The sequence below is a fragment of the Nuphar pumila genome, chromosome 4 (genome assembly GCF_984573655.1).
Source record: "Nuphar pumila chromosome 4, dmNupPumi1.hap1.1, whole genome shotgun sequence".
Lineage (NCBI taxonomy): Eukaryota > Viridiplantae > Streptophyta > Magnoliopsida > Nymphaeales > Nymphaeaceae > Nuphar > Nuphar pumila.
In genome coordinates this window covers 144,831,433-144,903,521 of record NC_143252.1, presented here as the reverse complement: position 1 = coordinate 144,903,521, position 72,089 = coordinate 144,831,433, and the positions used below count along the sequence as shown (strand labels likewise).

The window sequence follows — 72,089 nt, the reverse complement described above, 5'->3', positions numbered from 1 at the left end:
ACATTGCGTTCTGGGTCTCCATCATCTGGATGGAACTGCTTAAGGTTGCACACGTGGAACACCGGGTGCACCTTGAAGTCTGGGGGCAACTCCAGCTTATATGCCAGCTTGCCCACCTTCTTTGTGATGGTGAAGGGTCCCTCATACTTTCTGAGTAGTCCGCGGTGCCGCCCGCGGAAGATGCCTGTGCGACCAGGATATAACTTCACCAACACTTGGTCCCCAACCTGGAACCCTGCGGGCCGACTGTGTTTGTCTGCCCACTTCTTCATTCTCTTCGCCGCTTTGTGTAAGAATGCCTTCGCCAACTCATTCTGCTCGTGCCAGTCGCGAACAAACTGATAAGCGAAGGATGACTTTCCCTTTTCTTGTGCGGCAAGAGTGTGCGGGGTCAGTGGCTGCTGCCCCGTGGCTATCTCAAACGGACTATGGCTTGAAGATTCGCTCTTCTGCAGATTATAGCAAAACTGTGCCACATCAAGGAGCTTCACCCAATTTTTCTGATTGGCACTAACAAAGTGCCTAAGGTACTGCTCCAGTATCCCGTTGATGCGCTCTGTCTGCCCATCTGTCTGCGGATGGAAGCTTGTTGAAAACAGCAAATCAGAGCCAAGTAACCGAAATACTTCACGCCAGAACTTGCCCGTGAAGCAAGCATCGCGATCGCTCACAATGCTCTTTGGTATGCCCCAGTGCTTCACCACATGCTTTACGAACAACTCTGCAGTCTTCTCTGCAGGGCACTCCTTGGAAGCTGAGATGAAGGTGGCATACTTTGAGAAACGATCCACCACGACTAAAATAGAACTGAGGCCCTCTACCTTTGGCAGACTAACAATAAAGTCCATAGAGATGCTTTCCCAAGGACGTTCTGGAATTGGTAGAGGCTCAAGGAGACCGGCAGCCTTCTGGTTTGTCCCCTTATCTTGCTGGCAGATGAGGCATGTCCGCACATACCCCTCAACATCGTCTCTCATCTGCGGCCAATAGTAGCCGCGCTCAAGGAGTGCTAAGGTCCGCTCCTGACCAGGATGGCCGGCCCATAGTGTATCATGGCACTCCTTGAGTAGCTCTCGGCGAAGGCTTCCCCACCGTGGTACAAAGATGCGTCCCCCTTTTGTTACAAGAAGACCATCCTGTAGCCAAAATCGCCGAGTCTTCCCTGCCTGCGCCAGAGAAACAAGGTGTTGTGCGGTCGGATCCTGCTGTGTACCCTTGCGGATGCGGCTCAGCAATGCACCCTCCAAATGCACTTCAGAAGGCTCTGCGCGTGCAACAGCTAATTCATCCCTACGGCTCAGGGCATCCGCCACAACATTGGTTTTTCCAACCTTGTACTCTAAGGCAAAGTCGAACTCAGCCAAAAACATCTGCCATCGAGCTTGTTTGGGCGTCAACTTCTTTTGCGTCTGAAAATAGCTCGTGGCCACATTGTCCGTCTTGACGACGAACTCGGCACCCAAAAGGTAGTGCCGCCAGGTCCCGAGGCAATACACAATGGCGGTCATCTCACGTTCGTGCACTGTGTAACGCCTCTCTGCATCCTTCAGCTTGCGACTCTCATATGCGATCGGATGACCATCTTGCATAATAACTCCTCCAATGGCAAAGTCTGAGGCATCCGTGTGGACTTCGAAGGGTCTCGAATGATCAGGCAGTCGCAACACTGGCTCTCTCACTAAGGCTTTCTTCAAGCCCTCGAAGGCATCTTGGCACGCTCCTGTCCAGAGCCATACCCGATTCTTCTTCAACAAATCTGTGAGGGGCGCAACAATGAGGGAATAACCTTCGATGAAACGCCGATAATAATTTGCCAAGCCGAGGAATGACCGCAATTCTGGCACTTTGCTTGGCGGAACCCATTCCTGGTTGACCCTTATCTTCTGCCCATCCATACGCAGCACACCACGCCCCACAACGTGGCCAAGGAAGTTGATCTCCTTCTGCCCGAAGAGACACTTCTCTCGTTTAACACAGAGGTCATTCTCCTTCAGCACCTGAAACACTGTTCGCAAGTGCCCGACATGTTCCTCCATGTTACTGCTGTAGATCACGATATCATCCAGATAGACTACCACAAAATTGTCTAAGTAAGGGTAGAAAATCTGGTTCATTAAAGTCGTGAACGTGGCTGAAGTATTTGTCAACCCGAATGGCATTACTAGAAATTCGTAAGCACCATAGCGGGTGACACAAGTTGTTTTCGGCTCATCACCTTCGGTAATCCTCACCTGCCAGTAACCCGATCGCAGATCTAGCTTGGAAAAGATACGGGCACTGCCTTGCTGATCGAACAAGTCTACTATCAATGACAATGGGTACTTGTTCTTCACCGTGACCTTGTTCAAGGCCCGGTAATTCACACATAACCGTTTAGAGCCATCATGTTTCATCTGAAAAAGGACCGGGGCACCAAATGGGGCTTTTGATGGATGAACAATGCCTGCGTCCAACATCTCGTCTAGCTGCCTGCGCAGCTCCTTCAACTCTGCTGGCCCCATACGGTATGGAACCATTGCGGGAGGCTTTGCTCCCGGGGTCAACTCAATCTTGTGGTCGACCTCGCGTCTTGGCGGAAGACGCTTTGGCAATTCCGGAGACATCACCCCCCGAAACTCCTCCAATAGAGGGGCTAGGGTCGGCGGCACTGCTGCTTCTACCTTCCCTTCATCTGCACGCACTGCAACTAAGAATGTCTGCTCCCCATGCTTGACACCCTTCTTCAATTGCATTGCTGATAACACTGAAGACTTGCCTTTTTGCGTAAGGCACTGCACTGTGTGGGACAGGTCTGATCCCATGATCGTCAACGTGTTAAACTTTGGCAGCATCATCACATTCTGGCTTTGCAGAAACTCCATACCCAGAATCACCTTGAAATCGTCCAGGGGCACCACAGAGAAGTTGGCTTTGCCGACCCAACTCCCCACTTGAGTAGCCACATCTCTTGCTTCACCAAGAATGGGCTTGGCCTCAGAGTTTACTGTTTTGATAGTCCTCTGCTTTGGCCCAGTTTTCAAGCCCAATCGCTTTGCCTCTTCCCGCGAGACAAAGTTGTGTGTGGCCCCGGAGTCTACCATTGCCGAAGTAGACTTTTCATTCATAATGACTTCTACGTACATAAGTTCCTTACTAACCTGCATGTTCTTAGCTGCGCAACTTCTAGCTGCGTTAATCGATCGCATGGCGCCCATCCTCGGTTGCATGGTCTCAGTGTCACTGCCTTCAGTATTGCTGCATTCTTCCTGTGCAGTATTGGCTTGCCCGTCGTCCTTTACAAGGCGCTTTGGGCATTGCCGGGCGATATGTCTATCACCACAGAACCAACATGTCACAACCGCACCCTTGTTGCTGTTGTTATGCTTTGTGTAGTCCTGTTTCTTTTCGGATTGATGGCGTGTCGACGCCTCACCTTTATCGTTGCGCTGCTCATCCTTCTTGCCTCCGTGGTCAGGCTTCTTCCCAACTTTGGTTGATGGGGTGAAAGGTTTGCGCTGAGTATCAACTAAGCGCTCAACCGCCACATATGCATCTTCCAAAATACGGGGGTTGCTCCTTTCCACTTCGGACTGTGCCCATGGTTGAAGTCCCACAATGAACCAGTTGAGCATGTCGTCTTCTGGCATGTTAGGTATCTCCAGCATAAGCTTCTGGAACGTTTTGACATAGTCTTGCAACGAACCAGTATGTTTGAGTTCACGAACCATCCGGTAAGCCTGTCTCTGCGCATTTCTTGGCATGAAGTAGTTGCGCAACTCTACTTTGAAGTCGTCAAAGGTGTCTATCACACATTGACCCCTCTCCATGTCATTGCGCTTCCGCCTCCACCAAGCGATAGCATCACCATCAAGTAAGGCCGCTGCAGCCTTGATCCTCAGATCTTCAAGGGTCACATTTTGGATATCCAAGTAGTCTTCTACTTGGAACAAGAAGTTCTCAATGGCCTTGCTGTCGCGAGAACCATTGAATTTTGCGGGTCTAGGTACATCAATCCTTGATGGTCTCTCACCATTTCCGCCATTCAGGGTCACCGTCCGTTGCAACGTACGGTTCCTCAACTCAAGATCGGTCACTGTAGTCGTCAACGAAATGACCTGCCCCATTAGTAAGTTCACCTGCTCTTGCAGGCTCGCCACCACATCATTCAATCCATTGAATGATTCACATGCGCGTGAAATCGCTTCATCATGCGAAGTCACATCTTCCACCAACTTGTTAACAGTTGCAGCCAACTCTTCTTGGCCCCGAGGTGAACCCATCTCCTCAGCGTCGGCAACTGTCTTGCCTCTGGTGTTGCGCAAGTGTTGATAAGGCGCCACGATGTCTTGCTCACAAATCGCAGCCTGTCGGCGTGTCTGTCGACACCGACTCCGGAGTCCCTTCCCCAGCACGAGAACGGGCTCTGATACCACTTGTCACGGGCCTATTTCCTTCAATGGGCCAGCGCGGCGCGACGGTCCTTCCTTACCGCCGCAAGCCTACTCGTCAGCTCGCTTGCCGGTCGCGGAAGCTTATGATCAGAGTGCAAGAGAGCAAGAGAGAATAGAGGGAGAGAAGTTGCAATCACAACGAGGGTGAACAAAAGAAAGCTCAACGCATTTAATTCATTCACAATTTTGCTCGCAGGCTATTACAGTTCAAGTATACGGGCTGCCCCTTCGGGGTATTGATTCACCTGAACCGGGCAGCTTACATCAGACTCAACAAAAGCAAAACAGACTCTAGCGCAACTGTACACTGTAAGTCGCAAGGGAACAACTATAGTCACCAAAATATTTTGGGTTTAGAATTCAGGACACCCACAACATATGAGAAACTACGTGAGCTGACTGTGCATTGTCCTTTGGTTATTCTTTACCTTGGACGAAATTGGTCATTGGGCAATCAAACTGGCATACCTATCCCCATAGTTGGATATCCCCTAGTCCAATCAACAAGTAGAGTGTCCAATCTACTTAAAATATAGTGAAACCGGAGTCCCAACCGAGTTCGTTCCATCAAATTTTCATCAGAAAAATTTGGAGTCAAACACGACCACCATCATTTTATCTTGGATTTTTCACGCAAGAAAGAAGAAATTAACAAAAACATTATCAAAAGTTCACAACTTCTTTTAGACTATATATTAAGATGTCAACTTCATAAATAACTGAGTTCTAGTTCAGAACCCGGATTATTCACCACGGTCTTCCAAACAATGTAAAGAGAAGATACATGATTATTGCTTAGGAGACAAAGTGGATTCAAGGATTGTAGCGAGCAATGCGGCCACTCTGGAGGTGTTCCATGGTAGAGATTGACGAGGAACTACCTAGAAGAGGGTAGTAGAAAGGATATATCTCGTATCGTGCAACGCAGCTACCATAGCTCACCTGACCCCCTTGCCTGCCATCACAGCACGACGGGAAGTTGGAGATTGCAGTGGCCAAGCACTTGGCGCAGAAGACCGGGTCTAAGTCCCGGGTGCACTGAGCCAAGCCGTAGATGGTCACCGAAGAATTGTACTGGGTCTGGGCCGTGCCGATGGCGCGCGTGCCTGGCACCACGGCCATGGAGCTCACCTTCCTCATCAAGTTCTCCTCCTTCTTCCGGAACAACTTAGGGTCCGAGACACTATCGGTATTGACGTAGACCACGGAGTAGCCTATGTTCAATTGGCTGAAGAAGTTGGTCGTGTCATAGCGAATGTAGCAAAAGTCGAACCAGACTCTAGCCGAGGCGCTGTTTCCACAGAGAGCCTTGGCTTGTGTCGCAGCATCCCGTGCGCATTGGGCACAAACTGCAGACGGGACGTCGCCACGGCACTGAAGGAGGCCGTAGACAGTAGAAGCACCACTGCCGTAGCTCGCAGTGGCGAAGTTGGTCTTGGGCACCTTGGCGACCAGTTGCACCAAAACTCGGTTTATGTTAGCCTGAGGAGGTGCTGAGCTACCAGCGTTACATGTAGAGCCTATGGGATCATAGCATGAACCCAGCTGTAGGATTAGAACAACATGCAGGAGGAGGAGAAGAAGAGGAAGAGAGAGATTCATTGTTTCTTCTCTTTTTGAGATGATTAACTGAAGAACATATCCAGGTATTTATACAAGGTGGGAGTGAAGGGTTGTTGTATATGATTCAAGTGGAAGTGGAAAAATGACTCTCTTTCAAATGGACATGGGGCCCAGTGGGGCTGCGCAACTTTAAAAGCTATGACAGAAAGATCAACGGTTGGATTTCAATAAGCTGGCATATTTGACTTGAGAGGATGAAGAGGAGCACAAGGATACAATGGAAAACGGGTAATCCCTCACTGTGGTCGCCAATGACTTACAGGCGCGCCAAGTTTTTGAAATGAAAATTGGGGCGTCCCATTTGTCAATACCATTGGCCCTATTTGCCTTCATTCCTAGATGTCGAAAATTCTGCACTCAAGGAACAGTGGGAAACTGAGTATTGTAATAGACTCCTTGGCATTATCCGAAATAAGCAGCATAGTGGACCAGACTTGGTCAATCTAGTAGTGCTAGTAGTAGCAAAATTCACCTATATATAATACTCTTAAGGTCTATGTTTTTTAATCAACACCCACTGATTGCTCTGCTACGTATGTATGCACATCTAGACCATCGATCTTTGAAAATCAACGATCACAAACCATCAACAGGATTGACCCACTTTTGGCTTTTTCATACTGCAAATGAGGTGCTGGTACGTAGGTGCACTCCCGCTGCATTCTTTCTCAATCGATATGCAAAGCGAGGCCTACAAATTGGTTGTTTGGGGAATTAAGGTTGTCGTAATAGCATCATCCCACAAAACACAAGAGATGGGTTACTTCCTTGTTCTCCTTGTTGCCTTCCTCCTCCCCACTGCCTCTCTTGCGGACGACCCTCTCGGAAAGATGTGTTTTGATACCGGGGGCAATCAGTCGACAAGCATCCGCAATGTCGAAGGGATGCTTCTTTCGACAATAGCTAAAGGTGGCGGTTATGCTACCGCCACCTCCGGCCAGGGATCATCGGCCGTCTATGGCCTGTTGCAATGCAGAGGGGATGTGAGCCTCAAAGATTGCATCTCCTGCTCACAGGATGCAGCCACCCAGCTCCGAACTCAGTGTACAGGCCAAGCCGATGCCAAGATCTGGTACGACTTCTGCTTCCTGCACTACGACACGCAGAACTTCTTCGGGAAATCGGACTCTGGGTCCGGTATCCTTTACTGGAATGTCGTGACGGTCTCAGACACAGCCATGTTTGAGAGGAAGCTCAAGGGTGTCATGAACAGCGCAAGGGATCAGGCTCTCAAGCCTCTTAGCCGCGGGCTCGGGCGCAATCAGGTGAAGCTGTCTCCTTTCAATGAGCTCTATGGTCTTGTCCAGTGCACCCAAGATTTAGCCCCAGCTGAGTGTGCTAAGTGTCTGGCTGATGCATATACCAACTTCCAGAATGCGGGGTCTTCATGCAAGGATCAGCAAGGCTGTCGGGTGCTTTATGGTAGCTGCTACGTCCGTTATGAGATCTATCCTTTCTACTTCCCTCTTTACTCCTCCTCTAAGCCCACCCCGGTTTCTCATGCCTACTTACATCCGAAAAAGAACCATTAACTGAAACTATGACGAAAGTAATGTAGCATGCATGAACGTTGCATAACTGGTAATATAAGAAATAAATGAATAAGTGGGCCTGATTAATTATTGGTCTTAGATGATGTCTCAAGAAATAGAGCGGTGGAGGAACGTACTCGTTGATGTATCTTTTTGAATTAGTTCTTCTGAATGTGATAATCAGAAAGGTTTATGACGTGAATGCTTTGAGAACGGAAACTGTTTAGCCATGAAGAGCGTGTGTGTGTATATATATATATATATATATATATGAGAGAGAGAGAGAGAGAGAGAGAGAGAGAGAGAGAGAGAGAGAGAGAGAGAGAGAGAGAGAGAGTCCTACATGGTTTATGGTCAAAACTAAAACACTTATAATTTTTTTTTTTAGTTGCACATGTTTTTTTTTGCTTAATCTTAACTACAGATTGCTTATTCACTGAAAGTCATACCAGGTGCTAGCTGAGCAGGTAGCATGACTGCCCTAGAAACCGTTTTCCCCTTAGCTCGCCCAAGAGCGCCTCTGCACCAGTGAAGCAGTTAGATCACAGGGGGAATAGAGAGCGGGGAGAACCGAGAGTGAGTCAAGTGGAAAGGGATTTGTGGGGGGAGAGAGGGCTGGACCTAAGAGGAAAATCCTTGGCTACGTGGCAAAATCCTAGGATGTTTATGGACGGTCAAGATAAACAGACGATAGTTGTCATCATTTGCCAAATGACCTGATCCGACTCCATACCTTATTCATGAGTCTAATGTCCCGCCAAGCACTTTAGATGGACATCCCTTTCCAAAACCAATTTGTTAAACAGGTGTGCTAACCCTTTTTCCTATCCATTACTCAACTATCCCAAGGCTGGATCGGGGGAAAATCAGACTTTAACATTTTTTATGTGCAGCCTGCGCTGCACCCGCGCACCTTCCATATTTCTTATACAGCCTGTCGACTGTGGGGACTAGCCAATGTTGTCAGTATTGTTGCAAATTGGCTAGAAATGGATAAAGAAAAAGGCTGATTTGGCTTTTTGCTAAAACAAAATTTAAAAATGGTTAAGAATATTTTCATATTATTTTTTAATATTTGTGTGACACATTTCATTTGCTGGTTAAAAACTAGCCGATCCAGTTTCGATTCGGTCTGGAATTGGAATAGGCCGATTCCCTGAATCATTGTAAAAAACTAACCACGATTACCTTCTATTGTGGGATCGCCTGTAGTACGGGGCAACATGCGTAGGCCCCAGTCTACTTGAAGTCCGGAGAAAACGGATCCCGTAAGCGAGCTTCAATTTTCATGGAGCAGAACCAGTGATCGGGCTAAGTATTCAATTTTACAGAGTACTCGTAACCACACCAAACACAGAAAATCGCTACACGTACATGTAGCAAATTTTGCTGCACGCGTATTGACTTTCTGCGTTTGTGTTTTACAATAAAATTTGCTACACGATTTAGCGCATTAAAGAAGGCCATAGACAGCAGATGCATCACCACGTAGCTGGCGATGGCGAAGTTGGCCTTGACCACCAGTTGTGAGAAAACTCGGTCTACGTTACCCTGAGGGGCTGCTGAGCTACCAGCGTCACATGTAGAGCCTATGGGATCTTGAGATGAACCCAGTTGTAGGATTAGAATGAGGAGGAGGAGATTGAGAATGAGGAGAGCTTGAGATGAACCCAGTTGTAGGATTAGAATGAGGAGGAGGAGGAGATTGAGAATGAGGAGAGCTTCATTGTTTTTTCTCTTCGTGAGATGATTATTGAAGGTACAAACATGAAATTAAGATGGCAAAGATAGCCATATATTTATTATATACATTGGGAAGACTGGTTCTCCCGGCTTTCAATGCAAACTGAAAAAGAAAAAAAAAAAACAATTGAAAGTGGGACCTACCCAGCTGCCAACTTTAAATACATAAGATCAATTGGATTTGTATGACCGGACATACCTTTGACCTGTGAGGATGGTTAGCATCACGAAAGAGGCCCTGGAAAATGCGTCTTGCTTATTGCGGTCGCCAATGGCTTCAATGATTGTTAACCAAAAAGTTGGCCATCCCGATTGTCAATATTATCGCCCCCCCAATCTTATCTTGACCAAGTTCATAAGCAGTCAAAACCAAGTATTTTGATAAACCCCACATTATAAAACCGTGCTAGTGGGCCATAACTGGTGGTCATCACAACACTATATTTCTAAGGAAGCAGATCAGGTCATGCTGAACATGAGCGTTTTTTGCTCATGCTAACATCGTGGCCGTCTGTTTGCATTTTGGATGAATGACACGTAGTTTTGTTGACTTTTTAGCTTTTCAAAATACAAATCGGACGGCCACGATGTTGGCTTGAGTAAAAACGCTCATGTTCAGCATGACCTGATCTGCTTCTTATTTCCAACCCTTTGAATCCACACCTACTGATGCCCCCAATGTGGATGCTCATCTTGACCGTCAATCTAAGAAGGCCAGTTGTCATAATCCATCAACACGGTTGGTCATTTGTGGTTTTCTTATTTCAGGCTGGAAATGATGTGCGTGTTGATGGTCTCCCAATGTATCCTTTCCCAATCGATATGCAAAGATAAGCCTCCAAATTGGTGACTTACTGCCTGAAGGTTCCAGTAGCATCACGCAAGACACAAGAGATATGGATTTCTTTCTTCTTTCTCCAGGTTGCCTTCCTCCTTCCCACTGCTTCCCTTCTCATGAAGACACTTTTATGATAAATGATGTGTGTTCATCTTACGATTATTTCACTTCTATATATAACAAGTGATTGCACGATACAATGTTAAAGTTACAGTAAAGTAAATAACTACTACAGATAAAATACAAACATAATGCAGAATATGCGGCTGGAGTAGGATACACAAATATGCTCCTGAGGTGGTTATACAATCTCGAAGCAGGATACGCGGTATGAGGTGGCAAATGTGATCCTGAGATCACGTTGGTGATAAGCTTTCTGGTAGTAACTGAAGTTACGTTACTGCTGAGATCACGTTGGTGACAAGCTTTCTGGTAGTAACTGAAGTTACGTTACTGCTGAGATCACGTTGGTGACAAGCTTTCTGGTAGTAACTAAAGTTACGTCTCAATCATGAGCATGCAGATCATGAAGGCCCAGATCGGAAATTAACTTGGACAAAAGATCTTGTCCAAGGGGCTTGGTAAACAAATCTGCTAGCTGATGTGAAGTAGAAACATAGGCAGTGCGAATGAGACCTTGACACATTTTTTTAAGCATGTTATGACAGTCAATGCCAATATGCTTTGTGCATTCATGATAAACATGATTGTCTGTGATATGAAGCGCAACTTGATTGTTGCAATATAACATAGCTGGGGTCCCATGCGATACTCCTAAGGAGGAAAGAAGAAGTTGGAGCCAAGTGGCTTCACAAAGCGTATTAGCCATGGCACGACATTCTGCTTCTGCAGAGGAACAAGGCACCGTTGGCTGCTTCTTGATCTTTCAAGACACTGGTGTAGATTCCAATAAAACACAATAGCCAGTTACCGATCGTCTAGTTTCTGGATAAGCAGCCCAGTCAGAGTCACAATAAGCATGAATGCGAAGAGAAGACGGCGCAGATAGAAACAGTCCTTGTCTTGGGTGGCTCTTCAAATATCTGACCACGCGGAGGGCGACATCCATGTGGGTTTGCCGAGGAGCGTATATGAAGCGACTGAGGATATGCACTGAGAACAAAATGTTTGGTCGGGTTATAGTCAAATAGATGAGACGTCCAACGAGACGTTGATAGATGGTTGGATCATGTAACAATTGACCTTCAGAACTTGTGAGATGCTGTCGTTGCTCCATAGGAAAATGCATAGGTTTAGCTCCTAATAAACCAGTTTCATCAAGTAATTCCAGTGCATATTTTTGTTGAGAGAGAATGATACCCTCTTTTGAGCGGGCCACTTCAATGCCCAAAAAATATTTTAAGCAACCCAGATCCTTTATATGAAATTGACTATGAAGATATGTCTTGACAGTCTTAATGACAGGTGCCTTGTTTCTAGCAAGAATGAGATCATCGACATATACAAGTAGGGCAATGAATGCATCATCTTGTTGAAACATAAATAGAGAATAGTCTGCCTGTGATTGGCAAAACCCAAATTTGAGAAGGACAACAGAGAATTTGGCAAACCAATTCTGAGGTGCCTGTTTAAGGCCATACAAGCAAGGTTGTTAAATGCGATGAGGCGAAGCGAGGCGTTGAGCCTGCGCTTCGTCTCTAAGGCGTACGCCTCAGGTACTGAGGCGTACGCCTCTCACAACTGGTATGGAAGTGAAGCGGTGGGAGGGGAGGCAGTAGGAGAAGGACCACACGCCCAGCTGGTATGGAAGTGAGGGATATGCCGGTCGTCCGATGGTCGGAGAAGACTGAGCAGCACAGCAACTCCGGTGGTCGGTGGTCACAACTGGTCGGAGGTTGATGATGGGCAATTTGCGCATCACAACAACGCCTCAGTACCTTGAGCATGCGCCTCGCCTCTGAGGCATACGCTTCAGGTACCGAGGCATACGCCTCTCACAACACTGCATACAAGGACTTGTGAAGTTTGCATACTCGAAGCTCCCACTGTCAAGCAAAACCAAGAGGTATGGTCATGTAAACATCTTCTAGATCACCATGAAGAAACACATTATGAACATCCATTTATTGTAAAATCCAATTTTGTGAGGCTGCCACGGTGAGAAGACATCGAACGGTGATCATCTTTTCCACAGGGGTAAAGGTTTTGTGATAATCCAAGCCTTCCTGTTGAGAATACCCTTTAGCGATCAGTCGAGTTTTAAATCGCTCAATAGATCCATCAGATTTATACTTAATCTTGTAGATCCACTTGCTCCCAATAGGTTTGACACCTAGTGGTAATGCAGTAATAGTCCAAGTATGATTTTCTTCAAGAGCCCGAATTTCATCAGCCATTGCCTCTCTCCAATAAGAATGCTTCATATCTTGGGTGAAAGTAGTGGGCTCAACTTCAATGGATATTTTAGTAAGAAAGGTTTTATGCGAAGGGGAATTTTTTTTAAAGGAAACAAAAGTGGACAAAGGGAAATGTGTACCTCCAATCGATTTTTACGAAGGTTGAGGTGAGGACTGAATCAATGCACAGTAAAAATCCTTCAACCGGGTAGATGGTTGATGTTCTCTAGTGGAGCGTCGCAACGGGTTGGATGAAATCGGATCTAAAATGTGTAACAACTCAGGTATTGGTTCATGAGAATGATCACTTGTTGGATGGGAATCGAGGGTGATGTGAGTTTGTTCGGGGTTTGAGGTATCAACGTGAGAATCATGGGTTGTCATTAGAACAATAGAAGATGAATCATGATGGTCCAACAGAGGTAAAGGCAAGACCGGTTCAAGTTGTATCACTTTACTCATATGAAAAGAAAAAATTTGTTTGTGAAAAACAACATATTGACTAAAAAATAATTGATTTTTGTCCAGATCAAAAACTTGATATGCTTTTTGTCCACGATCATAGCCAAGAAAAACACATTTTGAGGCACGTGGATCAAATTTCGTCTTGGACTCACCAGTGTTGATGGCATAACACAAACATCAAAAAACCCTGAGATTTGTGTAGCTGGGTTTTTTGTTGAAAAAATTTTCAAACGGATTTTTGCCTGCCAATTTTGAAGAAGGGGTGCTATTGATAAGATAAGTTGCTGTTCGAATGCATTCACCCCAAAATTTTAAAGGAAGGTTTCCTTGAAATCGTAAAGCCCGAGCTACTTCTAGAAGGTGTCAATGTTTTCTTTCAACCACTCCATTCTGTTGACGGGTTGCTACACAAGAATGTTGATGAACAACTCCTTGAGAAGAGAAAGATGCTTGCATCTCATTTAAAAAAAAAATCAGAACCATTATCTGTTCTGATGGTTTTAATTTTGTTTTTATATTGAGTTTCAATTAAACAAAAATAAGACTTCAATAAACCCTGAGTTTCAGACTTATATCTCATTAGATATACCCAGGTGCATCTAGAGAAATCATCAACAATGCTTAAAAAATAGTGAGAATCATTCAAAAAACATCGAGAATAAGGTCCCCAAATATCACAATGAATTAAATCAAATGGTTTTTTTTGTGACAATTTCACTTAGAGGAAATGCAAGTATTGACTGTTTCGCTCTAGGATAAATTTCACAATGACATAAGTTATTTATTTGAATACGAGAATCAAAACTATTACAATATTTCATACGAGAAGGAGATGGATGTCCAAGACGACAATGCCAAAGATGTGAGCTGTGAGCGGTTGAAGTAATACAATCCATCTTTTTCCTCACCCATTCCAATCGTTGTCCTCAATTGTAAGTCCTAAATAAGACAAGAATTTGAAAAAAATGTCACTGAATAATTTAACTGTTTAGTCAATTTACTAACTGAGAGTAAGTTGAATCTAAAGGAAGGAATGCAGAGAACATCATGAACATTCATGTTGGAATTCAAGATGACAGAACCAATGTGGGAAACTGGAGTAAGATTACCATTCAGCAATTTGACTGAAGGGACAAAACTATTTTGAAAAGGATGCGATAAAAATGTTGGAGAAGCAACCATGTGATCGCTAGCTCTAGAGTCTATAACCCATTTACTTGCATATAATTCAGAGTTGGAAACAGACAAACCTGCAAGATTCGTGGTTGAAGCATTCTGTCGAAGAAGAGACATGAGCTGGTGATATTCTTCTAAGGTAAATGAAGGAACCATTGAATTAGGACTAGTAACTGATTCACCGATGACAACCTTTTCTTCAACCCCAACTGTACTATGGTCTCGTGAAACAAAGTTTGCAGCTCTTGTCATTCATTGATTTGTATTGTACGACTTATGACCAGGAGGGTAACCGTGGAGGACATAGCACTTGTCTTTTACATGTCCCACCTTGTTACAATGCGAGCACATGGGTCTGCCTTTCTAAAATCCTCTTGAATTTTAATTTTTTGATCTTTGGAAATTTGAATTAAAGGAAATCAATTTGAATATCTTGAATTTACTGCACACATAGTTCTGTCCACTGATTGAGATGACCCATGTAGGGCTTCTCTTTGTTTCTCCTCTTAGAGTACAAAAGAATAGGTCTTAGCAATAGAAGGTAACAACTCTATTAACAAAATTTGTCCTCTTACAGTATGGAACAAATCATTCAAGCTGATCAAGAACTGAATGGCATATTCCCTATGAAGTTGTTCAGTCATGGTTCTAGCAACACCACACGTGCACATCGGCAGGGGAGAATATAAAGCCAATTCATCCCAGTATCCTTTCAGTTTAGTGAAGTATGATGTAACTGAAAGAGATTCTTGTTGATGTTTTGCAATGACAGATTGAATTTGATATATTCTGGGTGCAACACTTTGAGTAAATCTCTCTCTGAGATCATCCCAAACTTTTTTCGCAGAAGTAGTATAAATGACATTATTTGCAAGTTTCTTTGAAATAGAGTTTAAAATCCAGAATAGTATCATATGATTGCAACGTGTCCATACTAAAGATTCAGATAAAGAGGGGTCTGGTTTGGGTAATGTACCGTCTATGAAGTCGATTTTATTTTTCGCGCTTAACGCCATTGTCATCGCTTTGCTCCATGTGGGGTAATTGTCTCCGTCCAGCAGTTGAGTGACCAAAATTGAGTTTGAACTATTTGAATGATGCAAACAATATGGACTTACCGAATCGACATACGATGTTGTTGATGAGCTTCCTGTGAAAGTGATACCTCCAGTACCACCTGCTTCATCATTTATGGTCACCATTGATCTAGACTCGAAAGACAGATTAGAGGAGAGAAAGGTTGCTGTAGTCAGCCCACTCACAGACTAACACGATCTTTTCAGCTTTGATACCATGTGAAAAGGATTCGGCTGGAACTGCAGCCGTGAAGACAGTTTTATGATAAATTATGTGTTCATCTTACATTTATTTCAGTTCTATATATAACAAGTGATTACACAATACAATGTTAAAGTTACAGTAAAGTAAATAACTACTACAGATAAAATACAAACAGAATGCAGAATATGCGGCTGGAGCAGGATAAGCAAATGTGTTCCCTGATAGTAACTGAAGTTACGTTACTGCTGAGATCACGTTGGCGATAAGCTTTCTGATAGTAACTGAAGTTACGTTACTGCTGAGATTCACCCTTATCACAACAGAATCGAACAGTGGGCCTACGCGAAGTAAAAAATGCGTTTCTTTTGGGGATAGGCACATCTTACCAATCTTTCATTAAAGATGGTGGCACCATGATGACCATCAGCGGTGAGGGCTCCTGGCTCGTCCAAAGGCCTGGTGCATTGCAGGGGAGATATTAGCCACAGTGACTTCCTCTCATGCTCACAGGATGCGGCCGCCCAGCTCCGAGCTCAGTGTCGAAACCAAGCCGATGCACAGATCTGGTATGACTTCTGCTTCATGCGCTATTCTGGGGTGTCGAGGACTCTGGATCGAGAATCGTTTTCTGGAATGTGAAGACTGTCTCCGACAGAGCCGTGTTCGAGAGGAAGCTGAAGGGTGTCATGGACAGTGCAAGGGCCCAGGCTCTCAAGCCTAACAGTTGCAGGCTCGGGCGCAGTAAGCTGAAGTTGTCGCAGTTCAATGAACTCTATGGGCTGGTGCAGTGCACCGGAGATATATCCCGAGCAGATTGTGCTAAGTGCCTGTCTGATGCATATGCCTATTTCAAGAATCTGGGGTCTTTATGCATGGATCGTCAAGGCTGCCGGGTGCTTTACAGTAGCAGCTACGTCTGTTATGAGATGTATCCTTTCTACTTCCCTCTCTACTCCAATAAGCCCACTCGGGTTTATCATGTCTACATATATCCCAAAAACAATCATTAACTAAAACTATGAATGTAGCTTGGACTTTCCATAGGGATTAGAACAAGGTATAGGGGAATAAAAAGGGCAGGATTAATTTATGGTCCTAGATGCTGCTTCAAAGCGATGAACGACTCGTGTATATTACTAAGCTGTATTGTAATAAGAATGGTTTCATTATCGCGTAAATGCTTTAGCGACGTAAACAAGTTTAGCCATGAAAAGCGGATCTGGGCTGGTCCGAAATTTAGTGTGGTTCCTGAAATTCAGCAGCAGATCCGACCATGATTGTGTCAAACCTTGTCTCCCACATGCATTGGCAGCCAACTCTGCCCAGTTCGGGGTCGAATAAGATGGTGGATCGGTTAGAATCACACAAGTTTAGCCGGGACTATTAGGTTTTAGGTTCGAATCTCACTAGCACAACCTTCTAGTCTATCCAAAAACAAAAAGGGAAAAGGGAAAATGGAATTTCGTGGGGACAAGAGTGACAAATCTCAATATTCTCGGGAAAATCTCTTGATGTTTTGAAAATCTGTTTTTTTTTTTAGAATGTATTGGCATATACAATAACATAGTATATACAAGGGGAAATATTTGCTACTAATGAAGGTAAGAAACTAATAAGCTAGAAATCATAGTTAAAAGTTGTATTGACTCAATCTAACCACATAAATATTTTCAACATGGTTTTTTTTTTGCTAAGGATCGTGCTTTTCTGATGTAAAAATGTGATCTTTTGAGTAATGGAATTTTTGCACATTGTAGGTGGTTGATTTTTGGACCCCTTTAAAAACCTAATTACTTGTTATAATCATATGATTCAAAACAAATTTCCTACTAAACAAACCATATAGATCACATCGGTAACATTTGATCCACAAAAATTAGAATTTTTTAAAGAAAAGAGCAATTTCTACTCATTAGTAGCTAATATTTACCCATATATGTATATATATATATATATATGTAATTTTTTGCAATGTGAACTATATAAGTGTAGATTCACGTGTATTATGACAAAAAAGATAGATACAGGGGGGTTTTCATTGTAGTCCCCTATCGAACCTCTATCTATATAGGTGTTTTTTTTATATAATCCAAGAAAAACTTTTTTTTTATAATCCAAGGAAAAAAACCCATCACTGACCGCACATTGGCTGGCCTCTCGTTCATAAAACCCTTGAGGTCCCACCTGCCCACAGGAAATACACCCAACGTCAACCTTGCAGTAAGGGACACTTTGCCACAAGTGAGTTTCAAACTTGCGGCATCTCGTTAACTTGGTGACTTTCACAAGTCACCCCTACCAGATGAGCGGAGCCCTGGTGGGCTCTCTATCTATACAGTTGACGAGATTTATTACCTGGATTTTACAAACCTAAACCCCAAGTCCACACAGAAAAGGTCAGGTGAGGATATGGGCACCTAAACCCTATACATGTCTGACCTTTTCCCAGGTTTACAACACATTTATGAATCTCGTCTCACGAAAAATATTAGTGGCAGATTTTCTCGTGTCATGGTGAAAAATTTAGTTTTCTCAAGATTTTTTTTTAAAGTATTCGTATTTATATAAAAAATATATAGCAAATGATCATACTACCCCTAAGAATAATGATATTTCAGAGCATATCCATAAAATTTTGCAATTGCCTGTACATGAGAATAGCGAAACTCTCTCTTTCACCAGCAGAATTGAGAATGGCCTGCACTCAGAATAGCTAAATTCACTTTTCACCAGCAGAACAGAGAATCGCCCGTACATCAAAATAGTGAACTCCTCTTTACAACAACATCCTAGTTAATACCACTTGCTTCTGAATAGCGAAACTCCATGTTAGGACCTGAAAGCATAGTTGGCAAACTCGTCAGTTTTGTCCGGCTGACTCGGTGACTCGATTTGAGTGTTGACTCTATCGAGTCATGAGTTGAGTTTCACTCAGTTTTCACCAAAACTCGGCTGACTCGGCCAAGTTCTGAGTTGATTAATGACGGGCGAGTTAGGTCATGGTCTTTTAGAAGATATGTTTCGACTTTGGAAAGGAAACCCACGCCCCATTTCAGATTCACTACAACAAAAGATGAAAACAAAGCGGGAAATTTGAAAAGTTGCCACTGTTGATATCGAATGGCGGCAATTTCGTGGAAGCCTGCTATAGGTAACCTTTAAAACTGTTGCTAAATCTACAGCTGCAGCTCGAGACTGCATAGTTTTGGTTTTCTCATATTTTTTTCCATGCCCAAAAGTTGTTCGAGACTGACCCCAGCTGCGGATAGAGAACAGACTTGGGAAAGATAGCCAAGAGAGGGAAGTGACCATGGGGAAGTGGTAGCCAGTAGTAAGCGAAACTGCAGATGAAGGCAACAAGGAAGAACTGGCTTCTCGATAACGAGCCATTTGGTTGCTCTTCTTTATCATGTAGAGCCAGTTTTAGAGAATGAGTTTGTTGCTTGAGTTTTATAATGCACATAATCCTCTAGACAATTTTAAATTGTAATCCTCTAGATATGTGTAAATTGTTTGTATTTTTTATGTATTATATATTTTCAGTAAATTATTTTTAAAAAATATTTAGGTTGAAAATAGTGATAGTTTTGGACTGCCGCTATGCCATTAGTGGCAGTCTGCAATTGCCACTGTTGAGTCAAAGTGGCATTTTATAAGATCTGCTATAGGGTACAGTTTAAACTGTCGCTGTAGGTAATAGTGGCAATTCAAGACAGGCCCAAGTAAGACTTATAGTGGCAGTTGTAAATGCCATTATTGGATAACAGCAGTAATTACCTAATGCTGCTATAGGTAACCTACAGCGGCAGTTATAATTGCGCTACAGATAAAAAAATGCCACTGTTACAAAACAGCGGCAGAACCTACAGCTCCATCGATGAACTGCCGCTGTTTGCTTCAGTGGCATTTACACGAGGCTATACAGTTTTTTACTGCGCTATAGCCTCGTATTGTTGTGGTGATTCTTGGTTTCCTTTTCATGCATGTCATTAATTATTAAAGGCCAGGTTTGTAAGGTTTTTTCCTTCCATACATATTGTTTCAAGTAGATGGAAGGGGAAAGTGTTTCTACTCCTCATGCATATTGTTTTGCATTTTCATGAATGTTCGTTATTTCCCACAATCAATATTAATGGTTGCCTTCTGCCATCATGTTTTAAAGTTATTTCAAATTGTTAATTAGAAGGCAAAACTAACAAGTTAGGCAAGTCAAGCCAAAACTAACGTTTTGCACAAAATAACATTGTGCTGCTATTACTTACGATAATTCTAACTGTGAGTTTTCATCATGGTGATCATAATTCTTAATTTTTCTTACATTCTTTTAATGTTTTGAGTAACTTGAATGTGTTTTTATTTTTTAAGAAAGTTACGATGAGCCACGACTCTGACTCCAAACGATATTTGTCTGAGTCAACGAATGACTCCAAATTGTTATTTGACTCCATATCTTTTAAAATTTAATTTATTTGTTTTTTAGCCAATGTTTTTTTGAAAAAATGAGAGATAAATGAAAATTTTATAAAACTCATGAGAAAAATCTAAATGACAAATTGCCGTTTTAAACTTTTGTCATTATGGCTACAGGCTTCTTTCAATCTCCTTATAGGGAGTGTCACTAATGTGTGCCATGCACAATACTTTCATGTCCAAAAAGTGAGTGTCGCTAATCTTAAAGGGGAGTGTCCCTAGTCTTAAAAAAGAGTGTTGTTGTTCGTGAAAGGAAGAGTGGCTAACTTTTGCTATTTGATGTACATGCGATATTCACAGTTCCGTTGGTGAAATGTGAGTTTCACTATTTTGATATACAAGTGATTCTCAGTTCCGCTGGTGAAAAGCTAGTTTCGCTATTTTGATGTACATGCAATTCTCAGTTTTGCTGGTGAAAAGAGAGTTTTGCTATTTTGATGTACAGGCGATTCTCAGTTTCGTCGGTGAAAAGCGAGTTCTGTGATTTTGATGTACAGATGATTCTCAGTTTCGCTGGTGAAAAGCTAGCGAGCTTTTGCTATTTTGATGTACATGAGATTATCGTTTCCGCTGGTAAAAATGAGAGTTTCCCTAAAACCTAGAGTTCCACTGGATTGGATTGGTGATAGTGAAAGTCGCTTGTACATTTTAGTGGAAAGGATAAAATCGTTAAAAATGATCACAGAAGAAAACAAGTGGGTGGATGTATGAGAAATAGTGTCATATTTTGTAGATACAATGTGAAATACCATTATTTTCAAGGGTAGTGTGGTTATTTTTTTGAAAAATATAGATAAAATCATCATCAGCAAGCCTTATCCAAAACTACATGTGGTCTCCGCTGCCAAAATATGAAGAAAAATATACACAATACAATGAAAAAGTATTTTTGTCCCATTAATGTTGCGTTGAAACTTTAAAGCATGACATGTTCAAAATAGTTATTTGAAAAGTATAGTATATCTACTGAGGACAATTAATCGGCCTTTAAAAATAGAGGGATAAATACTATGGTCTATGGACAGCTTAGCAGTGGGCTGTCCAAGTCGTCAAAAAAAAAAAACAAAAAAAAGGTTCACACTGTGTTGAAATTGAATTCTAGCACGCACACGTCGAGATCAATCAAAACAAGACAACACTAAATCCGCTTTGCCACGAGAGCCAGTTCTTACAAAACTAATCCCCAATAATATAATAATATAAGCTTCACATATATTGCAACCCTCTCAAGAAAAAAAAAAAGAGAGGTTCACACTGTCTTGAAATTGAATTTAAGCATGTACACATCGAAAACTTTTTAAAAAATATTGACAATGAAAGAATCTCACTATTTTGAAAACTTAGTTTATATATATTAAAAAGTAAAACATATATAAAAGTTAAAAATATATACACACAATATACAATAGTGCAAAAAGTATTTTTTTTCATTAATGTGGATTTAAAAGTATCATTTATTGAATCAGAATGATATTTAAAAAAATATAGTGTTTTTTAAAAATAAAATCAGCCAATCGATTAATGGACAGGAAATGGGAAGCGATGTTGATGTTACGTGTTTGGCAGGGAATCATATTATGAATGAATATTATAAGTCCATCAAGATAAACCAGGCAAATATCTAAAGTTTTTTACATAAAGTTCGTTGGAGCATATGCCACAAAGAGGTTTGGCGTAGTAAGATGGGAGCCTACTAGGCTGCTGGCAATATATATCTGTATCAGCTTATAGGAGCATGCATGTTTGCTCGTGTCATTAAGGACACGTTTCTAAAATGGCGTATCCTTGTGATATAGGTTTGAGCCCAGATTTGTTCAGACCAGATCAAGTGAACCCTTGGAATTGAGATCAGATGTAATGTCATTGCATACTTAAGTGTGCTGCTGCAGATCACACACCATCTGTTGTTGGGCCTGACAGCTGACAGGTTGTATCCCAAAGATGGTGAGTTTGATCAAGTGTAGCAGCACACTAAATGTGTGCAATCACATTGCACCTGATCCTCGCCGGGCACCTTCCATGGCATTCATGATTAAGATAAATGATACCCAAAACCTATAAAAAAGAACGCTCCTCGCTTAAACGGACTCTGCAGGAATTTATTATGCTGGTCAATTTAATTATAAATGAATGACATCAATGGTTGAAAAAAATGAACGGCTAAGATTCATTCAAAACATGAAGCTTTTGGGTGTGGTTGATCTTGATGATGAACGGTAGAGCTTTTAGACCAATTCAGGTTCCTTAGATCTGATGTGCTTTTCTTGTCGTCTTGTATTCATTATGCCTAAAAAAATTTGCAAAATAAAGACTAAGCATCTTATGGTAGGATGGACATGGAGCAATATCAGATTCACTGTTCATTAAAATTGCAGGTCTCCTAACGGACCAAACCGAATTCCAAATCAATTAGCCTGGATTTGGGTCTACTTGCGCACAGATCCAATCAGATGACATGTTAGCACCAACGGCCAGGATTTGTTCACATCCTCAACCGGAATTAATGCGGACAAATCCTATACGTCCAGATGCATTGGTTGAATGGCTAGCATCAAGAGAGGATCCAATGGCATCATTTTCGTAGGATAAGCCTGATGAGATCCTTACTCAAACTATATAGATCTGGACTGGATCCAACCGAATCACATACCCATGCCACCGGCTAAAGATGCCCCTAATAACTCCATGAGTATCTTCCATGTTGGGGCTGGCAAATGGACTTCGGATCACGGGATGTGGGCAGGGGTACCGTCTATATAGGGTTCCTCTGTTACTATTCATCCATGGCGATGAACAGCATCAAATAAACATATCTGAGTTACTGAGTTACTTATGTCTCAGATTTATCCTCACAATCCGATGGTATCTATGGTACGATGAATGGATTGTTGAAACACAAGCAAAAGTGATGGTGGATTGCCGCTGTTGATGGACATGAACTCTAGGGACTTGGTTCACTTTCGAACCTCCCAGTAGGAGCCAATTTATATATGCAAGTAGGGCTGGTAAACGAGCCCAACTAACCAAACAGGTCTTGTTCGGGCTGGGCTCGTTTACTAGTGGATTGAGCTCGTGGCTCGGCTCATGTTCATTTTTAGCCGAGCCGAGCTCGAGCTCAGCTTATCCCTCAATGAGCTAGTGGAGCATGAGATGTTATTTATACATAGGAAATACAACAACAACAACTCCTTCATCCCAAACAATTGGGGTCGGCGATATGAACAAAAAAGAAAATCATTTTGGGTCCTCCACATGAATCCTTCTCCTCCACTCATTTCTATCCAATGTCATGTCCTCGATGAGGTTCAAAGCATTCATATCCTTTCTTATAATCTCCATCCAAGTCTTCTTAGGCCTACCCCGACCTCTTTTAGCTAATATATTTTTCCATTTCTCCATCCTTCTAATTGGAGCATCATTAGGCCTTCACCGAATTGTACATAATAAATACATTTTTATATATTATATATACTTAAAAATATATATAACTTTTTATAAATTATACTTAATAGTCCATGTTTTATGTATATATTTTTCATTCATCCTTATATATATAAAATTTTTGGGGCCTTGTATAATTTTTTTATTTTCTTTCCCTCTTTTAACTATCGAAAAAGAGCAACAAAGCGTTTTTTTAATTGTGGGGCTCATGCTTCCTTCAGTTGTTTCTTGCTCGAGGTTTTCGTAACACCCCTTCCCACGATTTTTTCAATGACTCATTTACAACGATTGTTAGTGTGTCGGATCTCTAACGAGCCCCACAACGATTTATAGTGTTGTCCGGTCTTCCAACATCGATTTATAGTATTGTCGGGCCTTCCTACAACAATTTATAGTGCTTTCGGGTCTCCAACGATCCCCGCAACGATTTATAGTTTTATTCGGCCTTCCAACAACGATTTGTAGTATTGTCGGGCCTTTCTACAACGATTTGTAGTACTTTCGGGTCTCTAACAAGTCTCACAATGATTTATAGTGTTATCCGGTCTTTCAACAACGATTTGTAGTATTGTCGGGCCTTCTTACAACGATTTGTAGTATTTTCAGGTCTCCAACGAGCCCAATAATGATTTATAGTGTTATCCGGTCTTCCAACAACGATTTGTAGTATTGACGAGCCTTCCTACAACGATTTGTAGTATTTTTTGGTCTTCATCAAGCCCCACAACGATTTATAGTATTATCCGGTCTTCCAGCAACGATTTGTAGTGTCTTCCGCAAATCACTATAGCGATTTGTAGTGTTTTTGGGTTGCACAACACAGAATAATAGAGATATGGTTTTTAGTTAAAATGCAAAATGAAATGACCATAGAAATCGCTGAAAATTTACAGAAATAAACTAGACTTAATAACAAAGACACCATTTTTTTTGGATTTGAAATATGACCTCTGGTTAGGGAGATATGACTCCTCCCAAACCCCCTCCTGTAAGGGCAAAAACTATGAATCAGGCTCCACAACTCATCAAGTTGAACGATGCTATAGTCAGTGTGCAAGTCAGTCGGTGTTTGATGGAGCAATGTAGAATCGTTTGTTTGATGTGCACAGAAGTAGAAAGAGAAGAGAGAGAGTGTGAGAGGGTTAATGTTCATGGCCTTCTCCAAGGAAAATTCTTTGTCTCCCTTGATTTCTTCTCTAGAGAGAGAGAGAGGGGGTTTTACAGTGTTTTACGGAGAAGGAAGAAGAAGAAGATGACAATAAAAAGTTCAAACAGATGTTTTTGATGGCTCAGGTTCGTTTCGCCGGATGACCATCGGATCGCCGGCTCACCATCGTTTCGCCGGATCACCATCGGAGAAACGATTAAGGTTCGTTTCGCTGTGTAGACTTTGAAGAGTCAACATCATCCTCGACTTTCTGGATGGAGGACATGTTTGTCCTTTTTTTGAACCGTTTTTTTTTTTTTTGAATGAAGGACATTTTTGTCATTTTTTTAAACCGTCATTTTATGAGAAGAATAGCAAGAAAAGAGTACTTAAGTCTTTGCAACCACACCAGACTCCAATGCTAAGTGATGTCAACATGCACAGGAATACGAGCCCCATGTGCTTGTATACGTGGTGCTCATTTAGATCCCCAAACACAGACGTGGGATTCAGTGAATCATCGGGGGAGAACATACACCACCCTCTCTTTAGTTAATATCTAAGACCAAGGATTAATCCGGCCCTCTTATTACTTATTTATTATACTACCACCAGCTATTGTGGAACGTACATGTAACATTTCATTCCTCATAGTTTAGTTAATGATTCTTTTTCGAATGCACGTAGGCATGAGAAACCGGAGTGGGCTTAGGTGAGGAGTAGAGAGGGAAATAGAAAGGATAGATCTCATAGCGGACGTAGCAGCTACCGTAAAGCACCCGGCAGCCTTGCTGATCCTTGCACGAGGACACCGGATTCTGGAAGTTGGCATATGCATCAGCCAGACACTTGGCACACTCAGCCGGGGCTAAGTCTTGGGTGCACTGGACAAGCCCATAGAGCTCATTGAAAGGAGACAGCTTCACCTCATTGCGCCCGAGCCCGCCGCTGAGAGGCTTGAGAGCCTGATCCCTTGCACTGTCCATGACACCCTTGAGCTTCCTCTCAAACATGGCTGTGTCTGAGACCGTCACGACATTCCAGTAAAGGATACCGGATCCCGAGTCCGATTTCCCGAAGAAGTTCTGTGTGTCATAGCGCAGGAAGCAGAAGTCGTACCAGATCTTGGCATCAGCTTGGTTTGCACAACGAGTTCGGAGCTGGGTGGCTGCATCCTGTGAGCAGGAGATGCAGTCTTTGAGGCTCACATCTCCTCTGCACTGCAACAGGCCATAGACGGCCGACGTACCCTGGCCGGAGGTGGCGGTAGCATAACCACCACCTTTAGCTATTGTCGAAAGAAGCATCCCTTCGACATTGAGGATGCTTGCCGAAAGGTTGCCCCCGGTATCGGAACATAAATTTCCGAGAGGGTTGTCAGCAAGAGAAGCAGCGGGGAGGAGGAAGGTAGCCAGGAGAACAAGGAAGTAACCCATCTCGTGTTTTGTGGGATGCTACTACGACAACCTTCATGCCCCAAACCATCAATTTGTAGGCCTCGCTTTGCATATGATCGAGAAAGGATGCAGTGGGAGTGCACCTAGCAGCACCTCATTTGCAATATGAAAAAGCCAAAAGTTGGTCGATCATGTTGATGGATTGTGATCATTGATTTTCAAAGATCGATGGTCTAGATGTTCATACATACGAGAGCAATCAGTGGGTGTGGATTCAAAAACATATTGCCATATTCCTTTGAGTAATACAAGTGAGCTTTGCTACTACGAGCAGAGCACTGCAAGCGTGACTGCTTGTAGTCACGCTTGTAGGTCCCACTACGCTGTTCTTTCAAGGAGTCTATCACAATACTCGGTTTCTGACTGGATAGCGCAGAATTTTCAACATCTAGAAAGCAAGTAATACAAATGGGGCTGATGATATTGACCAAAGTGGCCCCAAATTTCATTTCAACAACTTGGCCCACAGTGAAGGATTACGCGTTTTCCATTGTACCCTTGTGCTCCTGTCCATCCTCTCGAGTCAAAGATGCCGGCTAATTGAAATCCAACCGTTGATCCTTCTATCACTAGCTTTTAAATGTGCACAGCTCCAGTGGGTTCCGTGCCCAATTTTTTTTGCATTATTGATATAATTGAAACATTGAAGACAGTCTTCCACTCCAATGATATACAACGATTATAAATACCTGGCTATGTTTTGCCATCCTTCAATTCATGCATGGTTTGTAGCTTCAGTTAATCATATCTCACAAAGAAAACAAATGATTAAGCTCTCTTCTCATTCTCTCCTCCTCCTCCTCCTGCATGTTGTTCTAATCCTACAGCTGGGTTCATGCTATGATCCCATAGGCTCTACATGTGACGCTGGTAGCTCAGCACCTCCTCAGGCTAACATAAACCGAGTTTTGGTGCAACTGGTCGCCAAGGTGCCCAATACCAACTTCGCCACTGCGAGCTACGGCAGTGGTGCTTCTGCTGTCTACGGCCTCCTTCAGTGCCGTGGCGACGTCCCGTCTGCAGTTTGTGCCCAATGCACACGGGATGCTGCGACACAAGCCAAGGCTCTCTGTGGAAACAGCGCCTCGGCTAGAGTCTGGTTCGACTTTTGTTACATTCGCTATGACACGACCAACTTCTTCGGCCAATTGGACATAGGCTACTCCGTGGTCTACGTCAATACCGATAGTGTCTCGGACCCTAAGTTGTTCCGGAAGAAGGAGGAGAACTTGATGAGGAAGGTGAGCTCCATGGCCGTGGTGCCAGGCACGCGCGCCATCGGCACGGCCCAGACCCAGTACAATTCTTCGGTGACCATCTACGGCTTGGCTCAGTGCACCCGGGACTTAGACCCGGTCTTCTGCGCCAAGTGCTTGGCCACTGCAATCTCCAACTTCCCGTCGTGCTGTGATGGCAGGCAAGGGGGTCAGGTGAGCTATGGTAGCTGCGTTGCACGATACGAGATATATCCGTTCTACTACCCTCTTATAGGTAGTTCCTCATCAATCTCTACCACGGAGCACCTGCAGAGTGGTCGTATCACTCGCTACAATCCTTGAACCCACTTTGTCTCCTAAGTAATAATCATGTATCTTCTCTCTGCGTTTTGTAGACCGTGGTGAATAATCTGAGTTCTGAACCAGGGAACTCGGTCAGTAATGAAGTTACCATCTTAATAAGTACTAAAAGAAGAAGTTATGATACTGTTTTTGTTTCTTCTTTCTTTAGTAAATGTTCTCAACTCAACTCATGTTTCTCAAAACCGTTTGTGAGATAAATATGAAATCAAGCAAGATTGTCACTGAAACTATCATACTTGCTGACCATCAATGATCTCATTGAGATAAGTACGGCAGGCAAAGCCAGCTCGGCTAGGTGTCAAATCTTGGGGGTTTCTCGGTGTAAATATAAAATAAAAAGTTATAGATAGGCAAAGCCAGTATTCCTGATTTTTTTTTTTTGTATATTACACGAGAAACCGTGTTGGAGACTAGAAACCTGGTATTTCGTCGACCAAGGGAGCAAAACGACTTGGTAGGAGCTGTCGGTGCACGTCTCCTTGCCGTGGGAAGTTGCAGGTTCAAAACCCATTGGTAAATTGAATAATAACTGGTGGGGGTCTGCCTAACCCCAGGTTGCCTTTAAAAAAGATCACTTTCCATTTTGTTTTGGTGGAAGACCAACTGATTATTATCTTGACATAAAACGAAATTATGGCAAGTTCTGCGTGATCCTTTAATCTGAAATGTTTCTTTCAATCTTAGCTTGATTGACCATGTAATCTTCATTCGGAAATGCTGGCAACCACATTATGATCCACTTTAAAGGATACAATTGTAGTGTTGTATTCTTCATTGTTGCAATGTTGTGTGCAGCTTTGCAAATTAATAATGCAAAGTTTGTTACTTACTAACAAGTCAATGGCTTATACAAACACTAAGTCACCTTCTTTAAATGATAGTCGTACGTTGTGGATCACTTTTTTGTTGATGGCTCATCCAAGATTGGACAAAATAAGCAGTCTGTTATATAACATTATGGATTTTATACCCAGATATGGATCTAGGATTGGATCTAAAAACTAAAAAATGTTTAAAATTTGAGTAATTTGAGAAAAATAAGAATTGATATTTTTTTGATATATAAAATAATTTAATCAATGTCATATTACATCTAATTATGAAATTTTATCATAAAAATATCAAACCCTAAATCAAATTAACTATAAAAATCAAATTATCAAATCTTATTAAATCATAAAACCTTAAAATACAAGAAAATAAATTATAAATAAACCAATAAACCCTAAACTATAAGAAAACCATAAAATTAAATAAAAAAACCCTTAATTCAAACCCTAATCAAAGAAAATTAAGAGAAACCCAGCCATAATTAAATACAAAAAACAATAATAATCAAATTAACTATAAAAAGCCTTAATTAAAAAAAATTGATTCAAAGCCCTAATCATAGAAAAAAAAATAACTCTAATCAAATAAAAGAAAGCCCTAACCAAATTAACTATAAAAAGCCTTAAATTTAAAATTTTGATTCAAAGCCCTAATAAAAAAAATCAAATTAACTACAAAAACCCTAATTTAAGAAATTTGATTCAAATCTCTAATCAATGAAAATCAAAATAAAAAACTATAATCAATGAAAATAAACAACCCTCTAATTAATGGAAAAAAACTACCTAAAAATGCCTTAAAAATGACAAAGAAGAAGAGGAAGAAGAAGAAGAAGAATGAAAAAGGGGGAGAGATAAAGAGAGAGAAACGAAGAAATAAGGGGAGAGATCGAGAGCGGAACAAAGAAGAAGGGGGAGAGATAGAGATAGAGATAGAGATAGAGAGAGGAACAAAGAAAGAAGAAGAAGAGGCCCTCACCCTCGGTCTCACCACCGGCATCCCCTCAACCCTCGTCATCGGCTTCATGGCCCCACTGCCTAAATGAGAGAGAGAGAGAGAGTCAAAAGAAGATCAACATTACCACTCATGAAGATCAACAAAATGTTGAACCCATGAACCGAACAAAATAGAAAGCAAAACTAAAATATAGAGAAATAAAAAGCTAAAGAAAAAGAAACTACAGACAGATAGCAACAGACAATAAAGCCAAGCTCAACCAGGATCCGCTGGATTAGAAGAAACCACCGATGAGTGAACGTTGTTCAGAGGGAAGGAGAGGTCTCTAAGATGCATACGTAGAATCACATATACGTCAACAAGGATTTTATGAACAAGATTATTAAGGACGATTAGAATTTGACGGAAAGTAGCATCATTGTGTGCCATCCAAACAAACCACCAAGTAGTAAGCAACCACGTCTTCCAGATCAGTCTCCACCGCTTGCATCGCCTAATTCCAATAGAGCCTAGAAGCAAATCAAGCACAAAAGACTCCGCTTTGATAATTACATTCAGAGATCTCCACGTCCTATTAAATAGGACCATAAAAATTGGGTAGGACTAGAATAAGTGAGAAGTAGTTTCTTCAGCAACTTGATAAAGTACACACCAACTAGGTAATTGAAAGCCCAACTTCTTTAAATAACTGTGAGTCTGAACCTTATCATGCAAAATTAACTAAGCCAAGACCCGAGATCTTGAGGAAAGACCCTTAGCCCATAACACACACTCAGGTAACCAATCAGCCCCTGGAGGGAGCAACGATCTGTACACTTTGTTGGTGTGGAATGCACTATTTGGCGTAATCGTCCATTGCAACCATTGATCATAATTTTTCGCATCTCCAATTTGATCTCTGAAGAACGATAAGGCTCTCAACTACATGCTTCACAAGTGCGAGATCGCCAACCTTCGGGTTTCATGACGAAAAAGAGATAAATCTAGAGCACCATATTTAGCATGAAGCAAAGGAGCACATGAAGAACCGGGTTGATGAGCCATCCAACATTGCTTGGCCACAAGAGCAATGCTCCTCTGTCTTGAAGCAAAAACACCTAAGCTAGAGAGAGAGAGTCAGGGCATCACTCTCCCCAATTTTTTTGTAAAGGGTTCCCTGCGTACTTGTTCTCACCGTAATGGAGGAGGAGGGTCGAATGTAAATTATAGTGAAAAATGGATGCGGGGTATGTGTTCCTCATGTCTGCCGCGTCCTTTTGTTTTTTGACAGCAGCGTCTGGCGCACTCACCATCAAACAAGCCCTGAAGTGTCAAATATCCCACTTCTGATCCCTTTATGTTCAGTATTATCCAATATTTTAGGTGTTTCGTAATCTTTATCATATGCAAATTTGAGGCAGATGTATGTGTAACGCCCCGGGGTTTTAAAACCTTTAAAAATGCAGATTTTTTTTTTTTTTAAACAGCGGAAATAATTTTTGATTTTCGGTTTCCTAAACCTCAGGCACGTCACATTCCAATTAACAACAAAAACAACAATAATTTATATCAACATTATATACATAGTCTTTTCACAAGGTTCAAAAATGAAAACATTTAGGATTAAATTTAAAATAAATCCTAAATTAATCTCAGGATCTTGGGAATCTGGATTCTTCGATGCCACACTTGTCCAACATCCATTGTAAGATTTCCTATTCCATATTTGAACCTGAAATCCCCATAAAACAGGGTTAGACTTATGATAGCCAAGTAAGTCATTAATCAAAACCATACAATTCAAATATTAAGCATGATTTCAATAATTTACAAATCAAAATGCATTTATTCAAGAACAATTATGCAAAATAAGGCAATTAAAAACAATTTAAAATAATGCATAATCTCAGATCAAATTCTGTGAAAGAAAGAGGTCATTGTTTCGATATTAACGCCCTCCTGGTACGGTGGAGAGTACTCCGATCTCAAACTAAGTATTCCGGGGGTATATTATTCTATTGTAGATTACCCGGATACCTGAGTGAAACGGGCTCCCATGCGAGCAGTCAACGACCGGGAAGATTCTCAGCAATGGCGAGCAAACAAGGAGAGTTGGATGCATCCACTGGCATGCGGCAGCCTTGAGACCCGTTGTCTCGACCTCCTCAACCCGAGTGACAGGAGGTCCAGGGAATCTATCGCTCCCAACAATTATCATCTTCACAATGTCACTCCTGGTTGTACCACTACCCCTTCCAGGGTAGGCTAAACCTAGATGGGCTTGAAGGATTCTTTTATAGGACTTTTCATCTTTTCAAAAACTAGGCTCAATAGCCAAATCATTCCTTTCCAATAAACACGGTTCATATGTATCCAGCCCATCCAGAATTTTGCTCTATCATAACAAGCATTCGCCTGTGAAGGCGAGAATTAAGTTTGTGTAGACATGACTCATGCAGCAATAAAATCTTTCAAAAATCAACATGCTATATAAAATTCTTCTATTTATCAATATCATCAATGTCTTAACCATAGTATTCGATTTAAAATCATAAGATTTGAAATTGAAATATGCAGATATTGAAATATGCATTTGATCATAAATCAAATTTAGATAATCAAGCATGAATCAAAAACATGAATCAAAAGCATGTCTAATATAAAATTATAAGATTTTGATAGAATAACTTACTTGGATTTCGATAGGATAAAGCGCTCGTGCTTTGATTTAATCTGATAGAATTCATTATATTAGTTAATATTTTTATATCAAATTTTGAGTAGTATTTGCCCTATGATTTAAAGAAAGTATCTTTTGAAGAAATTATAAAAAAATTTATTTGTAATTGACTTTAAAACTTTTATAAGAATTTTCACAGAGTTTCCTCTGTAATAACTCAAATATTCGAAAAAAGGTTTGAACTTGAATTCGAGTTGTAAGAATTCGAACATGACTTTGCGTCACAAATATTTTTATAAAGGTTTTTCAAAAAATTTGATTTAAATATTTAAAAGGATTTTTGAAAAATTTTAACAAAATTTCTTTTATAAAAATCAATTTTTTTCTGAAATAATTATAAAAATTTTGATATATCTTCTACTAAAAATTTCTAAACTATCTGAAAAGCTTTTGCCAAAATTCTGATTAAAATAATTAATCTTTAGAAATTATTTAAAAATTTGGTCAGAATTACTGCTATACTAATTCTACTTTTTTCAAAAATCTTTAAATCATTTTGACAGAACTCCTGCTATAAAAACTTAATTTTTTTTAAAAGTCTTTTATAAAATTTTGCCAGAACTACTGCTAAAGTAGTTTGGAATACTTAAAAATATTTAGAAAAATTTGAACAGAACTTCCCTTGCGTAGAGGCTGGGTTGGATTAAATTTTGACAAAATTGTCAAAATTTAAATCCACACAAAGTAGAATTGGGGTTTAGAAGGAGAATTTGAATTCAGAAGATGGTTCTTGAATACTAACCTTGTTTAGTTGATTTGAGCAGCGCTTCCGCTATCCAAATCTGACTTTTCTGCTAAGTTTAGCAGAACTCCTGCAGGTAGTGCTTCTGAGGCTGTTTCTGATCTGACGGAGCTTCTTGCAGAAGAACGGACTTTACTAAAAGAAAGAGGAAAAGGGCTAGAAGAGGTTTCTCAGAAAAATCTGAGATTCTACGGAGGTTTTGGTTTAAAAGTTAGAGAGAGAAAATCAAAGGTAGAGAGAGAAAGTAGGAGAGAGAGAACTTAGAGAGAGAAGGGAGGGTTTTGAACTTGAGTAGAGAGAGAGGGGGTGAGGGGTATTTATAGGAGAGAGAAGGGAGGTCGCCCCCCCCTTGTGGGGCCCACTTTGGTGACATTTGTCACCAAAGTAAATAAAAAATTAATTTTTGAATGACACTTGTCATTCTTCTGACAAGTGTCAAAGAGAGAGAGAGGCTTAGTGTCACCTCCTCACTGAGGAGTGACACTTGTCCTCCCATGGTTTTGGAAAACCATAGCCTGTCCATGGTTTTGGGCCAGTGGTTTTTCTAAAACCATGGTCTGAGATTAAAATATTATAAATTAATATATTTTATTCAATTTGCTACTTTTTAATACCCAAGTTAACCTTGGCTCAATTCCATCTTTCAGAAATGCCATAGGAGATTTAGAATTACTTGAGTGTCCTTCTGTAGTTCAATAAATTATATAGCCTGCCATTGAAAATGGTAAATTACCATTTTCGTCCCTGACAATTTTATTAATTCCCTGAAAATATCCTAAAAGAAAGATTACTATTTTGACCTTATATAGTTGGGTATTTTACCGAAAAATGCCACTGAATTGGCAAATTACTAAGCTACCCTTTGACAATTTGATTAATGACTAGAATGTCCCTGAATTCTGATTTTTGAACAAGCCTCAACAAAATTTTATCAGGATTTTAAATATATATTCAGATCTTTACTTTGAACAATACTAACCATAAAAATAAGGGTTTTAACACTATAATTCACATTCAGAATAAATAAAAATTAAAACTTGAATTTTCTTCAGAATTTATAAATCATTAAAAGTTTTGGGTATTACATTCTACCCCCCTAAAAGAAAAAATTTCGTCCTCGAAATTTATGTACAATTTAAACAAACAATTTTGGATACTTCTCTCTGATGCTGTTTTCAGGTTCCCAAGTACATTCTTCAATTCCGTGATGCTGCCATCTGACTTTAACCAGAGGAATAATCTTTGTTCTCAAAATTTGATCTCTTCTATCCATAATTTCTATAGGCTTTTCCTCAACAGTCATGTCTTCTCGAATTGCTATATCTTGATGCTGGATAATATGAGATGGATCATAAACATATTTTCGCAGCATTGAAACATGAAATACATTATGAATCTGTGCATACTGAGGAGGCAATTCGATTCTATAAGCAGTTTCACCGATTCGTTCTAGAATCTTAAAAGGTCCTACAAATCTAGGACTTAACTTTCCCTTCTTTCCAAATCTGAACACACTTTTGGTTGGAGATACTTTGACGAAGACCATATCATCAACTTCAAAAGCGAGTTCTTTCCGTCTTTGATCAGCATATCCTTTTTGTCGGCTCTGGGCAGCGCGTAGTCTGTCTCGGATCAAATTTACTTGCTGAGTATAATGTTGTAGTATCATTGGTGACTCTAACTTTCGTTCACCAATTTCATTCCAATAGAGTGGCGATCGACAAGGTCTTCCATATAAAGCTTCGTATGGCGCCATTCCAATACTGGTATGATAACTATTATTATAAGCGAATTCAGCTAGCATAATATGAATATCCCAATCTCCTTTCCATTCTAGCATACAGGCGCGTAACATATCTTCCAGAGTTTGAATAGTACGCTCTGATTGTCCATCAGTTTGGGGATGAAATGCAGAACTGAACTTTAACTTTGTTCCCAAAGCCTGCTGAAGTTGGTTCCAGAATCGAGAAGTAAACCTGGGATCACGATCAGAGATAATTGAAAATGGTATTCCATGTAGTCTTACAATCTCTTGAATGTATAAATCTGCCAAACTTTCCAAAGATTGACTTATACGAATAGGTAGAAAGTGAGCTGATTTAGTTAATCGGTCAATAATAACCCAAATTGCATCGTGCTGTTTTCGAGTTTTTGGTAAACCCACTATGAAATCCATAGTAATTTCTTCCCATTTCCATTGTGGAATTTCAATTTGTTGCATCATTCCACCTGGCTTCTGATGTTCTGCCTTAACTTGTTGGCAAATCAAACACTTTGAAACATAATTTGCCACATCTCTCTTCATACCAGTCCACCAGTACTTTCTTTGCAAATCTTTGAACATCTTTGTACTTCCTGGGTGGATAGTATACTTGCTTTTATGGGCTTCTTTAAGGATTTCATTTCTCAATTCAGGGTTATTTGGTACCCATATTCGATTATTCATCAAAATACTCCCATCTTCTTTAAGTCGAAAAGAAACATCATCTTCCTGTTGGGCTCGAGCTAAAAATTCTTCATGTTGAGAATCCTTACTTTGTTCAGAAATAATTCGGATGAGGATTTCTGGTCGAACAATTAAGTTTGATAATAAAATCCTTCCTGTATTAGTTGCAAAGGGTTTCCAATTAATGAAATCTTCAATAAGTTTCCATTCTTTGTCTATGAGACTTGCCAAAGTGTCTCTAGTTTTGCGACTAAGAGCATCAGCTACAATATTCGCCTTTCCAGGATGATAAGAAAGTGTGAACTCATAGTCTTTAATAAATTATAGCCAACGTCGCTGTCTCATATTCAATTCTTTCTGCGAGAACAAATATTTGAGGCTCTTGTGATCACTGAATACTTCAAATTGTTCTCCATATAAATAATGTCTCCAGATCTTTAGTGCAAAAACAACTGCCGCAAGTTCTAAGTCATGGGTTGGATAATTCTTCTCATGATTTTTCAACTGTCTTGATGCATAAGCAATAACTTTTCCGTGTTGCATCAATACACAACCTAGACCAGTACCAGAAGCATCTGCATATACCTCAAATCCACCATGTCCCGAGGGTAAAGTAAGCACTGGAGATGTAGTGAGCTTTTCTTTCAAAATTTGGAAACTTTCTTCACATTTAATGTCCCAATCAAATTTAACACCCTTCTTCAGAAGTCTAGTCATTGGTGATGCTATACGGGAAAAATCTTGAATAAATCTTCGGTAGTATCTAGCAAGTCCAAGAAAACTTCGAATATCTGTAATATTCTTAGGTTGTTTCCATTCTAATACTGCTTCCACTTTAGCAGGATCTACTGAGATTCCATCTTTTGAAATTACATGACCCAAAAACATAACTTTTTCCAGCCAAAATTCGCACTTAGAAAATTTGGCATATAACTGATTTTTCCTCAAAGTATCCAAAATAATCCTTAAATGTTCCTGGTGTTGTTCCTTATTTTCAGAATAAATTAAAATATCATCAATAAAAATAATCACAAATGTATCTACAAACGGTCTGAACACACGGTTCATAAGATCCATAAAGGCTGCTGGTGCATTTGTAAGTCCAAAAGGCATGACAGTGAATTCATAGTGTCCATACCTTGTCCGAAAGGCTGTCTTAGAAATGTCTTCTTCCTTGATTCTAAGTTGATGATATCCAGATCTAAGATCAATCTTTGAAAATACCTTAGCATTCTGTAATTGATCAAATAAATCTTCAATTCGTGGCAACTGATATTTATTCTTTATGGTAACTTGATTAAGAAGTCTGTAATCTATACATAATCTTAATGACCCATCTTTCTTCTTTACAAATAATACTGGTGCACCCCAGGGAGACATACTTGGTCTAATAAATCCCAGCTCCATTAATTCCAATAATTGTTTTTTTAATTCTGTGAGTTCTGCTGGAGCCATCCTATAAGGAGCTTTAGAAATTGGTGCAGTTCCTGGCATTAACTCAATACCGAATTCTATCTCTCTATGTGGAGGAAGTCCTGGTAATTCATCAGGAAAAACATCTGAAAATTCATGAACAATATCCAGACTTTCAAGAGAAATTTCTGCTGGTCTGGCAAGAGTAATGCTGACTAGAAAGGCTGTACATCCATTCCTCAAATATTTCTGGGCCTTTAAAGAAGAAATAACTCGATTTTTAGGAGTAGAATTGGATAATCTAAATTCTACCTTAGGAATACCTGGTTGAGAAAAAGTAACTTTTCCTTCCTGACAAAATATTCTTGCATGATGTTGATGTAGCCAATCCATACCCAATATAATATCAAAATCTGACATGTCTAATAGAATTGGGTCAGCAGGTAAATTTTGTCCTTCAATATATACTTCTAGATTCGGCAAGTATAACCCACAAAAAGATTTACATCCTACTGGGTTGACCACTTCCAGAGCACAGTTTAAAGACTTGATAGGCATATTAAGTAAAGTAGTAAACTTCTTGGAAATAAAAGAATGAGTTGAACCGCAATCAAATAGAGTAAAAGCAGCATGTCCAGCTATAGATAAAGTACCTTGAATCAGGTCACCCTTAGGTAGTTGATCAACATTGGCGGTATAAACGCGACCTGATACTTTTTTATTCTGCGGTCGTTGTTGTTGTTGTTGTTGCTGCTGTTGTTGTTGTTGCTGGTACGGATACTGGGGTTGTTGCTGAGGGCGAGGTCTAATAAGGCCTCGAGCATGTTCATCCATTTCCTTTTTATAGCAGTCTTTAATGAAATGGCCAGACTTACCACAATATAAACAACCACCAGTTGTTCGGGGGCAGGGTTGTCCTGGATGGGATCGATAGCAATTCTGACACGATCTAGCTGGTAGTTGTGTAGCTGGTAATTGTGGTTGATTGACTTGAAACTGCTGTCGTGGCCTCTTTGCTGGAGGGATGAACCTTCTTTCTTCAAAATTTCTTTTAGGCCAACTCCTTTGGCCTCTGAATTGAGAAACCGTTCTGCCAGATTGATTCTTCTGTATTTCTTCCCAATCTTCTTGTATCAATGTAGCTATTTCCACCGCCTTGTCTAAAGTTTCTGGCCTACTAGTGAGGACTTTGGTTCGTAGAACTGGTTTCAATCCTCTAGTAAATTTCATTGCCCTCTCGTCTTCCGTATTATAGACATTTGGGCAATACTTCTCTAAATTTCTGAATTTAGTAATGTATTCAGATAAAGAGAGTCCTCCTTGTAGTAATTCAAGGAATTCCCTCATTTTACGGCTTCTTTCATGCTTGGGGAAATATGCAGCATAGAAAACTTCAACAAATTGCTCCCAAGTAACGGATCCATTGCTAAATTTAATTTCTAAGGTGGATGCCCACCATCTTTCTGCATCTCCTTTTAATCTGTATGCTGCATAGTTCACCTTACGATCTTCAGGTACGGTCAGAACACGAAAAATCTTTTCTATTTCTCGGATCCAAACCTCAGCAGCTTCTGGATCCATCTTTCCTGAAAATGTAGGTGGATCTAATTTGAGAAACTTCTCATAAGATACTTCATTATGGTTTTGATAGGATTTTGAAGATGTAGCTGAGTCTTGCCTATTCTGATTCTGATCTCTTATAACAGCTGCCAAATTATTTAATGTTTCCATAATGAATTCTTGTTGACCATTCTGCTCCTTGGGTTGCTTCTTTGATGTTTGACGAGGCATCCTTGATAAATAATGATCAGACTTAGATTAAAGTAGAAAGAACATTTATTCATATGAACATATATATACATCAAAACCCATATTTACAAGAATTTACATATTTAACAAAAGTAAACAAAAGATATCCTATGGAAGCTTGAGGAATTTTCCCAAATAATTCCTCTTGTTTCAAATCCGCTCTGGTGGATGAGAAGGCCCTGCAATATTTGGATCTATATTATAAACTTGTTTATCTGGATTTCCTAAATATAAGCTAAGGTCATCCGTAGGTTCCCTTGGGGTATATATAGGATCAGGAGGTTGGAGTGAAAATACAAAGTCCAAAGGAGTTAAAGTGGGTGCAGGAGCAGGTATTATGGTTGAGTCGGATGAAATGACAATAGGTTCCATTGGAGGAGGAGGAGCAAGAATATCCACACGGGATTGTTGATCTGGTAGGTTTTCAGCGGCTTGCTGTCTTTTAATGCAACCCGTCTTCACTTGGCATTCTTTTTCTATATGCCCAACTTCTCCACAAAATAAACATTCTTCCAATTCCAGTGGGCAAGGTTGTGATAAATGGGTCTGTAAACACCTATGACATTTTTCTAAGTTTTCTTTTTCTTTTGTAAGACTTAGAACTTGATTTTCTAAATTATCCACCAGCCGTTTTTGTACTGTCTGTGATTCTTCTAGCTTTTGAACATCCTTGACAAGTTCTTTAATGATATTGACCAGATCTTGAGGAGTCATCTATAAGAAGAATAATGATTTAACAATAATAATAAAATAAAAATCTAAAGTACATACTTACAGTGTAATGTATGAACAAGGTGGATCTCGAACCAGATTTCCCGAAACTCTGCTCTGATACCAACTGTAACGCCCCGGGGTTTTAAAACCTTTAAAAATGCAGATTTTTTTTTTTTTTTTTTTAAACAGCGGAAATAATTTTTGATTTTCAGTTTCCTAAACCTCAGGCACGTCACATTCCAATTAACAACAAAAACAACAATAATTTATATCAACATTATATACATAGTCTTTTCACAAGGTTCAAAAATGAAAACATTTAGGATTAAATTTAAAATAAATCCTAAATTAATCTCAGGATCTTGGGAATCTGGATTCTTCGATGCCACACTTGTCCAACATCCATTGTAAGATTTCCTATTCCATATTTGAACCTGAAATCCCCATAAAACAGGGTTAGACTTATGATAGCCAAGTAAGTCATTAATCAAAACCATACAATTCAAATATTAAGCATGATTTCAATAATTTACAAATCAAAATGCATTTATTCAAGAACAATTATGCAAAATAAGGCAATTAAAAACAATTTAAAATAATGCATAATCTCAGATCAAATTCTGTGAAAGAAAGAGGTCATTGTTTCGATATTAACGCCCTCCTGGTACGGTGGAGAGTACTCCGATCTCAAACTAAGTATTCCGGGGGTATATTATTCTATTGTAGATTACCCGGATACCTGAGTGAAACGGGCTCCCATGCGAGCAGTCAACGACCGGGAAGATTCTCAGCAATGGCGAGCAAACAAGGAGAGTTGGATGCATCCACTGGCATGCGGCAGCCTTGAGACCCGTTGTCTCGACCTCCTCAACCCGAGTGACAGGAGGTCCAGGGAATCTATCGCTCCCAACAATTATCATCTTCACAATGTCACTCCTGGTTGTACCACTACCCCTTCCAGGGTAGGCTAAACCTAGATGGGCTTGAAGGATTCTTTTATAGGACTTTTCATCTTTTCAAAAACTAGGCTCAATAGCCAAATCATTCCTTTCCAATAAACACGGTTCATATGTATCCAGCCCATCCAGAATTTTGCTCTATCATAACGAGCATTCGCCTGTGAAGGCGAGAATTAAGTTTGTGTAGACATGACTCATGCAGCAATAAAATCTTTCAAAAATCAACATGCTATATAAAATTCTTCTATTTATCAATATCATCAATGTCTTAACCATAGTATTCGATTTAAAATCATAAGATTTGAAATTGAAATATGCAGATATTGAAATATGCATTTGATCATAAATCAAATTTAGATAATCAAGCATGAATCAAAAACATGAATCAAAAGCATGTCTAATATAAAATTATAAGATTTTGATAGAATAACTTACTTGGATTTCGATAGGATAAAGCGCTCGTGCTTTGATTTAATCTGATAGAATTCATTATATTAGTTAATATTTTTATATCAAATTTTGAGTAGTATTTGCCCTATGATTTAAAGAAAGTATCTTTTGAAGAAATTATAAAAAAATTTATTTGTAATTGACTTTAAAACTTTTATAAGAATTTTCACAGAGTTTCCTCTGTAATAACTCAAATATTCGAAAAAAGGTTTAAACTTGAATTCGAGTTGTAAGAATTCGAACATGACTTTGCGTCACAAATATTTTTATAAAGGTTTTTCAAAAAATTTGATTTAAATATTTAAAAGGATTTTTGAAAAATTTTAACAAAATTTCTTTTATAAAAATCAATTTTTTTCTGAAATAATTATAAAAATTTTGATATATCTTCTACTAAAAATTTCTAAACTATCTGAAAAGCTTTTGCCAAAATTCTGATTAAAATAATTAATCTTTAGAAATTATTTAAAAATTTGGTCAGAATTACTGCTATACTAATTCTACTTTTTTCAAAAATCTTTAAATCATTTTGACTGAACTCCTGCTATAAAAACTTAATTTTTTTTAAAAGTCTTTTATAAAATTTTGCCAGAACTACTGCTAAAGTAGTTTGGAATACTTAAAAATATTTAGAAAAATTTGAACAGAACTTCCCTTGCGTAGAGGCTGGGTTGGATTAAATTTTGACAAAATTGTCAAAATTTAAATCCACACAAAGTAGAATTGGGGTTTAGAAGGAGAATTTGAATTCAGAAGATGGTTCTTGAATACTAACCTTGTTTAGTTGATTTGAGCAGCGCTTCCGCTATCCAAATCTGACTTTTCTGCTAAGTTTAGCAGAACTCCTGCAGGTAGTGCTTCTGAGGCTGTTTCTGATCTGACGGAGCTTCTTGCAGAAGAACGGACTTTACTAAAAGAAAGAGGAAAAGGGCTAGAAGAGGTTTCTCAGAAAAATCTGAGATTCTACGGAGGTTTTGGTTTAAAAGTTAGAGAGAGAAAATCAAAGGTAGAGAGAGAAAGTAGGAGAGAGAGAACTTAGAGAGAGAAGGGAGGGTTTTGAACTTGAGTAGAGAGAGAGGGGGTGAGGGGTATTTATAGGAGAGAGAAGGGAGGTCGCCCCCCCCTTGTGGGGCCCACTTTGGTGACATTTGTCACCAAAGTAAATAAAAAATTAATTTTTGAATGACACTTGTCATTCTTCTGACAAGTGTCAAAGAGAGAGAGAGGCTTAGTGTCACCTCCTCACTGAGGAGTGACACTTGTCCTCCCATGGTTTTGGAAAACCATAGCCTGTCCATGGTTTTGGGCCAGTGGTTTTTCTAAAACCATGGTCTGAGATTAAAATATTATAAATTAATATATTTTATTCAATTTGCTACTTTTTAATACCCAAGTTAACCTTGGCTCAATTCCATCTTTCAGAAATGCCATAGGAGATTTAGAATTACTTGAGTGTCCTTCTGTAGTTCAATAAATTACATAGCCTGCCATTGAAAATGGTAAATTACCATTTTCGTCCCTGACAATTTTATTAATTCCCTGAAAATATCCTAAAAGAAAGATTACTATTTTGACCTTATATAGTTGGGTATTTTACCGAAAAATGCCACTGAATTGGCAAATTACTAAGCTACCCTTTGACAATTTGATTAATGACTAGAATGTCCCTGAATTCTGATTTTTGAACAAGCCTCAACAAAATTTTATCAGGATTTTAAATATATATTCAGATCTTTACTTTGAACAATACTAACCATAAAAATAAGGGTTTTAACACTATAATTTACATTCAGAATAAATAAAAATTAAAACTTGAATTTTCTTCAGAATTTATAAATCATTAAAAATTTTGGGTATTACAGTATGTCAGACCTTGATCTAGTTTGGACCTGGCCAGTATTTGCCAATAGCACATCCAATCAGGCATCTAGTAATGCGTGTACGTATGTCTTAAATGTCCATCTCTAAAACCTTCATTGTTTTTCAATAATCCAAGAGAAATTCCAACCCCCCGCATACCCAGCTTGCTTGGATCTTACGGCAAGGACGTCAGCAGTGGGTTTCAAACTTGTGACATCCCATCAGCTTGGTGACATTCACAGGTCACCAGTATCATATGCTCCAAGTCCGTGTAATTAGAAAATTCAACTTTTGCTTGGTAAAATTTTTCTAATTCGATTTGTCATGGGGCAATTGATTCTCCTATGTTGACAGAATGTGGGGAGATTTTTATTCTGACGTGACTTTCACCTAAATTTTGTCCCTCCTGCATTGTCTCCTCTGCTCAAAATTGTTAAACAGAATTTTTTTTTTTGTTTGGCTTCGTGAAATCCGGCCGGTTGTTTAGGTCACTATACTCACTTCTCAACTAAGAAATACATGGTTTTGAGTTGGGCACCGACGCTGAAATACATATCATCATTCAACTCGTGAAAAATATTTTACGCAGTGCACCGTTTGAGTCACACATGCACTTAAACCAGCGTGCCAAATTTGTGATAAAACACATCCAATATGTAGTTCATCCTTTTCAATTGTTTATTCTTTTGAGAAAAAAAAGAAGCATTTAACATCAAGAAACATGCAACATCAGATTAACGTGGGGGTCCATGAATTTCAGAACCGAATTGGCAGCCTCTCGATCGTCTCTCAAGGCAGCCATGATGATGTTTTTTCCCACCGCAATTTCCCGGTATCGTTAATAAAGTGATAATCATGTAGTTAAGTGAGACATGGGAGAGCAGTTCTGATTGTATAGTTTGGATCCAGCTGGTTCAAGCTTACCTCATTGGATTTGGTTCGGATCCTGAGTTAAATTCTGATATCCTAACCAACAAGAAGTTCGTCTTATGGTCTATACATGTTGCAATCTAAAATCAGCAGAAAACAGGTCCTTGCTCCTTATGGGAACAAAAATTTAGGGACAAAGAGGGACGGCAAACAACAAATAGTGATGTAAGAACAGAGAAAACAAAAACACGCCGGACTATTTATCCTAGTTTTGTGGGGCTTGACCGCCTTACAAGCGAGGGCACTATTTTTCCCTGACTTTTTCCACCAAGACAAATAGTCAGCAGTGCTTCAAACACGCCCTAAGGATAAATTCTGATGCCACCTCAATTTTCCCAAAATTTTTGGGCCTTCCCTATGTGTCATTTTTCTGGCAATTGTCGATTTTGCTTGTGGATGGATTTGGATTATGAGATAAGTAGGATCATTGGCAGGTGTATAAGTAAAAGAAAAAATTGTGCACTCATGCATAGGGGTGGGCACCCGATGGGCCAAGCCACCCATCCCACCATGGGCCGGATTTGGGTCAAGGTTTTAAGCTCGGGTCCATTGGCTACAAGGCTGATGAAACACGGCCCATTATATATGTTGGCCGGGCCCGGATCGGCCCAGGGCGACTGGGCCGGCCCAACGAGCCTAAGCTATTTATTAATTTTTAATAATATAAAATAAAAAAATTTAATTAATTGCATAGTAACTTGATAACTATTATTATTCACCTAATTAATTGCATTAATTTTATGAAAACTAGAAAGAAAATTAGTTGAGTACATGGGAACTTGTTAATTATTTATTATTTACCTAATTAGTTGGGTTTGAGCCGGGCCAGACCCGCTTGACATTGGCACATTGGGCCAATAGGCCGGGTCATGGGCTGTTCTTCAAACCTGAACCTGTTAAGAACGGGACCAAAGTCCAGCCCGTTAGTAAATGGATCGGACCATCTCCGGGCCGGCCTGAGCTCTAAACGGCCCCGGGCTGGGCCAGCCCGATCGATGCCCACCCCTACTCGTCCACCCACCTTTTACCAAGCCATCAACTGGCTTTTTTACTCTGTTAATTTGATTTGTCGATCCAATAAGATGGGTGCATCCAGGCTTTTCTGTAAAAGCTCTGTTTCTTTTATGTATTATGGTTCATGGCAATCTTTAAATCATCATAAATTCAAAATCATTGACTACCAACAGCCATTACTATTACACACCTATATGTATATTAATCTAAATTACCAATGTTTTCCCTTGCTTTAATTTGGCAATTTCATTGCAGGAAACAAGGGGACTCCTCTCACAATGGTCATCACTCATCAAGGCACTACACGTGCAATTTTGGCTAGTTTCATTTCTAAAGTGTCTTGATACATCTCTACATCTTAGTATTCTAATGAATGCCTCCACACTCTCAAATAGGTCGGCACCAAGTGATTTCATCCACCACAAATCATTTAAACATATGGTGGCATGTGAATGTTGTAATGGAATGCTGTAACTTGGAAAACACTTGAAATCAATTCAATGAGGTGAGCCTTTCAAAAAACAAAAAATTCAATGAGATATTGAAAGATCAATTTGGTGCTACACAGAGGGAGCTGCCTACATTCACGTGGTTGTGTCTTACAGAAAAGTTTCTTAGAAAGCATCCCATGACTACCTCAGCTTTGATATATTATGTAATTTCCAAAGTTTTGAGGGAGTAGGTGCATGCCAATGGGTGATTGTGTGCCTTTTCTAAAAAGTTACTTAAATTTCTACGTTTTACAAATTGTTGCAAAGTTTTGAGATGGTGATCATACACCATAAGGTTCCCAGCAAAAGGCTAAGATTACATGATTACGTAGGCCACCTCCCAATTGGTCTCGTAACTTTCAGACACCTTTCGGCCTATGGTGCCAGTTTCTTAGGGCATGGATCCTTTTTCCAAACATCTCTATCAAGGCCACTGTGCACATAATTGGTATATATGGTACATTTTGATAATGCTGTCACAATTATTTTGATGAGGACTCAGGCTTAAGACAGAGGCCATCCAGGGGCCTTGTTGCAATCCACAATCTGCCAAAGTCTTTCTGGATGGTTGTTTAGGGACTCAAATGGGTCATACTCACAAAGGTCCTTTGACAGACTTGGTTGAGTAGCAGGAACCCACCTTAGAGGAGGTGCTTGCAGATGCAATATTGCCTCAAATAATCAGATCCTATATCAGATCACCACCTCCAGTATGCTTGGCAATCCTTGATAGAGCCTATTCATGATTTCATGCCAAACCCGGTGGATGAACAAATAGGTGGTCTTTTCTGAAACGTCCAACAAAGCTTTTTCCCTTTCATCCCGGTCACTTTTACTTTTCAGCCATTTGGTAAGAAATCCCTATGATATGGAAACCTCATACCTTAAGACTGACAAGTGATTTGATCGTTCACTCGGGTAAGTTTGGTTGTTTTTCTAAAAAATGAAAATACCGTTCAAAAGAGATTTACTTTCAAACTCTCACGAGACCTCGTGAGAAAGTGAATGTTACACAAATGAGATTCACTTTCCAAATCTTATTTTTGCGGTTTGTACTGTCTTTGATTGCTTTTTGAGGTATTGTTCAAATGAGAATCACTTTCTAAATCTCATATGTGGTATGTGTTAGTTATTTGGATTTGGATTGGATTTATTTGGGTTTAGTTTAGATCCGGATCTATTTACCATAACTAACAGTTATGGACCTCAAATGTGCGTGATTTGAAGTAGCGATAAGTCCCACTGAGTCGTGGGCTTATCTGTAACAGTTAGTCAGTTACGAAAAATCATGAGTATACCTGCGTGGTTGAGGGCAGTGTACGTGAAGAGGTTTTCTTAAAAGTTTCTCATCTACACGGTTGGGATCCCTGCTCTACTTTTCTCATTCAAGTGTTGTGACTCACCTAAGGCAGAGAAAAGCTAGAGGAAAAAGCTCTTCTGTTGCATCCCAAACGCCCGAGTTTCATCATCAACCCATGGCAGGGACACAAGGTACATGCTTCTATTTCTCTGTATTTCAGTTTTTTTGTACAGAATACATGTATCCTTGTTTTCTTAGCCTGAGTTTTGTTTCACTTGTTTCCGTTTATCCAAGATATTGCTTTTATTAGAACTCTTTTGATGTCCAACAATTGGTATCAGAGCTGTTAGGTTCTGTGTTGGTCTTCTGGGCGTTTTCACCCATCTTTGTATAAGGTAAAACAAAGATGAGGGCAGGGACGAGTCTCATATTTTCTGAAACTTTGTCCCTGCATATATCACGTTGCTTTTGTTTATCAAAACAACGGAAGCAACGTAAAAATCCAGAAAAATCGATTCTGTTTTGAAACAAAATCGGTTTTGTTGTTCTGATAAACTGAACCTTCCGATACAGTTCATTCTTGTTACTGATGACCAATTTCGGATCCAGTTATAAACTGAATCGGGTCAAGGTTATGGAAACTGTATTGGATGACCAGTTTTAAATCGAATCAGGTTAAGGTTACGGTTGAAAATCTTGGATCCAGACCTGTGTCAGGTCTGGACGAGTCCCTGTGACTGACATGACCCGTGTCGGGTCTGGACGAGTCCCTACTGACACAACCCGTGTCGGGTCTGGGTGAGTCCCTGTGACCGACACGACCCATGTCAGGTCTGGACGAGTTACTGTGACCGACACGACCCGTGTCAGGTCACTGTTTCCTTTTCGACCTTTTTGCCAGGATTGGATTTTTCCCACCGGTTGCTGGCGAAACCCCTGTTCAAAAAGGTTTTTGCCAGAAATGATGTGGGACTCATTTTGGGTGAAACCCAAACCCTCTAGAATAACAGAGATGGCATCGGCCTTGCGGTCGTCTTGCCGGAGAAACCCCTCTATAAATTTTTTTTTACTTACAGCGGGTGTTTTTCGCTGACTTCCGCCTCTGTCACCGTGTGGTGACCGGAGTAGGGAAGGAGGTCGTTATTGGTCGGACCTATCAGCCTGCACCGCCTCAGATGCCAGAGGAATCAGGGTTGTAGGTACGTGGGTTGGGGGGTTGTAGGTACGTGGGTTGGGGGGCTGAGGAGTGTCGGCAAACCCCACCAACTTCACCGCCATCATTCCCGTGGGGCATCGCCGTCGGTGTTCGCAAGAACGACCAGCCGTTTTGCCGGATGGGGAATCGGGTTTTTGTGGGTTGGGAGATGTTGGAAGACGCCGGTGATGCCACGGTCATCAGTCCCACCGGGCATCATCGTCGTTTTTCGCAAGATCCATCGGCCGCCTCGCCGAATGCTTCATAGAAGTGGCTGGAGGCGGCTAGGGTTTTTTCCCTCTAAAAGCATCGTAACGATGTTTTATATGCAGGAAACTGGATCAGGTATGGATCCGATCCAGGATACCTGATTTTTCCCAGACCCGCATAGTGAGGCGGTGCAATTGTGACTGGGTCTGGACCCAGGTCGGCTTGATTATAGATCCATGGACCTGAGGTCCAAATACTGGGTATCGTATGTTCCAGACATAGTATTCTGGAACAAACAGTACATTCTGAACACCCAGTTCGACCATTCCAGGACAGAACGACCTATTTTAGAACAGACAAAATGACCCGGGATGAACTGTATCGGTTCATATGGTTTCTGAGACTGATACAAAGTATTTTGGGACATGTTCTGAGTGATTTTAAACCAGTTCCTATGGTTTTTGAGTCAGTTCTTTCACTTGGAACAACTTGTTTTTCATTTTGATGTTGTTCTGAGAGTATTTCTTTTACGGTTCATCTAGTTTTGAACTAATTCTTTTGTTTTCTGAGATTGTTCATTATGTTTTAGACTGGTTCATGGATTCTAGTGCCAACATGCATGTCTTAGAGCATGTACATAATATTTATGAAGCATTTTAAAACATATTTAGTTATATTACTGATTCATTATGCTTTGGAGTCGGTTTCAATGCTTATATATATGCTTCTATTGATATTATGCCTATTTCATACATATGTATACACTTTTTTGAATGCATAAAGATACGTGTAGTATTGCCATTTAGTATGCATGATTGTTTAAGCATTCACATCAATGTTGATATAGGGATTAACATGAAATTTGCATTTATATGTATTTATTTTTACCAAAGTGAAATGATGCATGTTTTGCAAATGTCTAGTTAAAATTTTTGTTTAACATTGAAATTATATTAGCCTCATAGAAATAATATGCCATCCAAAGATGATATTGTTATGTTCAAAGGCTAGTAGGATAAAATGAAGAAAGTGTTTTCCAATACATGAGATGTGTAGTACCCAAAGGTACCATATCAATTGTCTCTGGGTACATGTTTTCTCTATTTTATCGAATAGTGAGAGTCGAAGTGCATTTGCGTATTATGACTACCCACCAAAGTGGGACCATAATGACCCCTGGCACTTGCCTAGGAAAGAGTAAATAATTAAGGGCCTTATTCATATATTTATCTTTCCTTTTACATGTCTCATTACGTGCAATAATATTATCTTTTATCTATGTAGTGCCTAATACAGTTTTTGGCTCATCTAGTATCCCTTTCCTCGATGGTTCTAACCTCTCAGAATGAAAAGAACCAATTTTATTTACTTCAGGGTACATGGACTTAGACCTAGCTCTTAAAAAAAGGAACCTGTTGAACTAACACATACTAACACTCCAAAACAGAAATCCAACTTTGAGAAGTGGAAGCGTTCTAACCGCGTTAGTCTGCTTCTGCTGCAGTCTAGGATAGCTAAGAACATAAGGAATACCATTCCCACATGTAATAATGTAAAGGATTTTTTGGCTGCTATAGAGGCACAGTTCATGAGTTCCAACAAGGCTAGGGCTAGTACCTTTATGTCTAAGTTAACATCTATGAGACACATGAATGTAGGAAACATCCGACAACACATACTAGAGATGAGAAACATAGCCACGCAGCTTAATGACATGAAGCTGACTATCTCAGACTCCTTCCTTGTCCACCTCATTATAGCATTATTGTGAGCTGAGTACGGTCATTTTAAAATCTCCTACAATACACATAACGATGAATAAACTTTTAATGATCTTCTATCCAAGTGTGTTGAGGAAGATGAGAGATTAAAGGGTGAGAAGGTGCATAGTGCACATATGGCTTCTCATAAGATTTAGGAGAAGAGTGGACCAAAAAAGAAATATTTTAAGAAGAAGCCCAAGAAAAAGTCAGCCTCCCAGCCCAACCAAGCACCTGTTAAGTCTGATGTTCCTGCAATAAAGTGTTTCTTTTGCAAAAAGAAAGGACATGAAAGGCAGAGTGTGTAAAGTACCAGCTCTGGTTGAGCAAGAAAGGTAACTTGTCATTTGTTTCTCATGAATGTAATTTGATTGATGTTCTAATTAATAGTTGGTAGATTGACTCAGGTGCCACTGTGCACATTGCCAATTCTCTGCAGGCATTTCTGAACCAGAGGGAACCAACAAGTCATGAAAGCAACATCTTTTCCGGAAATAAGATGCGGTCTCATTGAGACCTGCATAATAGCATTAGATAGTGGTTTCATTTTGGATTTGGTAGATACCTTTTATGTTCCATCTTATAGCAGGAACCTTATTTCTGTATCAAGGCATGATAAATTTAGATATTGTATGAAGTTTGAACAGTCCAAATTATATATCAATAAAGATAATGTTTTGATTGGTTCTGCATTATTGTGTGATGAATTGTATCATCTGGAAACCCAAATCCATATCCAGGAAACTCTTAATACTAATCAAGTAATTGGCAATAAGTGTAACATGATAGATGATCAATCCTATCTTCTTTGACACTGTCGTTTAGGACACATCTCGAAAGAGAGAGTCCAATGACTTATGAAAGAAGGGATCTTAGGATCCTTAAATTTCATAAATAATGAACCGTGTTTGGACTGCATCAAGGCTAAGCAGACAAATACATATAAAAAAAATGCCAAAAGAAGTGATAAATTATTGGAAATCATTTATACCGATGTATGTGGATAATTTGCCCCTTGTTTTACAGGCCAAAAGTTTTTTGTCACCTTTATTGATGATTATTCCCGGTTTATATAGTTGTACCTCCTATTTGAGAAATCTGAAGTCTATCAAGTTTTCAAAGACTTTAAGAAAGAGGTAGAAAAACAAACATGGAGAATAATCAAAATTGTTAGATCCGATAGAGGTGAAGAATATTATGGGCGATATACTAATATGGAACAACAAGAAGGACCATTAGCTCGATTTTTGAAGGAAGAGGGCATTGTCCCTCAATACACCATGCCTGGTAGTGCATATCAGAATGGTGTAGCCGAAAGACGAAATTGAACACTTAAAGAAATGGTCCGAGCAATGTTGAATTATTCAACATTACTTGTAACGTTGTGGGGTGAAGCCCTAAGGACAACTGTGCATATTTTAAACAAGGTTCCTACAAAAACTGTTTTAAAAACTCCTTATGAGTTATGGACAAGTAGGAAGCCTACCCTTTCTTACATGCACATATGGGGTTGTCCTGCAGAGGCTAAACTTTATAACCCTCACATAAAGGCTTTTGACCCTAGAACAACCAGTGGTTTCTTCATTGGTTATCCAGAAAGATCAAAGGGTTACAAGTTTTATTGTCCACCCCATACACCACATATAGTAGAAATGATGAGGCAAGATTTCTAGAAAATAGTTCTGTTGGGAAAGATGCATAACAAGACCTCAATTTTGAGGAATCTTGGGATAAGGATAATACCTCTAAGATAGATGATAGATTACCTATCATTTTCCAACTAAGTGTTGAACCCACAAGTGATCCACCCACTACAAAAGAACCATTAGTGGATAATACTGGAGAGTACATACAGGAGGATGAGGAACCTCCACCTGTATAGAGATCCACTAGAGTTAGAAGATCTGCTATTCATTCAGATTATTTGGTGTATTTACAAGAGCCCGTAAATCTCATAAATGATGATCCCACGACATTTATGGAAGCTGTTGAAAGTAAGCAATCCTCACTTTGGATTTTGACCATGAAAAAAGAGCTAGACTCTATGGCCAAAAATGAAGTGAGGGATCTTGTTACATTACTTAAGGGAGTCAAACCCGTTAGGTGTAAATGGGTCTTTAAGACCAAAAGAAACTCCAAAGGTAATGTTGATAAGTATAAAGCAAGGTTTGTTGCAAAAGGTTTTACCCAATTGAAGGGCATTGACTATAGTAAGACATATTCGTCTCTCTCAACTAAAGAATCAATACGGATTATACTTGCCCTTGTAGCTCATTTAGATTTAGAGCTACACCAAATGGATGTAAAAACAACTTTCCTAAATGGTGAACTTGATGAGGATGTTTACATGGATCAACCTTAAGGTTTCTCTAAAGGTGAGTCTGAATGTTTGGTTTGCAAGTTAAATAAGTCATTATATGGACTTAAACATGCCTCTCGCTAATGGTACATTAAATTTATCGAAGTTATTTTGACTTTTAGATTTACAGAAAACATCATTGATCGATGTGTGTTCCTCAAGACAAGTGGGAGTAAGTTCTTAATCATGGTATTATATGTAGATGACATATTACTTGCAACAAACGATAAGGTCATGCTCACAGAAACCAAAGAGTTTCTTTTCCTTCATTTTGAGAAGAAAGACATGAGAGAGGTTGCTTTTGTTCTCGGCATAGAGATCCATCGAGATAAAGCAAAAGGTGTCTTAGGCCTCTCTCAAAAAACCTATATAAATAAAATTCTCAGAAAGTATAGGATGGAGAATTGTTCTCCTATTACGGCACCCATACTTAAAGGGGATAAAATAAGCCTCAAAGATTGTTCTCAAACTGAAGAAGATAAGGCACTCATGAACCAAATACCATATGCTTCAGTTGTTGGTAGCTTGCAATATGCGCAGACCTGCACCCAACTTGACATATCTTATGCAGTTGGGGTTCTTGCCAGATTTCAATCGAATCCAGGACATGCCCACTGGATAGGTGCAAATAAGGTCATGCAGTATTTGCAAGGGACAAAAGATTATATGTTGACCTACAGGAGATCAGAGCACCTTGAAGTGATTGGCTATTCGAATGCTGATCTTGGAGGATGTCCTGATAGTAGAAAGTCTACAATAGGATATATCTTCATTCTTGTTGGTGGTGCCATTTCTTGGAGGAGTGCAAAGCAATCAACTACTGTTGCGCACACCATGGAGTCTGAATTCATTGCACTTTTTGAGACGACGTCACAGGCTATCTGGTTGCAGAACTTCATATCTGAACTCAAAGTGGTTGAATCAATTGAGAAACCACTTAAGGTATATTGTGACAATGAAGTCGCTGTATCATTTTCCAACAACAACAAAAGTACTACATCATGCAAGTATATGAAATTGAAGTACTTTATTGTAAGGAAAGGACTGAGAATCAACATTTGTGTATTGATAACATTGGTACCAAAGAAATGGTTGCAGATCCTCTTATTAAGGGTTTGGCCCCGGGATTATATGCTGAACATGTAAAGAGGATGGGTTTGTCCATTTTATTGTAGTCAGATACACAATTTTGTACATGTGATCACATGTTGTTATAAAGGTTGATTCTTTTACTTATATTACATAAAGTCATCTATGTGAATAAAATTTTGTTGAAGCAATATAAATTGGACCTGAATAGAATTAAGGCCTATCTATTCAAGTTTATAATTTCAAATCATTTGGGAATGACACATTTTTGTCAAAGTGGAAGATTGTTAGTTATTTGGATTCAGATTGGATCCATTTGGGTTCAGTTTGAATTCGAATCTATTTACCATAACTAATAGTTATGGACGTCAAATGTGCGTGATTTGAAGTAGCGATAAGTCCCACTGAGTCGTGGGCTTATCTGTAATAGTTAGTCAGTTACGGAAAATCATATGAGTATACCTGTGTGGTTGAGGGCAGTGTACATGAAGAGATTTTCCTAAAAGTTTCTCATCTACACGGTTGGGGTCCTTGCTCTACTTTTCTCATTCAAGTGTTGTGACTCACCTAAGGCAAAGAAAAGCTATAGGAGAAGGCTCTTTTGCTGCATCCCAAACGCCCGAGTTCCATCATCAATCCATGGCAGGGACACAAGGTACATGCTTCTATTTCTCTGTATTTCATTTTTTTTGTACAGAATACGTATATCCTTGTTTTCTTAGCTTGGGTTTTGTTTCACCTGTTTCAGCTTATCCAAGATATTGCTTTTATCATAACCCTTTTGATGTCCAACAATATGTGATTCCAAACCAAATGAGATCAACCAAAACTTATGACAAGAGAACCTTTTGCACAAAACAAAAAGGAAACTTGGCTTGAGTCACTTGACTCACTTCCTGTTTGACAAGAGGTCGTTGGTAGCTGAAATCAGTAATGTAGGCAATACTTGCCTAGTCAAAAGTAAGTCTTAACTGGCATGGTCTCCCAAACAAGGCCCAGTATTATATCTAAAAGCAATACTAGTCAGTACCTTGTCGGCTCAACCCCTGAATGTTTGCGGTCTCTGCACATTATTGAGAAGTGTAAGGAGGGTGAAACCCGAGATGTGCCATGGCATTTCAACAACCTTACCTTGAAACACGTTGAACTTTCAATGAGGTTGGGATGGTAGGCTTGATTCCAGAGCTTGATGGTGCAAATTCTTAGACTAGCAACCATACATGGACCAACAAGTAGAGCTCATGTAGGTCATCTTTCAACGTGACCTAGGGTTCTCAACACTAGTGTTTGCGAACCATGAACAAACACGAAGTAAAATACGAGATAAATATAAGAAGAAAACATGAGAAAACACAAGATTTATGTGGTTCGAACACTCAAGTCTATGTTTACAGGCAAAGGGGGAGTGAAAAATCTACTAGAAAGATGAGGAAATATAATGGCCAGATATAAGGCTCTTAAAACCCTAATCTTCCTTACACCCAAAAAAAAATTCTTTTGCCCAAAAGGAGGAGGTATATATATATATATATATATATATATATATATATATATATATATATATATATATATATACGTGTATATGCGTGCATGCGTGTGTATGTGTGTAAGAAAATATGGCTATACTCATTAATACCATACAATTTAATAGAATCCACCGATCGATCATTTTTTAATATTTTCTTTGATTTTTGTGGATCAAGCCCTATAGATATGGTCCAGATGGTTTTTTTAGTAAGAAAACATGTTACGGATTATCCAACAATAATGATGTGTATCCATGCTATTAAGAGCTTAAAAAATAAATAATCTGCAGTTAACTACAAAATCACAATTGAAGAAATCGTGATTTTTTATATCCAAACTGCTGGATTAATCAAAATGAAATTTTTTAATAAATAAATTATCTTGGACATATATCCATGGGGTCAGATTAATTAGAGAAAACTCACACGACTTATTGCGAATGGTATGGTACAGTCTATTGTGCCAATTATGGTTTTTTTGTTAGGTCCATGTAGGAACCAAATAAGCACTATGGTTGTTTTGGGTCAAAATCAACCAACCGGTCCATTTTTTCACATAAAAATCAATGGGTTTAACCCGTTCTAGTGCATCCGGAATCATAGGGTCTCATTTCTAGCCAGATTCAAAATTTTGTTGCGAGACCTGAATTGAATCCACATCTAAAACTAGAACCAACCTTGAAAAACTGAATCTATAAATGGATCTGACCCATACTTTAATTATACTAGATAGCATATATATGAATTTGGGTCAAATTTCGGGTTTGTTCATTTCTAGCCAGATTCAAAATTTTGTTGCGAGACCTGAATTGAATCCACATCTAAAACTAGAACCAACCTTTAAAAACTGAATCTATAAATGGATCTGACCCATACTTTTATACTAGATAGCATATATATGAATTTGGGTAAAATTTCGGGTTTGTTCATATCCAAGCTAGAACCAGATAGGTTTGAAAGCAGGTGTGGGTCAGAATTGGGTCTAATGTGACCTGTTTTTTTTTACTTGAAAATACAATAAGTATAGGTCATTTTCAGTGGATCCAATGTTACGAAGGTCTCATTTGCTAACCAGTTTTGAAACTTTACTGAAGATCTGAGTTGGTCCTGATCTAAAACTAGAATGAAAGTTCAAAATCAGTTCTGTCACGTATTTTCATAATGGGTTGGTTATGTACAATTTTGGGTTAGATCCATAACAAATATGGTTGGCTTTATTTGGATATAGGTTGGAACCGGATGACCACATACTTAAGTTTGAGTTAAAATTGTGTCTAATCTAACCCATTTCTTTTACTTAAAAATCAATAGGTCTACCTGTTTTCAGCATACCCAGTGTCACAGGGTCTCATTTTCAAACCAGATCTGAAACTTTATTATGAGATCTAGGTTGGATATATATATATATATATTAAAAATATATTAATAATTATAATAATGAGAAACGAGGAAAGGAAAAAACTAAATTCACCTCCACCCCCACCCCCACCCCCACCTTCACCTTTATCCCCATGGGTTTTGATTTTTGGTTTTCACTTTCCTGGTTCATTCCCCATTTCATATCCTCCATCCCTGCCCGTGCAACAAATATCACGAGATTTATGAAAATCTTGCCATAATATATCAAGAAATTACCTGAAATTTAAAACGGCAATTTCTTGCGAGATTCAGAAAATATCATGAGATTTATAAAAAAACATAAATACCACAATTTAAACATGATATTTACATTTTAAATGGCACAAAAAAATCGTGTATTTTTATTTTTAAATATTTTTTATTAATATTTTCTTATAAAAAATATTTTTTATATTTTTAATTAATTTTTTTATTGCCGAGATTTTGCTGAAAAAAAAAACGCAAGATTTATGGATTTTTTTTCAATTTATTGCGAGTTTTTGAAAAACGAGAAATTACCGATAAAAACGTTTGTCACTATGACTGGTCACTGATTAATAGTATGATAACATCAACTACCTGGCATCAAGAAACCCAAAGATTCATGGAATCGGTTGATCCTGAATGTGAAGAAAAAGGATCCCAATATATTACCTGATTAATTCATTGATCCATCTTTGATTAAATTCGGTAGGGGAGTAGCGAAACATTACGTAGGCAGCCAGAAAAAAACAACAAACACTGTTACACAAAAAATGAATAGGACCTTTTTTTTACAGAAAGTTGACCCACAATGATACTTCCATACAAATTTAGCTCTCCCCAGAGGAGAACAGTTGACAGCAGAACAATCCAAGGAGCCAGAGGCCATGAAAAAACAACACTGTAACATAAAGTAACCAAAACCCACATCAAGAGGAAATGCCCTCTCTCCTCTTTTTACACTCAACAAACTAAAAACAAAGGGGAAAAAGCCTAACTGTTTGGTCTAATTGTATAAACTGGCACTGGAATCTTTGGCAGTTTTCCAGCTATGAAAGCCAGGATTCCACCAAGCTAGACACAGGGTGGATGGCCTAACCAATCCCCACATGTCTCATAATTCACCTTTCACCCTGAAAGGTGGGTGGGTCCCCACAAGAAAACCCAACAAAAACTCGGGCTCCAATAAAATATAAAAAGAAAAAGAAAAAAACTCTGGTGACAGGTACAACTGACATTGAGAGGAGGCAAGAAAGATCGCCTCTTTGAGGCCCCCAATCTGAACCTCACCTTCCCTTTCTTGCTACTCTACCATCATTGAGAATTACTTCATACTTCATACTTTTGGACGTTTCACCAACCTGCATCAATCAATACAAACAAAATTTATCAAACAATTGAAACCATCTACACATGCGATGAATTGATTCACAGCTACATGGATTCATGTTGTAACATTTCCAATATGGTTGCAAAATATCATGTTACTATGTACTACAACAGATGATGCAAATGGATTTCTTAATAGTATGCCAGAGATAAGAATGAGGATAGTACCGATATATAGATTTATAAAGGCGTAGCATCGCCAAGATTTCTTGCCCGTAGTTCAACAGCCCTTAGATCACGCAGATGTTGTAGTATCTCCTGAAGCAGATCTATCCCCTTGTCTCCCTTCTTGAGTGAGTTGATACAGTGCTTTAAGAACTCCCCATCTGCTTCAAGTGTTTGTAATCTCTCGTAGACCTCTTCTACCTCCTCTTCAATGGCTACATGTTTACAGAGCTGGATATCTGAATGAGGAAAACCTGCCTCCTCTTCTTGTTCCTCGTCTCCATTTTCGCAACTTGTGGCATCGAAGAGAGGAAGTAGTCGTCTTGGTTTAGGACCAACATATGTCGTGTGAGTAGGATGATTCCCGTTGTAGACGAGGTCATCTGGGGTACCATTCACAACCAAATCTGCATTTTCACCACACAATTCATCTTTCTCACCAGTCTCTTTACAATGTACTGCTAGATTTTCATTTCCGATGATTGTCTCAAACGATTCTTCAGGAACCACCACATTTGGATTACCAGTAATGTGATTCATTGTCATAGTGCTTTCGCTTTCTTCATCAGACAACGTGAGAAGCTTCTCTTCCAATGCCTTGAGCTGCTCTAGAATGGAAAGCCTTTCCCCCTCGAAATCAGCAAGAGACTCATCAAGAGTAGTCTGCTGCTTGGTGTTCTCATGCCCACTGCTCAAATTCCGAACAGCTTCAGCAGGGGTGTTCTGGTTGCTCTCCAAGATGCTATCGGAACAGTCATCCCCATCATTAAAATCCATAGAGAGTTCGTCACTATCCCCTGCACTAGAAGATGCAGATGACATCGAGTTCTTCCCCGCTGGATGATTCAAGAGATGGCCAACACCATTTTCACTAGCCTTCATCTTCCTCATCCTTCTCTCTCTGGCCTCATAATGCAGTACCTTCTTCCGGTACAACTCCAATTCCCTCTCAAGCTCTTGCTTCTCTTTCTCCCTCTTCACCATGAGCTCATTCAGAAGCTGCAGTGCCTCTTGGTCATACTCAGATTGCTCCTCCATCATCCTCTGGTATTGAAGGCCTTCCATTTGCATTGCAGCCTTCTCCTCTTGCAGACGTGTTATCATAGCCATAGTCTGGTTAGCTGCAATAGCTGCAGCGCTCCTTTCTTCTTCCAACTCAGCGTATAAAGTATTAAAATTCCTCCTTTCCGCTCTCAGAGCTGCCTTCAGTCGCTCGATTACCACAGCCTCACCACCTTCGGTCTCACTTATGACACTCCCATCCAAAGACTCTGTTCCTGACTCTTTCCTTTCAATCATCAACCTTTTGCTCAAAGAATGGATGCCTTCTATGTAGGTGGGCGTGTCAGGTGCTTTCTCTTCCTCCATCTCATTGAATTCAGAATCAAGGGACAACTGTTTCATCCTTTCTTCCATCTTCTCAATCACACATAATGTTTCAGACGCATAGCAGCCGTCTACTTCATCCATGGCAGATTCTCTTGTTTGTTCTAGCCCTGTATATTGGAAAACTGTATCTGATTTTCATCTCTCAAAGGACGAAAAAAAAAGAGGAAAGGAAACTATTGATAGAAGAGGAAATCCATATACCTCGATCTTCCTCAACTTGCAGAACACTGGAAACACCATCCTTTTGGGCATCATCATTGCCATCATCATGTGAGAATGTAGACAAGGGGATCTCTGTACATCCATTGACCCCTTCATCTTCATCATGGAAGCTCACAGACTTTTCTTGGATATCAACAGTTTCTTTGGTTTCTGGTGGTGTTTGAAACAGCATGTGAGCTCAATTCCACAAAAATCTATAGAAATGCATAACAGAGTAAACAAGGCATCTAGAAATTTAACTTCTCTTTCGCTTACCGGTGGTTCGATCATTGCTCGGTAGGACTTGAACCAAGTCTTCCCCTTCATGAACACCATCAGTTTGTTCAGGAATAGCCATGCCACCTGATTCATCCCTCATGCCAATCGTTTCCGCGCTATCGTTCAAATCCGCGAACGGGGTTGCGCAATTCTCTACCGCAGCGCCGTATAAATCCAAAATCGATAAAAACTCTCGAGAATGTGTTGTTGGTTCGTTCTCCGAACACACACTCCGGAAATCAACATCAAGGCTGTCCAACAGATGCAAATGAGCATCATCAGACTCCTGGATGCCCGTTACCTTATTCTCCAACACATTCCGTTCTGTGATAGAATCAATAATCTCGACAGGAACAAGGCGTTCACAATCACAAGAATCCTTCATACCCAAGTACATAACATCACAAGAATAATCATCAATAGCAGAAACCAATACGCTACCTTTCGTTGCTTTCTCAAACGACTCATCAACCACCCTCTCCTCCTCCTCCTCCTTCCCAACCACCACAACCACTTCCTCCTGCTCCTCCTCCTCCGCTTCCTGACCACCATCATCTTTATCATCACCACCATCATCATTTTCATCAACATCATCACCATCTTCACCAGCATCACTTTTCTTTCTTTCTTCTTCTTCATCTTCATCTTCCCCCACAAGAGAAGTCTCTTTGTGGGTATCGCCCAAAAAGTCCCATGGTGGCTTAAAGAACCCCCTTTTCAAGAAATACTTGGAATAGAAGCCATCGTTTAAGGCATCACCACAACAACAGCACTTCAATTCCTTGTCATCCCCATCATCAATCTGTGCGACCAGAGAGACGGAGGCGATCACGCTCCCCTGCGGGCACCCTCTCGCCAGGGAGCAATCTTCGCACGTCTGGGAAGCCTCCACCAGCCTCCCGTGCTTCAAGCAGTACCCCAATCTGGAGATCTCCCTGGCATGCGCCTCACAGACCGCATCGATATAGGGACTGCCCTCCTTCCCGGGCTCCAACACATGGTCGACTCTGGAACACCACGGGCACGGTGGTTTGAGGCCGAAGTAGGCCGCAAACTTTCTGATGAGGTAAGAGAGGAAGGAGTTGAGGAGGAGGAGGAGTATTAACACCCATTCAAGGACGGCATAGACGAGAATTACTGTAATTCTTGATGTGTTTCTGTTTAACATGGTTGCAAACTTGTTGCCCGCCGCCATTGATGAATCTATGGTATTGTATTTACAACAGAGAGAGAGAGATTAGCACGAAGCAGATTTTGGTTTTAGAGATAGAGAGAGAGAGAGAGAGTAGCAGGAAGAGGGTGGAGTTTGTTGGTTTTTGAGAGAAAGAGAGAGGGCGGTGGAAGGTCGGTGGAAAGGAATAAAAGCAAAGATCGGCGGCCGAGGACCAAAGAAAGAAATATGGAATTCGTCAGACGATAAAACGCTGCAATCTTTGACAACGCAGACAACAACTCCGTTTGGTTGTCACATGTATCCAAACGGCCATGTTGGGTAAGTCCGTTTTACTGGATCACTATTTATTAGCCAAGACCGGACTCACCACTATGAGTCCAATGGCTCTGCTTAACATCATGTTTGGTCAATCTGACTTGACAACCCAGCTAAACAAGGAATTAGAGACGACCTCTTGTGAGTCATCCAACTTAGCTAGCATGTGAGACAATCTAATCCCCTGTTGATAGGAACGGTACTCAAATCAGACATAACCCTCAACTTGTGGAAAAAAATTGATGAGCCAGGTTGGCCACAATCTAGCCTATTAATTATTGTTGATTCACTCAATCCCATTCATAACTTTATGAGCCAAGTTTATTAACTTAGATTCTATAGGGTAGGAATAGGACCATACAAGTCATATGCAGGCTCAGCCTAAGTATGGGTTCGGGTTAATTCATACATATACAGGGACATGTGGGAAAATGAAAAATCAAAGGGGTGAGGGTGATGGGAGGAGAAAGAAGTTTGGAAAAACTGTTCTAGTGGGAATCCTCCTGTTTCCTTCTTCCTCTTCTATTTTTTTCTTTGCATTTTGATTCTGCTTTGAGCCCCACTTTTCCTTTCAAAACTGCCTAGTGAGTCGCGTGGCACAAAATAATAAAAAGAATGAGAGAAAATGAGAAAAAAGATTTGAGTGTTTTAAATTCTGTAATGTTTTAATATTTAAAAAGAAAAACATAAAATACATGGCTGTAAAAGGATCCAACTGAAAGTCCAAGTTGGACAAAACTACTATTTTTTTCATTTTTTTTTTTGTTTTTATAAAAAATTTGCACGGTCTTACAGTTCATTGCCTCAAATTATTTAATGAAACAATACTAGTTTAGGCGTTAACGTGCCAGTTTGTAGTCCTATGTTGTTAACGTGTTTGGCAGATCACCTGCTCTCTTGCAAACAGCGTGTCTAAAGATGTAAACTTTTCATATTTGGATTGGATCTCAAACTGACTCTGAGTCTGTTCAGCATTTACCCAGTAAAGAAAGCCATATTTTAATCTGACTACCAATACTAGGGATTAATTCCATTTCAATATTCTTGCATCCGAAATTGCAGTCCAGTTCTAGTTTAACCCAAATTCCAACAAGAGCTATAAATTCTTTGCTTATAATCGTGTATCAAGTAGGATATATACTTTAGTAGGATCCAGATCGGGATGCAAATGGTTCGGATCCAGGATAGCTAAATACATGGGGGAGTCGGATCAGGTGGAAATGCAGAACCAAAATTGCAAAACCTCTATCCTGGATGGATGTGGTCCATTTGCATCCTTTGATTCAGATTCAGTGTAAGCTCGTAAGGCATGAGAGTTGGTGGACTGCCAGGGTTCAGCGGTTTACTTCGTAGGGAGGCGGACCCATTAAGTGATTTGTATTCATAGGAAGGTTCCCCATCATCAAAAAACTAAAGGATTTGGTGTAGACTACCTGCTACCTCCATCCCCGTTCAAATTTGAGTGACCTATATCTGATTATATCTAACCATCGTCTTACGCGAGTCCAACCTGTTTACATTTCTTTGGTGTCTAAATGATTATACAGCTGTCAATTGATAGGGCCTGGTTAAGATCCAGTCCATATTTTACCAAACTCGTCATCTGGATCATGAACTTTTTTGAATTTATAACCCAAAAAAAACCGCACCCAGCACAAAGACCTGGTCGTGATGGCTCAGCCTTCCTCCGAGCCTAGGACCCCTTCCCCTGGGGCCTGTGCTACGCATTGGCTTGTACAGAGTCGCGATGCTCATGAGAATGGAACCTTAACTGATGTGGACCATGAACTTGTTCAGAGTAATTAGGAACCGGTCAGACACGGTCCCTGCATCCAGCAAATTGCCAAATTGCATATCAGACAAGAGACGCCGATTGGACTGGAATCCGAAAATCTTGACATGTAAGAAACGTGGTTTAGGCACGGGATTTTCTCTATTTTTTTGGTTGGGCTTGGAGCCTTGGATTTCAAATACCCGCCCCAAATGGGAACTGTCTTTATCCTTCGTACTCTTTCCGAGTCCAGATCGGGTGCAATCCCATGCCACAAAATTTCTGCATTAAGCACCTGATTGCCATCCATCATGCCTTGGGTCCCACAACTGACAGGCCCTGTCCTCAAGATGGAGGGTGATCAGGTGATGCACAAATATTTGTGCAATCATATTGCACTTGATGTTTTCGCACTCTTTCCTACACTTAATCGCCGTTGAAAAAGCTGCTTAATTTCATGTGTTAAAATTATCCAAAGACATCCAGTTTATCAGCTATGTGTAAAAAGAAACCAAATATTCGATTATTACATTTACAACGTGTTTTTTTCTTAAAATTTCTTATTAGTTTTTGCTGATAAAAAAATATCTTTTCTTTTTTTTTTGTCAAAGCAATAAACTTTGACGGAAAATTAGGGCATACCACTTGAGATTCTAAGAATACAAATCACAATCACATCATTTTCTCAAGTTTTTTCAATCATGAGAAAGTTGTAATTTGTGATTGTGATGCTCGTTTGAGGATGCTCTTGGATCCCTTGAAACTTGAGAAAGTTGGTCACAAGACTGATTCGTGACCAACTTTCTCAAGTGTGATGGCTCATTCCCACCTTTTGGCCAAAGCAACCTTTGATTAAATAATGGACAAATTGACACTAAGGCCAAAGCGTGAACTCGGAAAAAAAAAATTAAGAATAGCAGTCAAATGAAATAACCAACAAGACAGGCAGCAGCAAATAGCCAATACGTTGGATGGATTTTTGTAATTTACTTGAAATGCGATACTAGAAGCAAAAACCATATTGTTATACTGAACGAGGGCCCATAAGTACGGCTGGTAAACGAGCAGAGCAGCTCGTGACTCGGATCGGTTCTGTTCATCACGAACTCGTTCGTGCTGTTCGTATAATCGGCTGGGCTCGATAGTGATAGCATAGATAAAATATATATATTTTTATGTAATATATAAAAGAATGCATAAAATATATATAAGAAAGAAGGATGAATGAAATATATATATATATATATATAAAATATAAATTATTAAGCGTAATTTATAAAAAAAAGTATATATTTTTTCAAGTATAATATATAAAAATGCATATACTATATATAAATAACAAGAAATGTTTTTACATGAGCCAGCTCGTGTTTTGACTCATCTCATTCAGGGACAAGCCGAGCTTGAGCTCAGCTCGGCTAAACATGAACATGAGCTGAGCCGCGAGTTCAATCCACTAGTAAATGAGCCAAGCCCGAACATGCCTTGTTCGGTTCGTTTGGCTCATTTACCAACCCTACCCATCATAGTGACAAACATTTTTTTGGCAAAATCTTGTTTTTCAAAAAACCTTGTGAGAAATTGAAAATTTTTCATAAATCTTGCATTTTTTGCCAAAATCTTGGCAATAAAAAAATAAATTTAAAATATAAAAAATATTTTTTATAACAAAATATTAATAAAAAAATATTTAAAAATAAAAATACATGGTTTTTTCATAATAAATATCCATTTAAAACATAAATATCATGTTTAAATCGTGGTATTTATGTTTATTCATAAATCTTGCGATATTTTAAAAATCTCATGATAAATTGCCATTTTAAACTTTCAAGCAATATCTCGCGATATTATCACGAGATTTTCATAAATCTCTCGATATTTGCCACTATGCTACCCATAAGCAAGCTCGTGCTGGTATTTCTAGACTGATCATGAGCGTCCTATTCCATGCAATTAACGCTCCAGATAAGTGCATTTTCTTTCATCCTAAAAAAAAAAAACTCTTTAGATGAGTGCTAGATAACATTCCAACTATTGATTTTCCATTTTAACGATATATTTTCCCATCATTTCATAATAAATTAAAGCAGGATAAAGGGGGGAGAGTAGGCCGTGGATCCTACCACGTGAAAAAGCTTGCTTGGTGTTATCCTTTTAAAAAAAGGATAATTTTTTTTTCCAATTAATGATGCAGGTCTAACCTTGAACAAGATGGTCAACCATAAGAGGCCCAATTTGCTTTGACTTTTCTCTAATAAACTAGAAAGCAACATATCTTAATGTTCTACATTGAACAAATATCATGATATTTGTAAAGGAGCTCTATGGTAGTCAGAAAGTACCACAATTTTATTGCAATATATTGAACGAGTAAGCTAATCCTAAAAGAATCACGATATTTTAAGAATGTTACCATTTTCAAAATATCAAGATGTTAACAGTTTTTATTTTTCTATGTTCTTTTTACTTTAGGGGCTTCTATATTTTGTTCATCTTGTTAAATTTTATATATATACACGGAGAATCTTTTAAAAATACAAACATTTTAATTTGTATCTCAAGATCCTTTTTCCTTGCCAAAAAAATCCGAATAACAAGATTTGTGGCATTGAGCAGCCTCGCCATGTTGATCCGGCCATTGCTCCATCATGATTAGGGACTGGTTTGGATTAGGTTCAGATCCAGTTGGATCTTATATCTTATCACAGAAATGACTTAAATTAGTTATCAGTTCTAATTCTGTATGTAGGTTGGATAAGTCCATTAAGATATAGTTATGCATGGTAAAGCTGCACCTAGTCGTGGAAAAGGAATGCATCTGTTTATATGAGAGCTGAAACTCTTCTAGTTGGATCCTTTTTAGGATCCAGATTCAACCCGTTTTGTATACAATAAACATGCATCAGTTTTAAGGTTTCACATACCCATGTGTTTGGTTGTATCGAATGACAAAGTGAATATCTCATCTAAATATTACTTTAAAAGTAATTAAACATAAAACTTTTTTGGCACATAACCTCAAAAACAAATTTCATGAAAATAAGTTGACACAAACCGCAAAATTGAGATTTAGAAAGTAAAACTTATTTGTGTGAGATTCACTTTCTCATGAAGAGCACGCTGGGTTGGGTCATTCTGATTTTCTTTCTCATTTAAATGATAAAAGTAAATCTGATTTGTATAAGCAGCCGAATATAAAAAGTTAAGCTGTGAGAAAGTGAAAGTCGCAAATAAGAGTCACTTCTAATTTGCTTGAGATTCAAAATTACATGAGACCCATGTGATTATGAATCTCAAGCAAATTAAAAAGTGTGATCCTGAATGGTACCCAAATGCCACCCATTACCGCGCTCATGAGTAACATCACAGAATCAAAACTTTATCATCAAGACAATTATTAGTACTTAATGGTTTTTTAAGAAATATATAGAATGGGGGCAAGGAATGGCACCCATGCTTGAAAAGTAGTGCATGCTTCCATTATGTGCCTTGCCTTGGAACATGGCGACACTTTAGTCACCCTTGTCACACAAAAAAATGCAATAATTAAATAAATTTTATATTGCCAACAAGAATATTATTAGCTTACACGAAAAGAAAATTTTATTAAAGTGAAATAAAGAACATGGTGATTACAAGCATGCATTTTAAGTAGGTGGTCAGAATTTCCACGCTTTGATATGATGAAAGGGCCCAGACAACATTGAGAACCTAGAACTAGACGCATGAGTGTGCACTAGTTTTTGTATGCTAAAGAAAATTTACAAATCCTTGGATCTCTTGATCATACTCACACATCTCGCTCTCAAGATAATCTTGGCCAGGGAAGGGAAGGGTCCCGTCCGACAATAGCGGACGTGTGATCAGTAGTTCAAAAAAAATTTGCCCAAAAATGAGCTTTAGCGGCATTCCATTCAGTTATAACACATTATAACTGATGGGGCTTTAGCGGCAGTAAAGAATGCTGCTAAAGCTCCTTTTGCACAAAAAAGCAGTGGAAGCGATCAAGGGGTGCACGTGCGTCTGACATCACGTCCGAAGGAAAAGGGCCTCCACTGTTATGCCGTTCCATATATATAATCACAATATTTTCAAAATATTTATGATATTTCTGACTATGCTCTTGATTTCTTGATTAGGATGTTCGGTGTTATCCAGACATATCCTTGGATTCTGAGGATTGATACAAACGCTGTCCAAGAGTAAAAGATGAAAAATAAAATAGTGCCTTCTTAGAAGAAGTCCACAAGGTTCTTTCACCATAAGATTATTACACCAACAAATCTGTGATCGATGTTGATGTCCTTTCTTTTTGAGAAAATGTTTTTTAATTGAGAGCAATGTGAAAACCGACAAATATAAAACCGGTTCTCACAAGTGGTATAGACCGGGTCGAACTCACGGAACGGGAAATACTTTGTATTCAACCAAGCAACTAAACTACGCTTTATTGTCAAAATGGAAAAGTACGAGAAAAATAAAATTATTTAACTATTGCATCCAATGTTTACCCTACGCAGAGGGTTTAAAATGATTTTATTACAAACCCAAAAATTGAATTGAATTCCTAAATTCTAAAAGAAAAACAAAAGGTGTCTTCTACGCTCATGCCTCATGTCGCATGTCAGACACGCGTCACCACGTATCCCGCTTGCTTATATTCGCTCTGCGCTTTCCTGCACAATACAAAAACACATAAGGCAGCAAAAGAAAAAATGTACTACACTATACTAATACGAAAATGTGCTTAATGATGATAGCTACAAATGCAAGAATAGAGAATATGCTGCTAAAGTATGAATGTAACTTCACAAGATGCAATGGCAATAAGCAAAGAATGCGACAAAGATGTAAAACTAAAATGTAAAATGAACTAAAATGCAAAATATCAAATATGCAGATTATCAATGAATAAGACACAATGAATTAACATGATATTGCAGATCGTTCAGCTAAACAAAAAAAAACATACTATGAAATGCAGTAGGTGCAACTGACTAAGAAATATACTATTAAGATGCACTAAAAAATATGCATATGCAAATGAAATAGCATGATATGTGATGCCGGAAATGAGAAGTGAAATGAAATGCAGCTGAACCGGAGACTGTTCTACACAAAGGAACAAGGAAACTGCATACAGGAATTTGATAAAGATCTAGGATGCGGCTACAGCAGATGCACATCAGCTGCTAGTTTTCATTGCAAATCGAATCGAAGCTCACAGAGATGCTGATGCACTGGATGAACACAATGCAATGATGCCGTACTAATATGCAGATGCAATGGCTAATATGCAGTGACTATTAGTGCTTATACTTATTTCATATCATATTGTTAATGCAATGACTGATATGCAAATGATATGGATGAAAGGAATGATATGCAGCTAATGAAACATGACTATCGGTGCTTAGTAAAATCAAATGCATAAGCTATGCAATGCAGAGAAAACAGACCACAACAAACAGAGAAAAATAAACAAATGTTATGCAATGCAACAGATCAACACACGGCAGCCTATGCAAAGATGACGATCAGACCAAAACAACATGATGCAATGAATATGCTATGCAAACAGGATGCGATGATGTTGTAACACAAACAGATTAAACAAAACTGCAAATCAGAGGATGAAAACATAAAGCAAGAACAGAGGAGACAGTAAGCAGATTGTGATGTAGCTATTTAAGGGAAAACACATTGAATCATAAAGAAATGCTAATGCAAAATAACAGATGATGCAAAGAACCAATTCAGGAATCGCGATGAGGATGCATCGGCTGAAATACGATTCACTACTAATGCTTAAATGTTTGCAGATGTTCTACCGATGCAGGCATTAATGGCAGATGTTGAGCTTAATGAATTGCTCAGATCCGATGTAGAAATTGGTTCAAAACTAACTAAATGTAAATCTATGATGCAAAGAAGATGACTATGATGCAAACTCGGCTAATGAAAACATGATAGATAAAAAACAAACAAACAAATTATGATTAACCAACAAAACACCAGATCTAAAAATTTACGCCCACACTGGTTTTCAGACAATTCTTTTTAAATGGCAAAACTATACTTTAATGTAGAGAAATACTAGGCCGGACCTATGTCACAAAAATTAGTGATATTTCAAAAATATCATGTTATTTTAAATGACAATACATTCCAAAAAATACATGATAATTTCAAAACGTTTTATTCTGATATTAACATGATAGAAACAAAATCCTTAGTATTTTCACATAAATTAAATTATATTTATGATTATATATATGGGTAATTAAAATATGTTTACCCTGTATGAACTAAGATTTTCATAGGTTTTTTGACTTTTTTTCAAAAAAATTACCATATGAATGTAATCTAGGTGTTTGGTTTTATAAAAAAGATCCTTGGATCATCCAATTACAATGTATAAGAACGGTCTTTTAAGGGTTGAAAATCAATGGCTTAGAATTGTCTTAAATATTCAAGTATAAAAATTTGTATTTCTTGATTTGATTATGATGATCCAACAGTCGATTCCTAGCAAATGGACCGCAACTAATGCATCTGCAGTGTTAGATTTGCAAAAAACCCTATGAAAATCTTGATTCATATCAGCAAACATATTTGGTTTGTAAACATGTTTCAGTTTTCCATATATATATATATATATATATATATATATATATATATATTGAGAGAGAGAGAGTAATGGGTACACGCTAAATGAAATGTGCTAAATGAATTTTTCAGGGTTTTTTTTAGTTTTATTTTTAAATTCTGACCGTATAGATGTGATTTATGCACTTGATTTTATAGGGATCAGCTCTTGAAGTGTTTGATTCTGACACATGGATGGCTTTTTATAAAAAAAATCAACGGTCCAAAATCTTTGTAAATTTTCAAGGCTCCAAATATCATTTTTTTTATCGAAAACACATGATCCAGGTGTGGATTCCTCGTAAATCAACCATGCCCAACATATTTATGGGATCGGAACTGCAAAAAAAAACACCGAAGAGCAGAAAAACCCATTTAGCATGTACCCATCTCTCTCTCTCTATATATATATATATATATATATATATATTGATTCATATTGATATTGTTCCAAGATTTTCCAATGTGTGTTTATGCATATTGATATTGTTTCAAGATTTTCCAAAAAATCAAAATATTTTAATTTACTGCTACATTTTCCTTGCTGAGATTTTTCCAATAACAATATATGTGTATGACTATATGGTCCAGACTACAGAATTGTTATTCTGCTATCCAACGTGTGTTTCTGGGTTTGATCCTGGAACAGAAGAAAACTGCACATGTTTTCACTTGAAAAATGCAATTGTCTTCCCTGTCTACAATGAGAAACTTTTGTGATGATGGGCGTTGTGGTTGTATCCTTGTTCTACCACTTGGCATCAAACAGGCATCACTGAACTTCGTAGCTGCATGTGGGATCTGGCCCACTGTTCTGGTGGACATCATTGCGCCACCTGCCTGCTGAATAATATAGTTCTTTACACCACCAAGTTGGTGCGCATAGGATTCCAAATTGATCCTCTAAAGCAAACTCCCAAACTCTTACGGTCTAGCCATAAGTCATTCTAATAAGCCACTTGGTAGGTCACTAACCTTTTTTCCCCATAGCTTCTATATGTTTAGAACTACTCTTAATACTCTTCCTGATCAATCGAATTAATGTGTTGTTCTGTCACTCTCGCGCGCTGTTAGGTCATCAAGTTTCCTTCTCTCTTTTATCCATCATACTCAAGTCTATCTCACACAAGTTGATCATAAATGCAGAATCCCACATGAAAAGTTATCATCCCTTTGGACTTGTATCTAATCTCCAAGATGGCAGTTTGCTTTCTGAAAAAGCACATTTAATTCAGAATTTGATTTACCATCACAATCAAAATGGTCAATTTCATGTCGAATGGGAAAAAATGACCAATAAGACTAGATTTCATTCACTCCATGCATTGTTTCTCCTATTTATCAGCGTGTAAGGAACTTAAAAGGACTGCCACTAGGCTTTTCATGTACCATAGCTGCAATATGAATCCATGAAATAAATGAAAAATTGCTTCTAGAAGTACATATTCTAGAGATCATGCTTTGCTTACACAAAACTCGATATACATGATTCATTATTACTTTACTTTCATCGACATTTTTTTATTAGACCAATATATGCCACTGCTAATGTGTTCCTTGGCATCTGGAAACACTAGTAACCCTTAAAACTGGGTGAGTACCATAAACAAAATGGGCAACACCCCCCCACCCCTACCCCCATGTTAGCTGAAATGGTGCGGGTGACTAGCGTGGTTGATGCTCATGCCCGCCCTTATTGCTCTTTTAACGTTTATGGGAGAGACCATGTTTTTTTGCTGTTGGGCCACCTTTCAGAGATGGCGTGCAAATCTGGCGAAGTGTTTCTCATGTTGCCACGAGACCTATGCTGAGTATTTGGCTAAGATTGTGGACTACTTTTTCACTTTGAGGGGACACGGTCCAGCTCCCCCATCCCTATACACACCATGGTCCACTCTCAGTTAGGGACAGATTTTAGGCCCCCTTCCATCACTCATTTCATGGTGGGCCTTAAGAATCATACAATATTATTATATGGTGTCTTGGTGCCAAATGAAATATATATGAATTCAAAACATCAGTGTCCTTAATGTGTGGTTAATGGAATGTCGTCACCATGTTGTAATTGTGTCTAGCAGTTTTTGAAGATATACATCTAGTGCTTTTGTTGTAATTGTGTCTAGCAGTTTTTGAAGATATACATCTAGTGCTTTTGTTGTAATTGTGTCTAGCAGTTTTTGAAGATATACATCTAGTGCTTTCGAGAACCAGTTTAAATGTTCCAAGAATTGATTTTTACCACTTGATGGGCTATGAAGTATGAATTTATTGGTACACCACCTTCCGCATGTTTGACTTAAGAATTGGAGCTGACCTAAATCGAGTCTCACTTAGGGTGTGTTTGATTACCTCGGATCTTAGATCCGAGGAGAGGTGTACTTGGCCTAATATCCTCTGTTTGCATGGAGGTTGGCTCAAGACCATGGGCCTCTAGCCTTGACCCACGAGTCCTCGCTTCTCCTGAGAGATCCAAGGTAATCAAACACACCCTTAGGGTTGTTTGAAACGCTCAGATCTCAGAACCAAGGGATCTCGTACCAAATCGAGGATCTCTAGTTGGAGACCCCTCCACCCTTCCAAAAAAAATCTGACTAGAGGGCCATAGATTTTGGGGGGAAAGATCTCAAATTCCTCATTTGAGAAGGAGTCGGATCAAGGTGCAAGGTTCGTGCCTTGATCCGCATGTCCTTGGATCTTTTCAGAGATCCCGGACATTCAAGCTCTCCAAGATTAAAAAAACCTCTTTTAATTGGTCAAGGTTCCAGCATTGGGTCAACTGCAAGAGAAAGGAGTCATCTCAATAATGAGTCTCTAATGCGTAAGGACTGTAAGGAGCTTATGTAGGTGGCAATTAAATTTAAATCTACTCAATGAAGAAATAGAAATTATGGAAACCATGTGATTAGTGGGCCCTACAGTTCGGGTGAATCCGAACTACCATACGGGGAGTGGTAAAGAGAGAACACCAAGTATTCCCTGTGTGTGTGTGTGAGAGAGAGAGAGAGAGATCCTCTAGTTTTACTCAAGACCCACATACAAGCACGTGAGTCCCCATTTAGGT

The 72,089-nt window shown here is 39.3% G+C and overlaps 2 protein-coding genes and 4 pseudogenes across 3 annotated transcripts; 3 read left to right on the top strand and 3 right to left on the bottom strand.

Annotated features, from left to right (window-relative positions):
- Window positions 1–5,243: 5,243 nt before the first annotated feature.
- LOC149841498 (cysteine-rich repeat secretory protein 55 pseudogene) lies at window positions 5,244–6,032 on the bottom strand (annotated as a pseudogene).
- Window positions 6,033–6,808: 776 nt separating this feature from the next.
- On the top strand, window positions 6,809–16,455 carry LOC149841497 (cysteine-rich repeat secretory protein 55 pseudogene; annotated as a pseudogene).
- An 8,595-nt stretch (window positions 16,456–25,050) lies between these two features.
- Window positions 25,051–25,961, bottom strand: LOC149841496 (cysteine-rich repeat secretory protein 55-like). Its single transcript, XM_090004819.1, has one exon. It carries the CDS (start codon window positions 25,937–25,939, stop codon window positions 25,163–25,165), a length of 777 nt encoding a protein of 258 aa, XP_089860945.1. The 5' UTR covers window positions 25,940–25,961; the 3' UTR covers window positions 25,051–25,162.
- A 719-nt stretch (window positions 25,962–26,680) lies between these two features.
- LOC149841495 (cysteine-rich repeat secretory protein 55 pseudogene) lies at window positions 26,681–27,767 on the top strand (annotated as a pseudogene).
- A 24,328-nt stretch (window positions 27,768–52,095) lies between these two features.
- Window positions 52,096–56,792, top strand: LOC149841494 (secreted RxLR effector protein 161 pseudogene; annotated as a pseudogene).
- Window positions 56,457–60,398, bottom strand: LOC149841493 (myosin-binding protein 3-like). Of its 2 annotated transcripts, none has more exons than XM_090004817.1 (4): window positions 59,115–60,398; window positions 58,839–59,009; window positions 57,252–58,759; window positions 56,457–57,055 (listed from the first exon to the last, which is right to left on the bottom strand). In XM_090004817.1, the coding sequence occupies exons 1-3, from the start codon at window positions 60,310–60,312 to the stop codon at window positions 57,264–57,266; spliced, it is 2,865 nt and encodes a 954-aa protein (XP_089860943.1). In that variant the 5' UTR covers window positions 60,313–60,398; the 3' UTR covers window positions 56,457–57,055; window positions 57,252–57,263. The 2 variants fall into 2 exon arrangements, with proteins under 2 accessions (XP_089860943.1, XP_089860944.1); XM_090004818.1 differs by having other exon boundaries at window positions 57,252–58,744.
- Between the last annotated feature and the right edge of the window lie 11,691 nt (window positions 60,399–72,089).

Bases quoted from the DNA above. Each gene is read 5' to 3' on its own strand.
- LOC149841496 (XM_090004819.1), bottom strand. From the start codon at position 25,939: ATGGGTTACTTCCTTGTTCTCCTGGCTACCTTCCTCCTCCCCGCTGCT.
- LOC149841493 (XM_090004817.1), bottom strand. From the start codon at position 60,312: ATGGCGGCGGGCAACAAGTTTGCAACCATGTTAAACAGAAACACATCA. The intron at 59,010-59,114 runs GTAAGCGAAAGA...AAACACCACCAG, and splicing joins GAGCAATGATCGAACCACCG to AAACCAAAGAAACTGTTGAT. The intron at 58,760-58,838 runs GTATATGGATTT...AATCAGATACAG, and splicing joins GCAAGTTGAGGAAGATCGAG to TTTTCCAATATACAGGGCTA.